The sequence below is a fragment of the Ambystoma mexicanum genome, chromosome 1p (genome assembly GCF_040938575.1).
Source record: "Ambystoma mexicanum isolate Mex_15411 chromosome 1p, UKY_AmexF1_1, whole genome shotgun sequence".
Taxonomy (NCBI): Eukaryota; Metazoa; Chordata; class Amphibia; order Caudata; family Ambystomatidae; genus Ambystoma; species Ambystoma mexicanum.
The window spans coordinates 1,158,777,500-1,158,849,588 of NC_090921.1; the positions used below are offsets into that span (position 1 = coordinate 1,158,777,500).

At 46.1% G+C, this 72,089-nt stretch overlaps 1 long non-coding RNA gene across 1 annotated transcript; it reads right to left on the reverse strand.

Moving 5' to 3' along the window:
- Positions 1 to 36,741: 36,741 nt before the first annotated feature.
- Positions 36,742 to 47,368, reverse strand: LOC138450450 (uncharacterized). The gene is made up of 2 exons (XR_011260183.1): positions 46,828 to 47,368; positions 36,742 to 37,102 (listed from the first exon to the last, which is right to left on the reverse strand). It is a non-coding gene; the product is annotated as an uncharacterized lncRNA (long non-coding RNA).
- Positions 47,369 to 72,089: the final 24,721 nt, after the last annotated feature.

A 72,089-nucleotide genomic window follows, 5' to 3' on the forward strand; every position in this document is an offset into this window, starting at 1 on the left:
GTGGGGGAACCCCCCAAAATAATTAGAAACAAATACAATGGGGTTTTTTTTCGTAAAAAAAAAATCACGGTAAAAAACCAAGCGATAAAACATCCCGCAATGAAATGACATGGAACCCATGAACAAAACAAAAGAGGTGATGGCTGGAAGGTTTAGAATGAATCTTAACCTCTGGCATTGCTCTGGGCAACCCTCCAGACCATCGTTCTTCGCCTGCCAAGTCATTACAGAAGGGGAAAGACCATATGCAAATCAGGCTTGGCCCCACCCCCAGAGGGATAGTCCAGCCTGAACTGCTAGGTCACATCCCTTCTGCATGAGACCAGAAGCATCCCCAGACATGTTTCAGCCTTGTTGGGTGTCATCAGTGAGGAGTAGCTTGGGTCTCTAGGCCCAGCAGGCACGGGACCCACGTCTGGACATTCCCGTCCCACTCGGGGTGACAATAGCAAAACAAAAGAGGTGATGGCTGTAAGGTTTAGAATGAATCCTAACCTCTGGCATTGCTCTGGGGGTATGCCTGACGTGGGTCCCTTGCTCGCTGCGCCATAGGAAACCAAGCTGCACCTCACTGAGGAGGCCCAACAAGGCCGAAACATGTCTGGGGGATTCTGTGTGTCCGTGCAGAGGGGACCTGGCCCAGCAGTTCGGGCAGGGCTGCTCCCATTGGTGGCAGTACCTGACTGATTTGCATATGGTTGGACCCCTTTTGCAATGGCGCAGATGGGCTAAAAAACGGTGGTGTGGAAGGTTGCCCAGAGCAATGCCAGTGGTTTTGATTTATTCAAAACCTTCCACCCATCACTTTTTTGCTTTCATGGAACTCTTGAAACAATGTACTTTGGAGTTGCATATAGTGTATGCATATTTTAAAGGAATTCTCATCGTGAGGCCCTGTTTCACATATTATCCAGTGGGCCATTTGTGGCATGAGCCCACCGGCGTTGAGTGCGACCCTGTCTTTGCTGTCTGTGCTGGTATTTAACAGTGAACACAAAGGAATCGCAAGGTGAGCGTAATGACTGTAACAACATTGAGAGCATAAGTGCATTTTTCTATCCACGCTCTCCCATTGTGTTGTACTGAAAGAGGCATAGAGCTCTGGTCCACCCATTACTGACCGACGAACTTTGAATCATCATCTGCTGAGTGCCTGAGCTGTGCAAATGTATTGTTGACCTAGGATTGACCAAGGCTGGCATAACATCTATCCACCTCAACTCTGGCTAGGGCCGGGGTGGAGAGATGGACTAAGGAAGCTCCTTAAACTGTCAGGCATTCCCTGCCTCCCGGATTGCTACGTATTGTTTAATCTGCATCGCGCACTGTGTTAAAGCCCAACTAAACAACAGAGCAAGGGAAGCTGAGAGGTGTAGCATTTCTATTGGTGCCCCACTTCTCTCACCACGCTGGACCCAATTGCTATACCAACATTCTGACTAACCTGCGATTTGGGGCTCCTTAGCGCTGCCAGTGTGCTATGTCTCAGTGTGGCTGGCTGGTGGCAGAACGGGCATTGGGACCTGGTGAATGGTGCTAATCTCGGAGCACCTGGGGCTGGGCTTTTTTGTGCGCTCATGCCTGTAACCACATAGAGGAACCTAACGTTGTTACACAGAAGAACCTGACCAGCCCTTGTTAATCTCGTCTCGGAACTTGACAGGATTGTCTTGTGAACCAATTGGATGATGCTTTTTCATTTCAATGTTCTATTCTTTTAACAATTTTTATCGAACTTATCTCAATATCATCTCCTCATTCATCATCTATTTTTAATTTTTTTACTCATTTTTTAACATATCAATCAACATACTGATTTACACGGATTGGATTTGTTAACTACATTTGCACAGATTATTAAATCCATTCCATTCCCTCCCCCTTACCCTGTGGCAAATCAAGGTGACCCCAGGAGTGATGAAAGAGACTTATTGTGTGATTGTGATCTTGTGGGGTACCAATAACGGTAAAATGCAAAGCGACCGCTAACCTTCTAGCTACCCAGGGTCTCAAGAAATTTAGAAAAGTAAAGGATAAGGAAAAATCCCCCCTAATGGAGAATATGGTGGCATTAGCAAAGGCGGTACCCGGGTTGTTGCGGGCCCTGAAAGGGAGGGGCCCTAGACTCCTATTTACAAAAAGTTATATGACTAGATGATCAGATTAGTGTAGCAGAGCAGGCGATTGCCTCCACAGGGAGGTGGGCCACCCTGCGTCAAACTGCTCGGGCAAATCCCCAAGAGACAATCAGACCAGTACTTGGGGTGGGGGACGGGCTATGCCCTGTAGCTGTACCCCGCCCGATATTTGTCCCGGATGTGGTATCAGTAGTCCCATCTGCATCCCCTGTAATGGGTGCTTGTGTCCAGGCCACCAGAACAATGTCCTCCAGGAAGGCAACAGTGCTCCTCCCTCTCTGATAATGGAACCACAGAGCATGTTGGGAGGAGGGAGATTAAACAGGGAAATAATGTTGACTCTGATGAACTTCTTGACAGACTTCACAAACAGGCATCATGAACACCCTGTCGATCCTAGGTGACCAGGTGATGTCCCTAAAAATAGGTTGATGTACTAAACACCCAGATCAGGTTCTTCCTGATTTGTGACCCACTAGGGAAGGGGACCGAGCAGGGAGCCCTAAACTCCCCGTAGGGCAGCCCATAATTGTGGGAAGAGGCGCAGAGGTGAGTGGGGAGGATGATATGAGCCAAGAACTAGTGGTAGCTGTGGAAATACATGTTCCCTCTAACCAACCTCGCAGCCAGCGTATGCTCCTCCCGGAAGTTAGAACGATTTCAGCCCTTACCCAAGTGCCTGAAACCTAGAGGTACCCAAGGGGGGGCACAAGTGCCGGTACAGGAGAAGGCAGATCTAAGGTGTTCCCCCCTCCAGCTGCCCCCAGGCGCTCTACCACTGGTAGGTGTAATACTAAATGTACCAACCTTGGGAATTGGGTGTAATGAAGACTAAGGGGCCCTGATCAACAATTCAGCTCAATGGGTCAATTCACATATTCAGGGGAGTCTCATAGATCCCTGTTTTATCCTAATGGCCCGCAGTGTACAGTGGGTGGGCTCCATGACAAAATCGATTGCTGGGGATTATGTGGTGGTAACCTTTAAGAACACAAATGTGACTTAGTATCTGGTAGAGTCCAACATGAGCATGCCTAGTCATAATCGCAGGACCTGGTTTGTACTGTTACATTTATTTTACCCCGAGGACAGGTTGAGAGGAGGGGCACCTGTTAGGGACTTGGGTTTTGTCCATTCAAAAGTGCCCTTTCGGCCAGGCTGGATCTCAACACAAGCGGTCCTTCAGCAATATGGTGGGGGCATCAGGAGGGAGGGGGTGACCGGCCCAAATAGCAGTGTATCTGTCTCAGTATCGACCCAGAATCAATTCTACTGCCTGACTGATATGAATGAAATTGAATTATTTGAGCCCCCGGGGGTGGCCCACAGACAGTCCCAGGAGATGGTACTGGGTGCTGTAATGGGCTCCCCTGAAGTGGGGACTCTGGCTGTGGGGGGCATAATCTGTCCTTATTGTCTTGGAATTCGGCCAAATAAGAACAATGCTGGCCCACTCAGAGACTGAGATCATATTGAGTGAGGCAATTGTTGTATTGCTCCAAGAAACAATGTTCAAGGATGAGATCAATGTTGATGGCTTTGTCTCATACCAGTGGATGGGGGCAGGAAATAAGCAAGGAAGAAATAATGGTGGTCTATGCACTCTGGTCAAAACTCACCTTTGAGAGCATACAGGTGACTCTGACAACTCCGGTGCAATTCATATTGGTGGTTAAAATCCTCAGACTGGGCCAGGCATACCTCCTAGTAGTACATTTCTACAATAGTCCCTATAAAGAGCATCAGAATAACTGTCTGGGTGGGTTGGCCCTAGCCCTGGAGGAGCTTTCTGCCAGGCTCCACAGGGATAATGTGTGCTTGGTTCTGGGAGGAGACTCTGATGAAAAAATTGGGGATTGGCCTGGAAGAGAACCCATACGACAGCACAGAAGATGCGGTGACAGGAATATCCGCCCCAGTTATGATGGATATTAGGCTCTGTACGGAAGGGCTGTGTCTCTGGCACTATTTGCATGAGTGGGGACTATGGTCAACAAATGGATGGTTGTGTGTGAATATCCCCGGCAAAATTACTTTTTCATCTGAAATGGGTCGCTCAACGATTGATAACTTTTGTGTACCAGTTGAGCAATGGGGTCACATAAAGGCGTTTGTGGTGTTGGATAACATATGTAGTGACTACTTCCCCATAAAACTTGAGATTAAATCAGCACCAAGGGTGGACAGGTTGAGCCAAGTATACTCCTGGAGGTATCCCTGGATACCTCCCGGCATAAACTTAAATGGAAGGAGGACAAGAAGTATGAATTACTGAGAAAGGCAGTATCATCAGGTGCACGTGAACTTGAGAATCTGCTGTTGGGCAACATGGAGAGTGTAAACATACTAGAGGAGTTTGGAAGGATGCTGACCCGCTCTCACAGGTGTTCTCTTGTGAACCAGGCAAACGAGGAGGGAAGAGAAGTGGGGGGTGGTTTGACACTGATTGCACGAGAGCCAGAACAAATCTTTTGCATGCCCTGGGCAGTATTGGAATCTCCAAAACTGCCATTATAGGGATTAGACTCTGCTGCAAGACAACTCTGGCAAATAGAAAATGTGCAATAGAGGAAGAAGTATGGGAAGCCTGGGTGGTAGCTTCAAGGAACAATGATTTCTAACAATTTCGGGAGATTGCCCAGAAGGGCCCATGCTACAAATATAATATGGCCACACCCATTAATAATGTCTCGGACAGGGAATGGGTGGATCATTTTTCAACCCTATACAGTGCAGGGTACACGGCTGGCATAGGAGAATCGGCGTCTACGGACAGTGCGGGATTAACTGATGGGATGGACACTGAGGCAACCATCGTCTTCTCTGTGGACGAAATTAAGAAGGCCATCAGCCGCCAGTGTTGTAACCGAGCTCCAGGCCCGGACAATGTCCCCCGGATCTATTTGTCATGTTTCTGGATCGGTGGGCACCCATACTAACCCAAGCGTTCAATGCAATATGTGCGAGAGGGGCCATTCCTCCATCGTGGTTTAGGCAGTTATTCAGCCAATCTACAAGATGGGTTCTCAGGCTTCCTCTGATTCATACAGCCATATATCTCTCTTGGACTCCCTGTTTAAAATATTAGGTCATGCCATCTTGGCTCAGTCAGAGGATTGGGTTGTAAGTAGAAAAATCCTCTCTCCGGTCCAGTTAGGTTTCGGGTCGGGGCTGGGTACAGGTGAGCAGGTGCTCAACCTCTATCTGGTAATGGTGCATTCCCTTTACCTGAAGGAAGCACCCATCTAGCCGTCTTTCATGGACCGAGCATGGCATTTGACAAAGTCAACCACACCGAGCTATGGGACATGCTCAGGTCCATGAATTGCCCGGGGCCCCTGGTAAACCTATTGGCCAGGCTGCATGGCCCCACGCAAGCATGTGTCAGGAGTGGTGTTAATGGGCATTGTAAAGGGTCTGTCCCAGTTTAAATGGGGGTTCGCCAGGGATGTGTGCTGGCGCCCCTGCTTTTCTGCTTATACATAAATGGTCTCCACAACAACCTCCTAAAGTCTTCCCCTGACGTTCTAAAAATGGGTGGTCAGTCCCTACCAGTTCTAGTGTATGCGGACTACTCTTTCCTGATGGCCCGCACACCAAGAGCTTTCAGGCACTCATCTCGGAGTATGCCGTCTATATGGAGGGGCTGGATCTGGTTGTAAATGCAGCAAAGTCAGCATGATGGTCTGCTGGAATGGGAGAAGGAGGATTACTTTTAGGACTTTGTATTGTAGGAACAGCGTTATTCCCATGGTCCATTGTATTGACTACTTGGGGTTAGATTTTCTGAAAATGTCGGTGCCATTGTGCATATTTGTAAGCATGCACTGAAGTTCAAGCAGGCATTGGGTGGGGTTTCCAGCTCTATGTCCATGTTTAAAGCCAAGCCAAGTGCCCCGTTGCTGCAGCTGTATAATAGAAAAGCAACATTGGTGGCTAGATTTGGGATGCAACTGTGGGGTCACTGAAATGTAGGTGTGGTCCACACTCTGGAGAATGACATTTTTAAAAACCTGCGGGGTTGCCTGTCTCAGCTCCAAATTTCATGGCGCACCTGGAACTGGGCAGCACACCAATTGGCGAAACGATCTCCCTGCAACCAGCATTACATTGGCTCAGGCTATGGGGTAACGGTAAAGATTAATTTTACCCATGAATTGATCACCTTTCTGATAGACAAAGATGTGGGATACAATATCCCATGGCTGTCTCATATCAGGAAACAGCTGAGGGGGATGAATATTTTGCACTTGTACCCTCCGAGCAGTTTACTCTCCCGGAGAGAGATAAACCCTTGGATGGCTTGTCTGCATGAATCTGTGAGAATGGATAGGAAAGTACAGAAACCATGACACCAAAAAATTGTGGCCTGATGACCATAATGTCTCTGGGTTTTCAGCGTTATCTGCTCTGGGCAGAATTCCCTGCTGATTGTGTCCTCATATCTAGGACAAGGTCTAACTGCATCCACCTAAGAGCCGTGTTAGCAGCATGGACCAGGGGGGAGCGGATTGATCTTGTCTGGTAAGTGCTGCTCCTTACGAGGACCTAGCATACCAGATCTTTTTTTTGCCCTGTTTATGCACAAGCCAGAAGATGGTTTATATGACACTTGTTTCAGGAATGGGGCCTGCTCTAGTATATTTGCTGTGGGTGAACTCACCACATGTGGGTTGGTCCCTACTCTAATACCTGAAAACAGTACTGTATCTAAGGAAACGTTTGATGACTATATTCTCTTGAAATTAGTTGCCATACACCATCTAATCAATTGTTTTTGTATTTTTTCTTAGCTGCTATTTTTTGCGGTGGCTTGTATGAATACATGTCTCATTGAGTTTTTATTGTTAGTTATTTTTGTATTTTGCATTGTTTTTATGGATTGTTCTTACACATATCCGAAATAAACATGATGATGATGATGATATACCTGGGTGGTCATCTGGTGGTGCTCCCCCTACGTCACTCAGACCCTCCGTGCCTTGATATCACACATGACGTTTCTCAGAAATGGCAAGGAGCACTATGTCTTGGTCTCCCACAGTGGCTGCGGACTCCAGCGCAATATAAACAAATGAACATAAACATAATTCTCTCTGCACCCAGATCCACCCGGTCCGGAGGGGGTGTAGCCCTGATCTTTCCTGAGTGGATTCCTGCCTCTATCATTCCCACGCAGACTTACTCCTCTTTTGAATCCCTTGTCTACATGCTCTCTCTCTCTCTCCTAGCCACTTTCTTACCTTGGCTACTATCTACCGGCCTCCCGGTCAAATCACCTAATTTATCTCTGAGTGGGCGGACCTCGCCTCATCCCTCCTGGCCTAAAACACTCAATTTCTCCTTCTTAGAGACCTCAATATCCATCTTGACTCTACTTTCTCATCTTTACTCTTCCGTGGCCTCTGTGATTCCCTCTCCCTTTCTATCCTCCCCTCTGGCCTGGCTCACTCTGCAGGGTACACACTTGATGTCTTGATCTCCTCTCACATCCCCCTCTTCAGCCCTCTGACCACTCCTCTCCCCTGCAACAATCACTCCCTCCTCTCCTCTCATCTCTCCCTCTCATCCCTTCAGGCCAATCCTCCCCCAACTCTGCCACCTATCTTATTGGATATCCGGCCCATGAAGCGTGTGTCAGTTGTGGCTTTTGCCACCACCTTCTCCCCCCACCTCCTCCACCTCTGGTTGACTCACATTCTGGCACAGCCCTGTCTATGCTCTACTCTTCTATTTCTGATACTCTTGCCCCTGTCATGAGGATCCACTTGAAGCCCAAAACCAAGTGCAACTCATGGTATGACTCTGGCCTTGCTACACTTAAACGTCAGTGTAGGGTGGCTGAGAGGAAATGCTGATGTTCTTGTTCATCCTCGGACAAAATTACCTGTCACCTGCTCCAAAGGCAATACAGACTCTCTGTCCTCAATAAGAAGAGAATCCACATCCAAGCCTGTGTCTCTGCGCCATCCAACAACTCAGACAGACTCTTTAAAATCTGCAAGGAGTTGGCCCACCCTGCTGCAGTCTCTACCTCTCCTGTCGCTTCCCAGGCCCTTTGCATGGGCCTTTCCTCTCACTTCATCTCTAAAACTGAGGCTATCCTGTCCACCCTCTCGTCTCCTGCCTCTCTCTTCCCCCCTCCTCCTGCAAACTCTGCTCCTCCTATGACTACCCCACCTTCTTTCTCATCCTTTCCTCTTTTCTCCCCTGACGAGATCTCTAGACAAGTCTGATCTATGAAAGTCTTGCCAAAACAAGTTCCTCCCTGTTCTTCCAAAACATCAAGGACCACATTGACACCCTTGCTCCAGCTCTGGCTGATTACTGCAACCTCTCCTTCGCCCCAGGAACCATCCCCTCCCCTACCCTCTGAAGCACTCTCTTGTGCACCCCCTTCTCAAAAAACCCACAGCTGGCCCTTCTTGCCCAGCTAACTATCGCCCAATCTCCATCACTCCCTTTCTGGGCAAACTCGTGGAAAAGTTGGCCATCTGTCAATCTGTCAGCTTAACCTTCACTCTGACTCTGTTGGTTGTATCCATGACCATCAATCTGGCATCAATCCAGAAGCATGGAAACTGCTCCCCTGAACATCCGTGAATATCTGCTCTCCAACCTTGACTCTAACATCCCCTCTGTCCTCATCCTTCTTGATCTCTCTTCTGCATTCGACACGGTCAACCATACCATCCTGCTTGACCGTCTCCGTGATAACTTGGGTACCGCCTGGGTAAACTCTTTGCTCTCTGACCGACCCTCCCAGCTCCAACTTGGGTCCTTCCTTTCATCTATCTCCCTTTCTACCTGCGGTGCTCTCCAAGGGCCTAACCTCTCACCCTGGCTCTTCAACCAATACCTGGCAACTCTCGCCCACCACATTGCCATCTTTTGCTAAAATTTCCAGTGCTATGCTGACGACACTCAACTCATTTTCAGGCTTCCCGCAGCCACCTCCTCTCCTTCCCTCATATCTGATTGCCTATCTGCCATTCAGGATTGGTGTGTTGCCAACAATCTCTCCCTGAATGCCAGCAAGACGGAGATCATCCTCATCGGCACACCTTCCCCCTCCTTTCCCCTCACTCTCTGGTCGGCCTCTTTGGTTCTCCTCCTACCCCCACCTGCGAAGCTAAGAACCTTGGGGTCATCTTTGATTCCACACTTTCCTTCTCTGCTCACATCTCTGATGTCTCTAAAAAGTCAAACTTCCTACTGCACCATCTCACAGGTACTCTGCCTTTCCTCTTCATCCCCCAGAAGCTCACTGTCTTAAGAGCCTTCTTCTCTCTAGGTTGGAGTATTGTAACAGCCTCTTTCTAAACATACCTGCCTCTACTCTCCACCCTTTGCAACTCATCCAGAACAGGACTGCGAGACTTGTCCTAGACCTGAAGCCATGGGATCATATCTCTCCAGCCCTGAAATCTCTCCATTGGCTCCCAGTGAATACAAGCATTAAATTCAGAACCCTTTGCATTGTCCACAAGGCTTTCTGGGGCCGGTGGCCAAAATACCTTAGGCTGTCCCTCCAAAAATACCTCTCCTCACAAGCTCGTCGCTCCTCTACCTCTAACTACCTCAGGGTCAGTAATTTTTCAACAAAAAAGAGCTTGGGGTAGATCTCTGTCTTCTGCTGGGGCCTACTTCTGAAGCAGCCTCCCTGCCACTCTGAGACTTGAGGAAAACCATCTCTGGTTCCGGAAGCACCTCAAGACCTTCCTCTTTGCTTCTGCCTTCGCCCCTCCTCTCCCATGCTGATCTGCTCTCTCACGACACCGTGCACCTGGCCTTCCCTCTGACTTCCAGGTCCAAGTACCTTCTCACTCTGTTACACACCTGCACTGCCTCCTGCCAATACCTTGCACTGAGGTCTGTATCTGTAACCATACAGCCCCCCCTGCATTTACCAGACACACCCTGTATGTTGCCTAAATCCCAGTACTAGCCACTTGCTGGCTGCACTACCACTTTTTGTTGCTTTTTATTATTTATTTATTTATTATGTATTTCCTTTGCTCTGCACATTCCACTTCTCCCTCCATCCATGCACTTTTCCCCTTTCCCTCTCCCATGCACTTGCGTGTTCTCAATGCCACTGGGCCTAGTAAGATCGTTGTTTTCGTTCTCCCTTGATCCCCTCCCTTGCCTTGTGGCGCTCTGAAACACTTGTGTAGGAGCACGATACAAATAAAATATAAATATCAATATCAATATTAATAAACATAAACAAACTTAAAATGTCCTTAGGTGTGTTTAGTAATCATATGCCCTCTTTTGTTTTTCTTGGCTGTCCAGTAGATCTCTTACCAAACAAATGCATTCTCTGGTGGCTTCAACAAATTTGGCCATGTTGCATCCAGTTTTCTCTTGATTTTCCTTTCTTTTTAGCATGTCGAGGTTATCTCAGAGCTCTCAGCCACAAAACAGTTGGAACGGAGGGAACCCTGTTGAGAATTGCACTATTTTGTTCACAGAAAACAAAGGCCATTATCTTAATTCTTGGTATCCCCATCAACTAACTTCCTCAAGAGGTTCTTTAGAGCCTTTTCAAATCTCTCAACTATGCCATCCTTTTGAGACTATAAATTGAGGGATGAAGAATATCTGTGTTGTATTAGGGTTTTAAGTTTGGCCATCAATTTGCATATAAATGTTGATCCCTCCAGAGAAACGTAGTTGTTTCATAATCTCTATTGTGGTGTTAGTCCTCAGGGGAAGTTATTCAGGATTAGATGTACTATAGTCTACAATTACCAAAGTAAATCAGTTAGCTGCGTTGGAAGTATTTAGGGTTCCCGTAATACCCATATCTAATCCCAAAAGAGGACATCAGTGATATATAGGGGTTGTAAGGTGGCTCACCCTCATCTGTTGGACAAATCTTCTGACAAGTGGCGCATTCTTCGTAAAATGTCTTGATTTGATGATAGATCCTGGGCCAGAAACATATGCTAAGAACAATAAAGCTGACAATAAATCTGACATTTAGCACTAGTTAGTAAAGCAAGATTCAATTGTATACAAATGAGGGCCCCTTTGCATCCAGCCTACCTCCAGTTTTCCCCCACTCAAGTTGTTTGGTCAAAGGAGGGTCTGATGGACAGGTCATTTTGCTGTGCTAGGGTACCCTCTGGATTAAGGGTAAGGTATCTGAGGTTTATACATTTGGGATTGGGTCCGATTTTGTATGAGAGGGACCAATCCCTTTAGCTTTGTCACATTCATTTATGTGGCTTCTACTAAGGGCAACTTAAAATAATTTTACAGTCATTGGGATCATCGAATTTCCTTCCTCATCAACAAAAATGTCTTCAGTTATTGGAGGATAGGATTTTAATTCCCTCTTGATATTTTGTATCTACTATTCGAGCCCCAACATCTAGGACATGTGTAAATGCCTAACAAGACTTAACTGTGCTCTACCCTTACGTACCTTCAGGAAACGGAGGTCTCAAACATGTGCAGAGTAGGGCTTGGCTGATTTCTGTGACACTGATCATGACTGCTGTTCAATTAAAAACCTGCACCACCTGGGTGGCTATAAAATTGATCTAATCCGTCCTTAAGGTCCTAATCACCAGTGGAGGCAATGGGCATTGTGGGGATTCTGGGGACCATTGATCTCGCTTATGATATCGTATCAAAAAGCCAAGTAGGATCAACACGAAAGTGAACACAGGTATTTATAGGTCAACTCAGGTAGGGCCAAATGAAGGAAAATGTAATGTAACAATTCAGAGACAATGTCACTGTGCTTGCATTAGTTCAAGTCTTTCAGGTTGCAAATCGCAATTTGGGTTCCTTTCCTGGCAAAGATTATCAATTCCCAGTCACTCACAGTCCAATGGGTTGGACATGTTCCTCATACATCTTTATCATCTCCTTGGATCACCATCTCTGGCCCTCAGCTTCTCTTCCTTGGTTATGAGAGTACACTCCTCTGGGATTCCACTTCCTAGGGGGGCCACATTTTAGCACTGGACATTGACAGAGGTTGGGTTATGGCAGTAGAGTGGAAACCCAAAACACCTTACCCTGGAATCAGTGAATCTGGTGTACTCTCAGGGGTTTGTGTTATTTTCTCTCCACTTGACGTCCTGGCCCTGTTCCCCAAAAAACAATCTCACTTTCCTCCTCAATGGATCACCATGTTCCCATGCCTGGGGAACTCTAGCCTGCTCATCTTATTCTCGCCTGTTCCACCATTTTTCTCCTTCACCTCCTTCACGTGCTGCAATGCTTTTGTACTTCTACTCCTCCTAGTCTCACCTTTTTCATGGGACGGGTTGCCCTACTCCTAAACTTCCTCCATCTCTCATTTGCAGGTTCTGCTAACCTCCTCCTCCCCACATCCTTATTTCTGCTAGTGTCATTTTCATCATCTTTCTCATATATCCTTCCAATTTCCTCCTGATATTTCAATCTAAACTCCCCTTTCTCTCACAGATTGCCTCAACCTCTTCCTGGCATTATCTGCAATCTCATCTCTTTTTCCAATCTCTCCTCTAACTTCCTCCATGTTCTTTAGCCTATATCCTCCAACCTCTTCCTGATTTTTCCTCCAGTCTGCTCTCTCGATTCCACCTCTCTTCACTATCTTGTCTCCCCCTCCCTTCTCTTTCCTTCTTCCTCCACTTTCCTGCTCCGGCTCCATCTCAGCCCCTCTTTCCTTTCCCCTCAAAACATCCCTTTCTGGCCCACCTCCACTATCCATCACCCTACTTCCTTCTTTTATCTCTGGGCCTCCACCTCACATCACTGACGGCCTCTGCCACTCAACCTGTGACTCCTCACATCCTTTCCATTCATAGAACACATGCATCTTTCACTGGGCTCCATGCCCTCGCCCCTGTGTCTGCCCTTCATCAGAATGCCTGCATCTGTGCATAATAATTAGTGTCTCTTGATGATTGAGTCAGTAGAGCTCGAGAAGGCACTCCACCTGTTGGTAATCTGAAAACACTGCACTGCATGGCTTTAGCCTTTTCGCCATCTTGATTGTCAAGCCTGTATCTCGGCCACAGTCACTTGAAAGATGCTTGCACAGGACCTGTCCACTGAGCTCCCACAGAGGCCCGGGCGATAAGGAAATACCAGGACCAGGTAAACATGTTGCACCTGCTCAGACAGAATATTGCTAAATTTTCAGTTAATATGGCTGCACCGAAGTGCAGCTAAATATAAAAGGGGAGCTTCCACCTGCCTGTAACCCTGACACATTGCCTGAGAGAGAAATCTCACCCAGGAACATTATGGGGTAGTTGCAGTACCCCCACACTCATAGCCTTACAGGATACCAAGGCTGCACACGTAGAAAATGAGTTGCAGTCATGGGTACTGACATAAAATATGCCAGGACACCAAAAAGTGATCAAAATTAGTAGGGAGCCTCCAAAGTTAGACAAAAGGAGTCAACACGCATTTTGCAAACCCTAACTTGCAAAGTATGCCCCTATGTCAATAAGTAAAAAATACATTGGGTTGAAAAGATCTATGCATTTGTCAATGACTCTGTCTGCCTTTTTCTGTTTGTTCGAAAATTTCTCTGGTTGAAAAAAACACACATACAGTACAGAATTGTACCCCTATATAAAATTCATATAAGGACCGTGTACATTTTAATGTTTTGACTAGGGGAAGCAAAAGGACAGAGACGCAGTGAACATTAACTTACCTTAAGCAAGGAATAATAGATCTGTGTCCTTTTTCTGAGGCACTCAACATGTCTTGGCATTTGTGGGATGTAATCAATAGGGCTCCTGGTGATTCCCTGATCTATCCAGGTAAGTGAAATAGTATTAACACAGTTGATCAGGGTGACCAAACGAAATGACCCCATCCATAAATTCAATGAATCATAGAACTGATGCCACTCTTGTAAAGTTAAACAAAATGAATTTTAGTTTGCTAAAAGTGTGATTGAATAGAAAAAAGGAAACAAATCAATATTCAACAGGACAGGAAGTGAAGCAACTGCACAGGTAGTTGTTGAACTTAACAGACATTGGGCCTCATTACGAGGTAGGAGGTAGCCATGGTGCTATTAGCACCATGGCTACCCCCTTCCTGCATTCCGGGTCCGGGTTCTCGAAATAGGGACTTACCGGGTCATTCCAACCTTGGAGGACCCAGTAAGTCCCCATACCGAGAACCATTCCCCATTCCCATTCGACTCCCCATAAGGCTCAATGGGAATGGGGATGGAGCTAATAGCGGGCCCGTTATTAGCTCCCTGGTCCCTTAGCGGCTCCACTAAGGGCGCCTGGTAAAACCAGGCGCCCATAGCGGGACCCGCTAAGGGACCTCGGAATAGGGCGGTAAGGGTTTACCGGCACCCGTCTCCTTACCGGTGCACGCTAACCCTTACCGCCCACCTCGTAATGAGGATCATTGTTGTCAAAACAAGCTGGATGAGAGAACACATTAAAAAAAGTCCCATACAATCTTCTGGGGTCATGTGATCTGATTAGAACAAATATGTCTATTTAAACAACTGAAGAAAGCAGCAGTGTTGTCATTAAACACTGGCGGAAAGGATGTCGACACAATGTGTTTCGACCATTAAAAGCTGCTCTTACGTGCTTGAAGTTTGATGGCCGTCTTCAGTTTGTCCTGTTGAATATTGATTTGTTTCCTTTTTTCTATTCAATCACAATTTTAGCAAACTAAAATGTATTTTGTTTAACTTTACAATAGTGCTATCAGTTCTATGATTCATTGAATTTATGGATGGGGTAATTTTGTTTGGTCACCCTGATGAACTGTGTTTATACTATTGGCATTTGTGGGGACATCCTGCTTGCCAGGTCTAATCCTTTTGAAGGGAGCCACTTCATAGCCTAACACCAGTCTTTTGACAAATCCCAGCTCGTTTTGGGGTTTGGGGCCTCATTGCGAGGTTGCTGGCTGCTACCGGTGGGTTGCGTTCGACCTCGCATTACTGTTACTGCTGCCTGACATCCCTGTGCTACCGGGATATCACAGGCGACAGCGCTACGGTAAGTTCCCATTCGCATGGAGTCCCATGGGAGTGGGAACCCTGAAGTACCGGCACTGGTACTGTTAACGGTGCTGGTGCTTCAGTGAGAAACCTGGTGGGAGGGCCCTCAACTCCCTGCAGATGAGGACTGCCGGTAGTTCAGTTCCCCTACCGGCAGAATCGCAGTGACTCGGTCCGGAAAAGTGCCGGTAACTTGTTAGCAGCATATTTATTTCCGGGCCGAGTTACTTATAATGAGGCCCATGTTCTTCCTAATCTAGATTTTATCTGCCTCCATTTAGTGCTGGGTAATGTCAGCAGATCATATCTTGGCAAATGCAGCCGCAGACCCTCGGTAATGGAGGCATTTGCAGTTTCTCTGCTTTATAATTGCTGCAAGGGCCACGGACACCTCATCATAGTTTCAATAATGCATATTTACTTCTTATTGATGCATTGGTATACTATGGGGTGTTGGTCCTTATGCTGTGGGTTAATAAACTGCATGGAAGGTATGTCAGTCCACTCCAGATGCAATGCAGGAGCAAAGTCCACTTTGTGGCCCTAATGCAGTAGCTGTGTGCAACTTTGGGCAGTGCTTTTGTTCTGAGGGACAGGAGGAGAGCTCAAGGTGAGTGGAACCTTTTACCGGAGGTGCTGGTAATTAGCGATTATGAAAGACGCCGTCCCTGGTGATGCCTCTGGGGCAGTGCTGCACCTCAGCAGATGCATGTTTTAAGATCTTACTGGATGACACAAAACCAGCATGTTAACGTAAAAGAGCCCTGGTTCATCTGGGTGTCGAAGAGCCCCACTGCTTCTGGTGAGAACAAAAAAAGGAAATGTCCAAATATTGCTCTCAAGTATAGGACACGGATATGGGCAACATTCTCTAGCACTGATCAACAGTGTGATGAAACGTGTGTGACGGTGGTATAAACAGAAGGGTGTGCTGCAGGAGTTGGGTATCACCAAAAAGTCAGCAAAACGAGTATGGAACCTCCAAAGTTAGACAAAGGGAGACAAAAAGCATTTTGCAAACCCTAACTTGCAAAGTATGGTTCCTATGTCAATAAGTAAAAAAATGCATTGGGTTGAAAAAATCTATACCCAACTCCTAATACATGGCAATTAAATAAATAAGACCGAGGCATATTGTATGCAAAGAAAAACAATATAGCCATTGTCTTACCCTACATTTCTAGCTCTAGTTTGTCTTGCAATTAATTTCATCATCATTTCTTGGCAAATAGTTTTTGTTACACAAATAATAGGACACAAAAAGGGCAATGAAAGTACCAATTCCGATATTAATTGTCAGAGATCATGCATATATAACTTTACATTGGCATATAACACAATTTCACAGTTCATTCTTTAGAATCCGAAGGCTCCATGAAGTCCATACAGATTTAAGTGACAGTCAAGGCGGGGGTGCGGGGGTCCTCTCCTCCATGGTTGGTGGGCCCCAGAAAAGGGCTGGCTCCACTGCAAGAATGCGTGGGCATCCAGAAGGGGCATGATGCAACTGAATAAAATGCTGGGCTTTTTCCTAGCCTTGACATCTCTTGAAATTGCAGGCCATTTGATCAAGACAGGTTTCTACACCTTGCATGCTTGCTCCTTTTATGCCAGCCAGCCGAAATAGTACCCCAACATTTTGCAAACTACCCTATAATTATTTATTTGATATCTGTGCTTAATGACTCTACAGTAACTCCACAGCTACACCAGGCAGTTTTAGATGGTTACACAGTACCAAAACATATCAGAGGACCAGGCAATGACTCCTCGCCATCTACAGTTTGCGGCAACGCTCTCCTGGAAGCTCCACATGGTATTGCTGCTGCCTAAGTCGTTTACTGTAGAAAGGATCTAGTGCAGGAATTAGCATTAGATAATCATTAGATATGATGATCTCATGCCTTCAATCATGCAAAGGCCATCAGAATGCACATGATCATGGCAGCCGCAGGGACACACACCGCCCTACATATGTAGTCATTTCGCCTCTTAAAAAAGTGTCGTGTGCGAAACACGTGATGCCAGAAAATACAAGGTGCATCAAATAAATAACTGGGTGCATCCCAGACACCCATATGATGGAAGTTATATTATGAAAATAGCAGATGCAGCAACTCACACTCGCCAGTAAGTGAAGCAATCCTACGTGTCATGTGAATTGGATGACATCGATGCCGCAGAAGCACACTGGGACGAATTTGTAACAATTGTAAATAATGCGCCTTTAACGATCAACCCTGCGATGCATGAATACCACATTTATTTAGAACTGCGTGGCTGAAAAACGAGAATACAGTTCATGTCAAGCAGAGAAGCATGGAGAGAAACAGCAGAGGTGTGGGCTTAGCAGTGTGAGAGGCCTCATAAGCACATTACAATGTGGGAAGCCTGGAGGCAGCCGGCCTCTACCCTCGGCAGTAGTAGTAGTAGCAGGTGGTCTGGGTGTTAGCACTCTGTCTTGTTGTGTAGTAATATATTAGATACCCAATACAGCCGACGGTTAGGAGGATTCCAAGCACCACGGCTGTAGTTTTCAGGATCAGCGTTGTGCGGGAGTTGCTGGAAGCCGTAGGTCTGTCGCCTCTGGTATTGGCATCCCTGGTCTGCAAAACAGGGGAAAAACAGAGATGAAAGTGTAATATAAATCATTGATACGCCATACCACTAGTTCGTTTCCTTTTACAGAGCGTACCATTCATTCAAAGGCTCAATAACAGCATCGTGTAGGCTTTTACTTTCTCCCGAGCCTGAAAGATCTTGAAAAGCAGCGGGTACCTTTTAATCTATGAGAATTGAAGTCAGGGCATTAAGTGGGACAGGGCTAGCCAGGGCTCAGTCCTGGCCATCTCCAAATATTGTACTTGAGCCGAGCGCTCTGCCAGGGCTCTCCAAACAGACACCCCTTACCAAACTTCTTTAAAAATTTGAGTGACAATACTGCTCTTTGCCAGTAGACGCCATTTTCAGTAATGTTTAGAATCACAAAATCAGTTGAAGAATTTTGAAAGTAGGTACTTTTCAAACAGGAAATTGAAATTAGAAGAGAAACATTTGTTTATGTATTGCCACACATTGTATTAAATTATTAAATGATTATCATTAGAATGCCTTTCATTAGTATGTACGGATAATGGATTTCTTTCAGAAGAACTGTGGGATTGCATGGTGTACTGACACCTTTCGATTTGATGTTCTGTTTCATATTTGAATATATTAATTTTGGCTAACATTTTGACACACAAATAACCAGAATATTTTCCCTTTCATTACACGTATGTAAACTTGATTGGCACTATGAGGTCACTCCTTTAATTAGACACGCCACTTCTCTTTTAAAGCTTCATTCTCCACTTGGGATTTGAGGCTGTGTGAGACCCTTTTTAGACCCCACCCCAAAATGATTGCATCATGATGCATTGGAGCCCCTCCCCGTGATTTTTCTATCCCACTTAAAGCACAGGTTGAAGTGAGCGACACAGAGCTCCCTTTTAAAGATTTATTTATATGCATGCAAACAAATAAAGTTGCTGTGTGTCACTAATCAAATCTTCCCAACATCATGAATAACGCCGAGCTGAAGGATTGTGACAATGAATCTCCATCTCTATATGAGTTTATTACACAACTTATTTTATTGTGTGTCTTAAATAACTGAAAGTACAGTGGGGTTGAACAGATTTTTCATATTTGCAGTTCCTTGCATTCTGGTACTTGTCGTTTAACAATCAGGATCTGAAAATGAAAGCCACCGTGATATTCCTTTGGCTTAACACGTTGCTATGAGGATTTATATGTTGTCATGTGGCTTTACTATGTAAACTCTATAAGACAGTATTATTGTAGGCCTTGAAATCCAAAACTTAAATATTTGTACCAAGTGAGGCTTGGAAGCTATATGGTCAAATTTGAAGAGGGGGTTTCAATCCCTGCTTCATTGCTTAGCCAAAGTGTGTGATCCTGGTCAACTATTTAATCCCACTATGATTTACCTGCAAACTTTTGAGTCCTTATTTGAAATAGTGTGAAATTAATCACACTATTTGGGTAAAATGACACCCTTACAGAGGGTTAGATTTAATGAGTAGGAAGAAAATAGTGTACACTCATGCTCCTCTGTTAGTGTACCACAAACCGTCACTTAGAATTTCACTATTGGTGCACTGGCTCTCCCTCAGTCCTTTATCATTTGATGTGACAGGCAAATACTCAGCAGCCATTCAGTCAGGTACACTAGAATCTTTGGTGCACTAAGTGTGTCGGAGCCATCATTCATTTTCTCCCCTGTTGCTGCCAGTCACAGAGGTTACTTGGGCCATGCAGAGTACTACCCCACAGTAGAATGAATTAAACTCTTTGCTATGTCCTGTTATGCTAGTTTATTGCATATTTTATAGCACACCTGCTTCTATTTTCTCTCTTTCTAGGAGATTGCAGTGGGGCAGAAGTCTATTGCAGTAGCAGGGTAGGAGAGCAAGATTGCTTTGTTACACTGTTCATGTGCGCAGATCTGAAGATGTGGCTCTATGAGGTGTATGTTTTAGATACGTTGTGAGCTGTCTGGAGCAATATTTAATATGCACCCCAGGTTACTATGGTACTTGTTTGTGTGGTTGTCTGTCGGTCTGTCAGAGTGGTGCTAAGGAGTTAGTGGACTTCTGTTGGTTTATATGTGGTGGGTTTGTTTGGTGTTTAGGGAAATGTAGTGCGCCTATATGAGCGTTCAGATGGTGTATGTTCCATTTTGTAACCTGTGTTTTTTCAGTGCACAGGTTGTGTGCCGCAATGTATTTTCAGTTGGGGTGGGAGGTAGTGTGATTTTGAAGAAGCTATTGTTACGATATCTTTCTCAAATCAATGGCAAACTTTATTGCATTGACCCACCAGGTAATAGTGGGAATTTGAGGGTTTCAAAATGCGCTTTAAACAGAAGCAGCACACATAACAAATTGAAGTAAAAGGCTTCCATTTACTAACACTGACTCACCAGGGACTTAAGGACCAGCCAGGGGGTGGACCAGAGGAGTAGCCCCAAGGGTGCCAAGATCCAGGGGAGAGTGATTCACCATAACAGCTAAGATGTGATGACCAGAGAGACACCTAACCAGAGAGCTTTGCTTGTACCATAGTTTTACTTCAATCCATTTTTAGTTTTGGCTATTAGGTGGTGCTATTAAGCCGAACATATTGCACTTCAGAAAAGTTAGGAAGGAGAGGGCATGTGAGGGAGGACACAAAATTTGAGGGTGTGGGTTAGATATTTACCAGTCCACTATCGGCTCTTCCCTCCCTGCCCAAAATACATCCGCCTGGGATGTCTTTGAGCTAGCTATGTTAAGCAGTAACATCAAACATTGGCCTGCCAGTGTTATCTGTAAGTAGTCTCCTCACAGTTAAGAGTTAATGGCTTAATTGCAGATGCAAAAGTGCTACAGGTTTAATAAATAAATGTCATACACAAGTGTTCCTTCAACTACGTCATTTACATTTGTTCCTTACACTTAGATCCTGTCTAAACAAACATTGACAAAATCAATAGTTTTGGCTTGTGTATAGGCATTAGATAGGCATATGCCAGATACTCATATGCACAGATAATCCCACTATTTTCCATCTGCTGCATCTTATGGTCAGGTGGTACCATTAAGACAGTGCCTGGCAAATGCCTATCCCATGCCTGCACAAAAGCCAAATCGATTATATTTGCCAATGTTTGAATTCCATTGAAGTGACTGCAGCAAGATGATTACTGGCAAATACAAAGTGAATTGAGTTTAATGTATGCGTATGCGCTTGATCTACGCACTGCATTTCTGTTTACCTCAATTACTGTTTCTTACAAATAAAGGTATTCATTAAGAGAAAAGATACAGTAATAAAAAATGAAAATTATACTGTCATCTGCCATAACTGTACTGTACTGTACTGTACTGTACTATTCATGCAGGAACATGACATGTGTACCTAGACAGTTTGCATTTCATTGCCAATCAAAATATGTTTAAACTATATTTATAATTGTGTGTTTAAGGGTAAATGACGTTTCAAAGATAACACTAATAATCATGTTCTAAAGAGATGTGTGTCAAATAGTATGTTTTTTAAATTAGCATACACAGTTATATCAAATATTTCTATTTATGAATATATTGTGTTGATATTTCTGTTAGGGACGAAACTAGTGCCATTCGTTTATTATTCCAGCCAATGTCTAGTCTGGCCACAATGTAAAAAGATCCATTGAGCATTTCAAACAAAGATGAAGCCCCGCCCGGCCCCGCCCTGTCCTTCCCTTACCACCTCCCATCTGTCCCCCCATGCCACTCCATTCTTTTTGGAAACAACCAGAGTATTACCAGTTCCTTTTTCCCACTGGACAAAACAGCAGGTGTTACGAGGTCTCACATGTGATGCCTCTCGCATAGGGACAAGCCACAAGTTTAACATTATCTGCAACAGTCTTTTCTCTCTCTCTATTGATTTACTCTACCTTACCTATCTACGTAAATTGCACTCCTACTCCGGTTATGTTCTATGCACCAAGGTACTGAATTGGGGTGGGTGGGGGTGCAAGCTCCCCCTTTTTTTTGGCTTGTATCAATTTGAATTCCGAAAATCTGACATCATTTAAAATGCATAAAAGTAGAAATGTCAACCATACATTACCGCCAGGCTTAGACTACTGAAAAGGGAAAAACATACATGCATTCACATTCCCAAATGCCCATTCGAACAGGTGACAGCAGCAAAACAAGCAATGCCAATAGGCCTGGCATCAGTAAATGTCACTTGCAGTCTCAGAAGTCCAGATAAACCCTACCTATGCCCAGACACAGCAGGGCATATTCAGATACATGCGAGAAGAACCTTCAAAAACATGGATGTTATATGCCAGTTAAATCCATATGTAGCCATCTAGAACAGACATATGCCTAGGCCAGGGCATAGTTTAATGTTGATGGCAGAAACATCAATGCTGCATTTGATTTAAGTAACAGGACCAATTAATAGTGACCTAAAAGCTCACTGCACAAATCGGTCTGCAAGCTGGGTGCATACAGGAAAAGTAAGTGGGGGTGGGGATAGAGTGATGTGTTATGAGTGCACATGTATTGGGTAAGTAGGCGTGGCAAAACAGGTAGGTTTTTAAATAATGTTGGAAAGGTGGGGGCAGGGTAAAGTGCATGCCACAGGACTGGAGACCACTGAAGATCTGTGACTTCTGAGCAGAGATAGACATTTACAAAAAAAGATGTGGAACTGGGGTCCCGGTGGGAATTGAGGGATGGGTCCTCGGGCATAGAACCGCAAGGGTTTTCAGCGATAAGACTGTCGGACGATAGAAAGCAAGTGGGTGCGATGGTGCAAGCAAAGATGTCCTTCTAGGTTGTTTTCCAGTTTTTTTCTTTGTTAAAAACAGATTCCAGTTTATTTTGAACAGCCTTGGGTGTAACTAGACTAAACCCTGCAAACCCTTCACATTTTAGGAGATGGGCTAACTTCAGAGACTGTGAAGGGAAGGTGAACTCGCTTGGGTGGGGGTGTTCTCCACCAAGGCATGTTTGTGGGAACAAGTGACAAGTTAGCAGAAAAGTGTGCACTTTAAAGGATATCAGGTCACTGACCTTGTCTTTAAATATGATAAGATTGAAGGACACTGCATATTTCTGTTGGCACTTGCCAGCACTGTAATGCTGTGTTTGGTATGTTGTGTGTGGTTTTCTTGGTCTGCTGCTAGTTCATTTTGTACATTCACCAGCATTGTACTATGATCCCATGTAAGACAGAGTATAACTATGGTTGGAGTTTTCTTTTCATCTTGAACTAGTAGACCTCAAGGATATCAACTCAGCTTTAAAAAGTAACTATTATGTGAGTCACTTTCTTTGTGTGGGAATGTGTGGGAATTGTGGACCAAATGTGGCATTTAGGGCACTTAACCTCTTGACACATTCAAGTGAGACTCTTCTGTATTTTTTTTTGTAAAGCAGCCATAACTCTCACCTTCATGCACAAAACAATGAAGGCATTTGCCTCCTTCTATCCCCTCTTACCCTTACAAGCACTCCTCTGACATGCAAGTGCTAACATCCCATCACAGTTCTAATTGCGGCACCATTTGCCAGCTGCCTCCTAACCTGCCTACAGACGACTCTGTAGTTTGAGACAGGACAAGTCAACATGACCCAAGATTTTGAGTCCAATGGCTGTTGTGAGCCGGTTAATAGTAATGAGCAATGTGGGAGTTTTTATGCTGTAAATTCTAGAAATTCTACAAAAAGTACAGGGGAGGTGGCCATTCAGAGTTCTTTGTGTCACCACTGATGTGGCATTTGTATATTATTACTAGCAAAAGTACACCCTCTCCGAAGGGGTTCTGTAGACAGACCTGATAACACTCTCACCAATTGTTGAAAATCAATGATCCTTCAAGTCGCTGTTCTGATTTGCTTATTGCTTGATGTGCTTTGCACCCTGAAGTAAACTGCACTGAGAATGGGCGCATGTGGCTGGCTGACATATCGCAGAGCAGACGTTGGGGGAGGTGGAGTTTGTGTGCTGCTGCATACTGGGACCTTCTGTTCTCTCTCCTCACCTGTCTCCTCACCTTAGCATGGTGCAGGTAATTTTGTTGCATTGCAGTGCAAATATCTCAGAGACATTGCATTTTAGGGCATTGAAACATGGTTTTTGAGGTCCTATTGGGACCTCAGGTTCCGTTCCTCATGTGGGGACCGGTCCTTCTACGACCACGTTAATGTTTCACCGATTTCAGGCAACCGTCTCATGTGTGAAGGTGCTGAAATCCAGAAAAGGGGGTGGGGTGTCCAAATGTCATGTAGCCAGTAATGTCTGGAGGGTCCAAAGTTAGACAAAAGGAGACAAAAACTATTTTGCAAACCCCAACTTGCAAAGTATGGTCCCTATAAGTAAAAAATACAGTGGGTTGAAAAGATCTATGCATTTTTCAATGACTCTGCCTGCGTTTTTCTCTTTGTTCGAAAATGTCTCTTCTTGAAAAATGTACACGTACGGTTCAAAATTGTACCCGTATATAAAATCCATCTAAGGACCGTGTACATTTTACTATTTATTGACTAGGGGACGTGGCGTGGTGAATACTACCTTACCTTACGGAAGGAATAATAGATCTGTGTCCTTTTTCTGAAGCACTGAACATGTCTAGGCCTTTGTGGGGGCGTCTTGCTTGCCTGGGTTATTCCTTTTGACGGGGGTCACTTCATAGCCTAACACCAGTCTGTTGACAAATCCCAGTTATTTTTGTTGCCTGGGGCCTCATTACGAGGTTGCCGGCTGCTACTGGCAGGTTGCCGTAAACCACGCATTATCGTAACTGCTGCCTGACATCCCGGTGGTACCGGAATATCTCAGTCGGCAGTTGTACGTTAAGTTCCCATTCGCATGGAGTCCCATAGGAAACCAAGGGAGTGGAAACCCTGAAGCACCGGCACCGTTTACGGTGTGGTGCTTCAGTGTAAAACCTGCTGGTCCTGTAGTTCAGTGCCCCTACCGGCAGACTCGCAGTGACCCCGTACGGAAAAGGTGCCGGAAACTTGTTAGCAGCATATTTATTTCCAGACCGAGTTACTCATAATGAGGCCCATGATCTTCCTAATCTAGATTTTATCTGCCTCCCTTTAGTGCTGGGTAATGTCAACAGATCAAATCTTGGCCAATGCAATGTTCAGCCGCAGACCCTCGGTAATGGAGGCATTTGCAAAGTTTCTGTCATTTATAAGTGCTGCAAGGTCCACGGACACATCATCATAGGTTCAATAATGCATATTAACTAGTTATATATGCATTGGTATACTATGGGGTTTTTGACCCATATGCTGTGGGTTAATAATAAACTGCATGGAAGGTATGTCAGTCCACTCCAGATGCAATGCAGGCGCAAAGTCCACTTTGTGGCCCTAATGCAGTAGCTGTGTGCAACGTTGGGCAGTGCTTTTGTTCCGAGGGACAGGAAGAGAGCTCAAGGTGAGTGGCACCTTTTACCAGAGGTGCTGGTAAGCAGCGATTATGAAAACGCCATCCCTGGTGATGCCTCTGGGGCAGTGCCGCACCTCAGCAGATGCATGTTTTAAGATCTTACTGGATGACACAAAACCTTTACGTTAACAGCCATTGGTGCTGTAAAATTTAAGTAAAAGAGCCCTTGCCATCTGAGTGTCGAAGAGCCTCACTGCTTCTGGTGAGAAAAAAAGAAGCATGTGTCCAAATATTGCTCTCAATTACAGGACACGGATATGGGCAACATTCTCTAGCACTGATCAACAGTGTGATGAAACGTGTGTGACGGTGGTATAAACAGGAGGGTGTGCTGCAGGAGTTGGGTATAACCAAAAAGTGAGCAGAACGAGTAGGGAACCTCCAAAGTTATACAAAAGGAAACAAAAAGCATTTTGCAAACCCTAACTTGCAAAGTATGGTTCCTATGTCAATAAGTAAAAAAATACATTGGGTTGAAAAAATCTATACCCAACTCCTAGTACATGGCAATGAAATAAATAAGGCCGAGACGAATCGTATGCAAAGAAAAACAATTTTATCATATTCTTACCCTACATGTCTAGCTCTAGTTTGTCTTGCAATTAATTTCATCATCATTTCTTGGCAAATAGTTTTTTGTGCACAAATAAAGGGACTTAATAAGGGCAATGTAAAGACCCAATTCTGATATTAATTGTCTTAAATCATGAAGATTTAACTTTACATTCGCATATTAGACAAGGTCACAGTTCATTCTTTGGTCTCCAAGGCTCCATGAAGTCCATACAGATTTAAGTGTCAGTCGGGAAGAGGCAGTCAAGGTGGGGGTGTGACGGTCATCTCCTCCATGGTAGGTGGACCCCAGAAAAGGGCTGGCTCCACTGCAAGAATGCGTGGGCATCCAGAAGGGGCATGATGCAACTGAATAAAATGCTGGGCCTTTTCCTAGCCTTGACATCTCTTGGAATTGCAGGCCATTTAATCAAGACAGGTTTCTACACCCTGCATGCTTGCTCCTTTTATGCCAGCCAGCCGAAATAGTTACCCAACATTTTGCAAACTTCCCTATAATTATTTATTTAATATCTGTGCTTAATGACTCTACAGTAACTCCACAGCTACACCGGGCAGTTTTAGATGGTTATACAGTACCAAAACATATCAGAGGACCAGACAATGACCACTCGCCATCTACAGTTTGCGGCAACGCTCCCCTGGAAGATCCACATGGTATTGCTGCTGCCTAAGTCGTTTACTGTAGAAAGGATCTAGTGTAGGAATTAGCAGCTAGTCATCTGCTGTTTGCTCTCAAAACCCCACCTCGTGTCTGCGTGCAGGGGCAGATGCGGCAACAGATTTCCAGCATGCCATGGCCAGAAGCAATTGCAGGTGGGCTTGTTATTCTCAGTGGCCACTGACACTCCCAACCTGGGGTCTTTGAAGCACCTTCTTCAGACAGGGCCGGTCTTTGTGTCAGGCAGCTCAGGCAGCTGCCTGACATCAGTCAGCCTCTAGGGGGCGCCGCACAACGTCCTGATTTTGATGTGTTTGTGTTATTAGGAGCGAGCAGTGAGCATTGCTACAGGCTGACCTTTGCCCACAGGTCAGCAGCAAACTGCAATTGACTAATAAATATGCAATTAGCAACATTTGTTTGTTGCTTTTTCACTTCAGGGCCCCGGTGGCGCAGGCGCTGGCACCAGGCCGCCAGCCAGGCCCATGGGCGCACGTGTGGAGTACCCCTCAGGCTATGTGCATGTCTGCGCACTGATAGCTTGGGGCTGGCTGGCTGCCTGGCGTTGATGTCGGCCCCCGCGGCCCCGCCATTCCAAAAACAGGTGCGAGGAGTGTGGATGCATGCACATGCATCACTGTCAGCCTGATAGTCAGGTAAGTACAGTGTACTGTACTACTGTGTTTGGGGGCTTGGGGAGTTGGGGCGGGTGAGTATAATACATTTTTATTTAGCTAATATGCAAGTTACAGGCGGTGCTGCGCACGGCCCGGGTGCTATATTATCAGTGATAATACAGCACCCGGGCCGTGCGCAGCGCCGCCTGTAACTTGCATATTAGCTAAATAAAAATGTATTATAGTCACCCGCCCCAACTCCCCAAGCCCCCAAACACAGTAGTACAGTACACTGTACTTACCTGACTATCAGGCTGACAGTGATGCATGTGCATGCATCCACACTCCTCGCACCTGTTTTTGGAATTATTGTATTATCAGTGATAATACAGCACCCGGGCCGTGCGCAGCGCCGCCTGTAACTTGCATATTAGCTAAATAAAAATGTATTATAGTGACTCTCGGGCATGTTGTTGTTCCATGAATACAGCACCCGGGCCGGGCCACGAGACACAGGGCCAGGGTGCTGCATTAATGGAACAACATGCCCGCGAGAGTCTGACGGCCGCAATCACGCATATCACTTCAAGTGTGCACTTGAAGTGATACGCGTGTGATTGCGGCTGTCAACTTATGATGGCAATAGCTCCGAAATCGCATTTGATCATAATGTGTCGGAGAAAGGAATACATTGATGGCCGGATTTGCCTCTTACAGAACTTGTGGAAAGGTGGAATTCCATCCCATGGGACTTGTTCAAATAAGTTTCCCCTCTCAAGACCTGTTGGCCATCTGATTTTTCCTCTCCTGGGGCTTGGCTGATTTTCTTGTCACTAGATTTGCCGATTGTCTGCTTTTCCTTTCACAGCACTAGATGGCTATTTTTTTTTCACAGAACCTGTTTATAGTCTGATTTGCGGCACCTCATAAGACGCTGATTTGTGTTGGTATAATATTTGATTTCAGTGGGGCCCATCTGAGTAACCCAGAACTGATGGTGATAAAACGTGCACACAAATGTGTGAAAAAAGCTCACAGGTTCACTTTACACAGTTGTTTTGTGTAACATCAAATGGTTTATGTGCATGTGCAGGGCTTGAAAATGCTAGGAGCTGTTGAGTTGCTGGTTACACCCTAAGGGAGCCTGGTGGGCGGCATAGGTGGCAGGGCTAGAGAGAGACGCCACACGTAGGCATATGTAAGGCATAGGCCGCATTTATTATCTTTTTCTCCAAAACGTGACACAACCATACATGAACAACATCTTATCAATTGCTACGTCATCAATCACCAACTTGAATGTGGGTGAGTGGACGTCGCCATCGCCCCCCCATGTTCCAGGGAACAGGCCAGGGGGTAATAGGTGACCCCGAAAACTGATCAGACCCCCAGTTCCGTTCCCCCATTGCCCGGAACGGTGTGTACCACTCAGTGAGCGCATGGCATGACCCCTCTCTGCGCTGTACCTTGGACCATCACATAAGTTAGCAATAAATCTCTCTTTCAGTGACCCCAATTCTTGATCCCATACCTCAATTCAATGAAATGTGCCCCAATCTACCGCAACAGCACCCCTCAGAATCCCAAACTACAGGGAGGTGAGGGGGGGGATTAGATATCCAAACTGCCTCTGCAGCTCTACTGGTCTGGTCTTAGGCAAAAGAGGGAGCACCAAATCTGCCCTCGCTCTTAATACCCCACCCGAGACCCCCATCCCCCATGCTTCCGCGCCGGGCAGCGATGCCTGAAAAAGGCATCCTCGCGTCGCCCGCTGCCCATATGCTCTTCCAGCCCCCTGGTGCCTTCCCCCTTTTGTTCCGCCCTTCAAGCCGCAACCCTAGCTATGTGCCAGGGCTGCTACTGTTAGCTTGATGCCCAACAGCTACCAAAAGCTACTTTTAGCTCCCCAAGACAACTGCTGCCATGCGAACATATCTATTTGACATTAACCCCTTGTGCCTGGGGATGGCTATACAAATGTTATGGCTTGGATAACGTGGGGGTTAGATTTGTGGCACACCAGTTACTAGCTGCTGCTCCCCAAAAATATGGCCTGCACACTTGGTGATGCCGGAAACCCAGAAGACAATTTTATCTCCTGCTCATCAAATCCTTATTTTGATCCCCGATTGTAATACCTTGCAAGTTCAAAAGTTAGATATTCCTTTAGGATAATGTAAGATCTGCCAAGCAAGATGTTTTGCACTACAACTCCCATCAGTCCTCGTCAGAATATTCAAATGGTGAGCGTTCATGGGAGTCACAGTCCAAAACCTCTGGCTAACCGAAGCTAGCTGGCCTCTGGCATAATGCTTTATTATTGGTCATACACAAGATATTAAGAACAAGTCAAATGTGGATTTGGTCGGGTTCTTCACCAGAACCTCCTTTCGGTTTACTGCATGGGATTAGCAGTATGCAAAGCATGGGGGAAACAGCGCTGTGAGGAGAATGCCAAGTTAATTAAACATCTGATTGGTTCTAAAGACGCGCATGAACCCCATTGGACACCGATCGTGTGTGTGTTGAATAGCTCCGTGTTTCATGCTTCCAAACTGTTACGCCTTCCACCCATTGAGGAAACATTGCAACAGGCCCTTTCTGTACAGGTCACAGAAGGTGCAGTGGCAGCTAGCCAGCAGCCAGCGATATTCAATCCTTTCTGTGCCTGTTGAGAGCTGTCATTCGTGCCACTGTCGGGTGACTTGCCCCTGCCCCGAAGCAGACCACCTGACATTCTTACTCCTTGGCTGGAGTATTTGGGAGGTGATGTGGGTGCTTAACCTCCTCAGACCCCAATCAACAGCGATATTGAATTCCAATAGCACTGCAGCGTCTTCCTTTCTGATATTGATTTATTGTTCGCTTGCTAGGCGCTTACACAGCAGGGCCACTGCAGTGTAATGCAAGGAAAGTCTCATCGTTAGTATGCACTCTAGTACCACTGAAATTGCTCTGATCGAGTGGATTTGGGAGGATAGCTCCGGGGCAACATGCTCGTGTTGGAAGCAAGATGACATGGAGCAACACAGGTTCGATCCCCGGGTCTGCGCTTAGAAACCTCTGGGTATTAAGCGTGTTATAAATAACCTATCATATCATATCATTTCTCGCATTTTAGACACGCAGCAAGCTCTTTGAAAAATACCCGTGGTGATAAATGGGCTAGTGGCCTCTAAGGCCTTGACAGGGCTTAAGTCAGAGGAAGGGCTTTCATTGATGGAGTGGACCTTGAACCTGACCAAACACTTAATCAACATGGACCTTTCTGCCAAAGGGCATTTCTTATTCCTTTGTTCACAGAATTAAATAACTCTACTATTTCCACACAGTTTACATCACGTTGATGTCCTAACTGGCTAGTTATTGAGCATTGCCTTCACTGTAATGATGTAGTACTCCTTAGCACGAAATAATAATTTGTTTGCACTAACACTGCTAAAACCAGTGCTGATTTGTGCACTGTCAACTGGAAAACTGGGCAATCTTTAGACAGATCCTGCCTTTGAAATGCTGGTCATGTTAGGAACGGGTCGATCACATGTCTGGAAAGCTGCCTGTGACGGACACGGAGGTCACCCTACAGGGCCTACTTCTGTTTATGTCTGCCTAGAAAGTTCATTTTTCCCTGCAGTGGGTCATAGCTTTGTCTGTAGTGCTTATACAGTAGTCCCAAACGTCCACCCCTTTATGATTGTGGGTCAATTCCTACAGGGCATTTACCAATGTAAATGTTTATTATATATATTTTTTAAATGCCCGCTTTTCTTTCAGTGCATTAGTAACACTTCTGATAAAGTGGTAGAGGGCAGTGCAGGTGCTTTAATTCCCTGTGCAGAACTGTTGCGTGGAATTCCCAGGTCTGTGAACAACAAATGAACCTGTGCCTAAACTGACTTTATTCACATTGGATGAAGTCTTACGGTTTCATGTGCGTGAGAAATCTACCGGAAACGTCCACGGACATCTTCAGAGAGAACTATAGGGTAAGACACTTGCATGGTGCCATAACTCAGAGCTTGTACGCAATGCTTGACTAGGAAACTCTGGAAACATGACCTGAGAACGATGGCATGTGTAAGTAACCCCATGGTCTCCTTTTCAAAACTCCCCTTTGTTAGCGAACTTGGAAGTCTATATTCAACACAGAACAAGTGCTTTCTTCAAAGCGTTGGCGTCTACTCTAACAGATTCAAAGTGACATATAGTGCATTAATGGCCTTATGTCATTGATCGGCTCTTAAATTACTAGTCGCAGAAAACCGAGCAGTGAAACATTAGCAGCATAACACCTCTCCTTACAGGTGTGAAAGGAGCTCTTTTGTTTATCAGGAGTGCAATCACTTAAAGTGCTCGAAGTGACAGCTCGACAAAAGCAAGGCTAGCCCTGTGCACTGAAACAGACACTGTGTAACGGACAACATGACAACCCTCCTCCGCAGCTGCCGCTCACACAATTGGAATGGCCTGTAAATGGCTGGAAAGGGGCAATGGTCCTTGGATACGTGTGAGAAGACAATGGTCTACAGGTGGGTGCTCCATGGGAAAGGTCCGCGGTGGAGACGTGACAGTGGATATGCGTTAGGTGGCAATGGCAAGTGGATGAGTACGAAGGGGCAATGACTGCCAAAAGGATGCGTGAAAAAGGTTGATTTGGCACACACATTTCTCAGGGGCACACATCTTGTCAGTGTTTGGACCATCCCGTTGACTGGCCATGCTAATCCCTATGGCCATTCCCACCCTCTTCCTGCTCCTCCCATCCCAAAGCACAATCCTGGGATCTCTTTGAGCTAACTTGATCATTATCAGACTTTGTGCTTTAAGTGCCTGCTGGTGTTTTTTCAAAGCAGTCACTGAGCTCAATACTAAACGGGCCACTCTTTAGAAGCGCTATGCATGTTGTTCACTGAAGGCCTGTTAAAAACCAGCATTGGCAAAACCAACTCTTGGCTTCTGTGCAAGTATTACACACCATTGATGTCTAGTTCATACCTCTGCAGCAGTGCCTTGTGAATGCCAACAGTTGTCTTTGCCAATACTCTTTGCCTTTCTTTGCTCATGTCTGTCCCTTTGGATGGTAAGGGGCATGACCAAAACCAAGCTTTTATTTATTTATTGGACATTTGTATGGCGCCTATACAGTAGGAAGTGTTTCCAGTCCCCACAAGGCGGTGGGCATAGGTGGAAAACAACTGTTCTATGCCTTGTGACATTCGGAGCGGGCAAGTGCGGTATCGGGGGGAAGGGCACATCGATTCAAGAGAGTTGCCAGTACTATACATGGAACAATATTCCTTATTTGAGATTCGTGTGGGTGCTTCGTAAGATGGATTCTCCTTAAATCCTTTTACACGGGAATAGCTTTGATTTTTACACATTTTCAGTCCTTTGTTTATGTTAAGGGAGTGGGGAGACAGTCCTTAATTGTGCACGGTGCAATGCAGCAAATGTGCATTGTGCTTCCTGGAATATACTGAGATTCCTGGTATCGTCAGAATAGCGAGATTCTTGCTGTTTATGTAAACTATGTAATGATAAGTAAGGCCATCCCTTTTTTATAGATCAGTGTAAAAAATAACCTGGTCTCATTGCATGTCATTAAAGCCAAACGTGGCACAAAGAGCCCCTCTTTTGCCATTAGGAATGTCCGAGACACACGGCCCAGGTGCTGTTGTTCCATTAATGCAGCACCCGGGCCGTGTCGTGTGTCTCGTGGCTTGGCCCGGGTGCTGTATTAATGGAACAACATTCCTGAGAGTCTGACGGCCGCAATCACGCAAATCACTTCAAGTGTACTGATATGCGTGATTGCGGCCGTCATCAGGTTTGTAGGCCAGACACTTCACCACACTACATTATATAACCTGATGAAAAATAACAAACAGCTAAAGGCGAAATGTCCCATTTCGGTACTGCAAGTTCCCGGGAAAACATTTGTATTGGTTCTTAGAGTTTAAAACAGGCACACCTTTTAACGTTTTCAAAAATGCCATTCGTCCTGTGCAATTTGGGTGGGTATGCAAAGGCAATTTAATGAAATATATGTTATGTTACTTGGCATTTGTATAGCGCCTTATGTATCATTGGTATGATCTCAAAGCGCTGGTAGGATGAATGCCCTCGGGAACCATGGTTCAACTCAATAGAGAAAGAGAGTGTTGTACAGTGTGGGGGTGCACCGGATATGCGTGCAGCTGGTGTAGTGTGCTTCTATAACCTTGGTATGCTAATTTCTGGTAACGTCACATCCCATTGCATTTGTTGATGAGTCCCCTCACTTTTTATTTTTAGGACTTGACCCCTGCTGAATAGGGTTTATTCACTCAGTTTGGAGGAGAGCTGCTGGGCATGGACAGCCTGCCCTTCCTTGATCTGCTGTCCCGAGACTAGTCTTTGTCAGTCAGAAATTGCGTGAAATCGTGAACGAATAAGAAGGCCCAGACGCAGCCAGACCCAGTGAGCCAGAGCCTGCTGTCTTTGCCATTGGGGCACTGTGACCGGTCTGTGCAGCCCGCGGGTGCCGAGTGCTTCTGCTTCTCTGCCGATCAATAAAGTAAGTCTGTGTGTTGCTGGCATGTATGCTATAGTATGGACTGAATAACTTCTAGGCTCTTCGAATTTTGGCAGATAAGCCACATTGAGATAACATCATGTGTACAGGATCACACACTTTGTGGCGATCCAGTGCAAATAGTGAACAGTGCGCAGCCTGGACATGATGCAGAATCATCAGATTTACCATGCAGTTTGAGTCAGAATAATGAGGACAATACAGTGCAAATAGTGAGCAGTGCAGAGCCTGGAAATGAATAATGAGGTATGTGGCTCACCTGAAAGGAAGGAAAATGCAGAAGAAGAATCTATGCCATATGAATATGAAAGGGACTCTGAAAAAGAGCCCAACTCACCCGGAGAAGGAACCAGCAGTAAAGCAAATTATACATCAAGCCTTGATACATCAGATCTTGCTTTGTGGCCAGCGGTCCTACGTTCTGCTGATATAGACCGGATCATTTTGAATGAACCAAGTAAAATCAAAACCATGAGATTCACAGTGTATAAACAGAAGCGACGCTTCTCGTTATCACACTGTCAAAGAGTGCATGACAGTGGTGAGATGATACATAGACCTTGGCTCATTTACTCAAAATCAGTTGATAAAGTATTCTGCTTTTGTTGCAAAATATTTGATAGGGCTGCAAAATCAATGCTTGCACTTTCTGGTTACAACTGTTGGCATAACATTGCTGATGCTCTAAACAATCATGAAGTGTCAAATGCTCATTTTATCGCATACTTAAAATGGACAGAAGCAGGGTCTAGACTCATACAGACCAAGAGCAAAGATTCAGAAAACCAGCAGATTATTAATTCAGAAATCGCTCATTGGAGAAATGTGCTTCAACGTTTAATCTCTATTACTCTCTTCCTCGCAAAGAATAACTTAGCTTTCCATGGCTCACTGATCACAATGGCAATTTCCTAGGTTTGGTAGAGGTCCTTGGGAAATATGATGATGTCATGCGTAAGCATTTAAAACGAGTAGTTTGGAAAGAAGTCAAAGATCATTACTGCAGCAAAATAATTCAAAATGATTTGCTCGACATTATGGCAAGTAAGGTGCTTGAGAACATATTGATGCGACTCGGCAAAGCAAAATGCTACTCAGTTATCTTGGACTGCACTTCTGACATTAGTCGCATAGAACAGATGTCACTGACGGTGAGATTTGTTGATGACAGTGAGGGACAAATCAAAGTAGAGGAACACTTTGTCTGCTTTAAGCCTGTGGACGACTCTACTGGAAAAGGTTTAACTGAACTGTTTATAAATATCCTGAATGAAAATAAAATAATGCTTGAGCACTGCCGTGGTCAAGGATATGACAATGGCGCAAACATGAAAGGCAAGCACAGTGGGGTTCCGGCTAGAATTCTTGCTCTTAATCTAAGAGCATTTTTTGTGCCTTGCGGCTGCCATTCCCTAAATCTGGTTGTAGCCAATGCAGTATTGTCATCTTTGGATTCAGCAACTCTCTTTGGATTACTACAATGAATATACACTCTTTTTTCTGCATCTAGTATTAGGTGGAAAGTCCTCACAATTAATGTTAGAAATCTCACTGTAAAGCCGCTAAGTGACACCCGTTGGGAGAGTCGCATTGACAGCGTGAAAGCAGTAAGGTTCCAAGTGACTGACATCTATGACGCACTAATGGAATTAGCACAGTTAAGCAAAGCTGGTGCTGGAGTCAGACATGAGGCCCAAAGTCTGGCTAACCAGATAACTGACTTCAAATTTCTGGTTTCTCTTGTAGTTTGGCACAATATCTTGTTTCAGATTAACATTGTGGGCAAGACATTACAAAATAAGTCACTGGACATTGTGACTGCTACTTCTTTGATGAAAGGATGCATTCAGTTCTTTGTAGCCTACAGAGACAATGGATTTGAAAATGCCATAATTGCTGCCAAAGAAATGGCAGCTGACCTAGGAGTTGAGCCTTCCTTCAAGGAGATCCGTATTCGTCAAAGAAAGAGGCAGTTTGATTATGAGGGCAGAGATGATCTAACACAGACCCAAAGCCCAGAAGAAAAGTTCAAGAGGGAGTTTTTTTATGTGCTTGTTGACACAGCCCATGGTTCAATTGAAGAAAGGTTTAAACAAATGAAGGATCATGAACAATGCTGGGGCTTTCTGTATGACCTTAGAAAGCTCCCTATGGACAAAATAGCACTATTGGAGCATTGTACAAACCTGCACCAAACACTAAATCATGGTGAATCTTCTGACATCAATGGCAAGGACCTTCATGTTGAATTGGAAAATATACGCTACATGTTACCAAGAGGGACCGTTACACCACTACCAGTTCTCCAGTATATTCATGATGCTAACCTGAAGAACATTTTCCAAAATGTCTGGATATCATTGAAGATTCTGTTCACTCTGCCCGTCGCAGTTGCAAGTGGTGAGCGCAGCTTCTCCAAATTGAAGCTCATTAAAACATACCTTCGATCAACAATGGCCAATGAAAGACTGACATTGCTTGCTATTTTATCAATCGAAAATGACATTGGCCAATCCCTGGATCTATCCGACGCTGTGCTTCAATTCGCAAGGGCAAAGTCAAGAAAAGTTACTTTTTGATTACATAATACAGGTAACATTCTAAGACTGTCACCTAGTGTCTAGTGTATGCATTTTCTATTGCATTTGTATTTCTATCTGGTTCTTAATGAAGTACCCTATTTACAACACTTGTAACACATTTTTTGGTTGTAATTTTTTAGGTGTCGGGGGTGAGGGGGGCGCCATCGATGCTTTCCTTCTGGGGTGCAATCTGGTGTAAGACGGGTCCTGTCTTCAGATATGATGATCTCATACCTTCAAGCATGAAAAAGCCATCAGAATGCACATGATCATAGCAGCCGCATGACACACACCGCCCTACATATGTATTCATTTTACCCCTCAAGAAAGGGACGTGTGGAAAACATGTGATGGCAGAAAATACAACGTGCATCAAATAAATAACTGAGTGCATAACAGACACCCATATGATGGAAGGTATATTATGAAAATAGCAGATGCAGCAACTCACACTCGCCACTAAGTGAAACCCATGATACGTGTCTTGTGAATTAGATCACATTGATGCGGCAGACGCATACTTGGACGAATTTGTAACAATTGAAAATAATGCGCCTTTGACGATCAACACAGCAATGCATGAATACTACTTTTATTCAGAACTACGTGGCTCGAAAGCGAGAATACAGTTCCATGTCATGTGGAGAAATATGGCGAGAAACAGCAGAGATGTGGGCTTAGCATGAAGTGTGAGAGGCCTCACAAGCACTCTTACATGCAGGAGCAATGCCGGGCTCCACACTCAGCAGTAGTAGTAGGAGTAGTAATTGTAGGAGTAGCAGGTGGTCCCTCCTCTTGTGAAGTAGTATATTATATACCCAACATAGCCAGCAGTTAGGAGGATTCCAAGCACTAGAGCCATGTTGTTCAGGATCAGAGTTGTGCGGGAGTTGCTGGAAGCCGTAGGTCTGTCGCCTCTGGTATTGGCATCCCTGGTCTGCAAAACAGGGGAAAAACAGAGATGGGAGTGTAATATAAATCATTGCTATGCTATACCACTAGTTCGTTTGCTTTTACAGAGCGTACCATGTATTCAAAGGTTCAAGAACAGCATCCTGGAGGCTTTTACTTACTCCCGAGCCTGAAAGACCTTGATAAGTATCAGTTACCTTTTAATCTATGATAGTTGAAGTCAGAGCATTAAGTGGAACACGGCTAGCCAGGGCTTAGTCCTGGCCATCTCCAAATATTGCCCTTGAGCCGAGCGCTCTGCCAGGGCTCTCCAAACTGACCTCCCTGGCAAAACGTATTTAAAAAATATTAGTGACAATACTGCTCTTTGCCAGTGGATGTCAACTTCAGTAATGTTTAGAATCACAAAATCAGTTAAGAAAATTTGAAATTAGGTACTTTTCAAACAGGAATTTGAAATAAGAGAATACATTTGTGTATGTATTGTCACACATTGTATTAAATTATTAAATGATTATCATTAGAATGCCTTTCATTAGTATGTACGAGCAATGGATTTCTTCAGAAGAACTGTGGGATTGCATGGTGTACTGACACATTTCGATTGAATGTTCTGTTTCTTATTTGAATATATTAATTTTGGCTAACATTTTGACACACAAATAACCAGAATATTTTCCCTTTCATGGCTCAAATGTAAACTTGATTGGCACTATGAGGTCACTCCTTTAATTACACAGGCCACTTTTCCTTTAAAGCTTCATTAGCCACTTGGGATTTGAGGCTGTGTGAGACCCTGTTTAGACCCCACCCCAAATGATTGCATCATGATGCATTAGAACACACCCTTGATTTTTTATCCCACTTAAAGCATAGGTTGAAGTGAGCAACACAGAGCACCCTTTTAAAGATTTATTTATATCCATACAAACAAATAAAGTTGCTGTATATCACTAATCAAATCTTCCCAACCTCATGAATAACACCGAGCTGAAGGATTGTGACAATGAATCTCCATATCTATATGAGTTTATTACACAACTTCTTTTATTTTGTGTCTTAAATAACTGAAAGTACAGTGGGGTTGAAAGGATTTTTCATATCTGCAGTTCCTTGCATTCTGGTACTTGTCGTTTACCAATCAGGATCTGAAAATGAAATCCACCATGATATTCCTTTGGCTTAACACGTTGCTATGAGGATTTACATGTTGTCACGTGGCTTTACTATGTAAACTCTATAAGACAGTATTATTGTAGGCCTTGACATCCAAAACGTAAATATGTGTACCAAGTGAAGCTTGGAAGCTATGTGGTCAAATTTGAAGAGGGGGATACAATGCCTGCCTCATTGCTTAGCCAAAGTGTGTGATCCTGGTCAACTATTTAATCCCACTATGATTTACCTGCAAACTTTTGAGTCCTTATTTGAAATAGTGTGAAATTAATCACACTATTTGGAGAAAATGACACCCTTACAGAGGGTTAGATTTAATGAGTAGGAAGAAAATAGTGTACACTGATGCTCCTCTGTCAGTGTACCACAAGCCGTCACTTAGAATTTTACTATTGGTGCACTGGCTCTCCCTCAGTCCTGTATCATTTGATGTGACAGGCAAATATATAGTCTGAGCAGCCAGTCAGTCTACTACACTAGAATCTTTGGTGCACTAACTGTGGCGGAGCCATAATTAATTTTCTCCCATTTTGCTGCCAGTCACAGAGGTTACTTGGGCCATGCAGAGTTCTACCCCACAGTAGAATGAATTAAACTCTTTGCTATGTCCTGTTATGCTATTTTATTGCATATTTTATAGCACACCTGCTTCTATTTTCTCTCTTTCTAGGAGATTGCAGTGGGGCAGAAGTCTATTGTAGTAGCAGGGTAGGAGAGCAAGATTGCTTTGTTACACTGTTCATGTGCGCAGATCTGAAGATGTGGCTCTCTGAGGTGTATGTTTTAGATATGGTGTGAGCTGTCTGGAGCAATATTTAATATGCACCCCAGGTTACTGTGGTACTTGTTTGTGTGGTTGTCTGTCGGTCTGTCAGAGTGGTGCTAAGGAGTTAGTGGACTTCTGTTGGTTTATCTGTGGTGGGTTTGTTTGGTGTTTAGGGAAATGTAGTGCGCCTATATGAGCGTTCAGATGGTGTATGTTCCATTTTGTAACCTGTGTTTTGTCAGTGCACAGGTTGCGTGCCGCAATGTATTTTCAGTTGGGGTGGGAGGTAGTGTGATTTTGAAGGAGCTATTGTTGAAATATCTTTCTCAAATCAATGACAAACTTTATTGCATTGACCCACCAGGTAATAGTGGGAATTTGAGGGTTTCAAAATGGGCTTTAAACAGAAGCAGCACACAATAACAAATTGAAGCAAAAGGCTTCAATTTACTAACACTGACTCACCAGGGACTTAAGGACCAGCCAGGAGGTGGACCAGAGGAGTAACTCCCAAGGGTGCCAAGATCCAGGGGAGAGTGATTCACCATAACAGCTAAGATGTGATGACCAGAGAGATACGTAACCAGAGAGCTTTGCTTGTACCATAGTTTTACTTCAATCCATTTTTAGTTTTGGCTATTAGGTGGTGCTATTAAGCCGAACATATTGCACTTGAGTAAAGTTAGGAAGGAGAGGACATGTGAGGGAGGACACACAATTTGAGGGTGTGGGTTAGATATTTACCAGTCCACTATCGGCTCTTCCCTCCCTGCCCAAAACACATCCTCCTGGGATGTCTTTGAGCTAGCTATGTTAAGCAGTAACATCAAATATTGGCCTGCCTGTGTGGGATGTCTTTGAGCTAGCTATGGTAAGCAGTAACATCAAATATTGGCCTGCCTGTGTTATTTGTAAGTAGTCTCCTCACAGTTAAGAGTTAATGGCTTAATTGCAGATGCAAAAGTGCTACAGGTTTAATAAATAAATGTCATACACAAGTGTGCCTTCAACTACTTCACTTACATTTGTTCCTTGTACTTAGATCCTGTCTAAACAAACATTGACAAAGTCAATAGTTTTGGCTTGTGTATAGGCATTAAATAGGCATATGCCAGATACTCAGATGCACAGATAACTCCACTATTTTCCAACTGTTGCACCTTATGGTCAGGCGGTACAATTAAGACAGTGCCTGGCAAAGGCCTATCCCATGTCTACACAAAAGCCAAATCGGTTATCTTTGCCAATGTTTGGATTCAATTGATGTGAATGCAGCAAGATGATTACTGGCAAATACAAAGTGGATTGAGTTTAATGTACGGGTAAGTGCTTGATCAAAGCACTGCATTTCTGTTTACCTCAATTACTGTTACTTATAATTAAAGGTATTCATTAAGAGAAAAGATACTGTAACAAAAAAATGAAAATTAAACTGTCACCTGCCATGAAATGATTAACTTCCTATACTATTCATGCAGGAACATTACATGTGTACCTAGACAGTTTGCATTTTATTGACAATCAACATATTTTTAAACTATATTTATAATTGTGTGTTTTAGGGTAAATGACGTTTCAAAGATAACACTAATAATCATGTTCTGATGTGTATCAAATAGTACGTTTTTTAAATTTGCATACACAGTTATGTCAAATATTTCTATTCATGAATATATTGTGTTGATATTTCTATTAGGGTCGAAACTAGTGCCATTAGTTTATTATTCCAGCCAATGTCTAGTCTGGCCACAATGTAAAAAGATCCATTGAGCATTTCAAGCAAAGATCAAGACCCGCCCTGCTACACCCTGTCCTTCCCAGATCACCTCCCATCTGTCCCCGAATGCCACTCCATTCTTTTTGGAAACAGCCAGAGTATTGCCAGTTCCTTTTCCCCACTGGAGAAAACAGCAGTTGTTACGAGGTCTCACGTGTGATGCCTCTCGCATTGTGACAAGTCACATGTTTAACATTCTCTGCAACAGTCTTTTCTCTCCCTCTATTGATGTCCTTTACCTTACCTATCTAAGTAAATTTCACTCCTTCTCCGGTTATGTTCTATGCACCAAGGTACTGAAATGGGGGCAGGGGGAGCAAGCTCCCCCTTTTTTTTTTGATTTCCGAAAATCTCACATAATTTAAATTGTATAAAAGTAGACATTTCAACCATCATTAATGCTAGGCTTAGACTACTGAAAGGGAAAAACATACATGCATTCACTTTCCTAAATGTTCATTCGAACAGGTGACAACAGCAAAACAATCAAAGGCCAAAAGGCCTGGCTTCAATAAATGTCACTTGCAGTCTCTGAAGTCCAGATAAACCCTACCTATGCCCAGACACAGGAGGGCATATTCAGATACATGCGAGAAGAACCTTCAGAAACACGGATGTTATATGCCAGGTAAATCCATATGTTGCCGTATGTAGCCATCTAGAACAGACATATGCCTAGGCCAGGGCATAGATTAATATTGATGACAGAAACATCGATGCTGTATTTAATTTAAGTAACAGGACCAGCGAATAGTGACCTAAAAGCTACTGCACAAACCGGTCTGCAAGCACGGTGCATACAGGAATGGTAAGTGGGGGTGGGGATAGAGTGATGCGTTATGAGTGCAAATTAATTGGGTAAGTAGGCGCGGCAAAGCAGGTAGGTTTCTAGATTATGTTGGAAAGGTGGCGGCAGGGTATAGTGCATTCCACAGGACTGGAGACTGCACTGAAGATCTGTGACTTCTGAGCAGAGATAGACATTTTACAAAAAAGATGTGGAACTGGGGTCCCGGTGGGAATTGAAGGCTTGGTCCTCGGGCATAGAACCGCAAGGGTTTTGAGCTCATAGGCTGTCGGCCGATAGAAAGCAAGTGGGTGCGATGGTGCAAGCAAAGATGTCCTTCTAGGTTGTTTTCCAGTTTTGTTTTTGTTAATAAACAGATTCCAGTTTATTTTGAACAGCCTTGGGTTCAACTAGACTAAACCCTGCAAACCCTTCACATTTTAGGAGATGGGCTAACTTCAGAGACTGTGAAGGGAAGGTGAACTCGCTTGGGTGGGGGTGTTCTCCACCACGGCATGTTTGTGGGAACTAGTGACAAGTTAGCAGAAAAGTGTGCACTTTAAAGGATATCAGATCACTGACCTTGCCTTTAAATATGATAAGATTGAAGGACACTGCACATTTCTGTTGGAACTTGCCAGCACTGTAATTCTGTGGTTGGGATGTAGTGTGTGGTGTGCTTGGTCTGCTGCAAGTTCAATGTGTAAATTCACCAGCATTGTACTATGATCCCATGTAAGACAGAGTATAACTATGGTTAGAGTTTTCTTTTCGTCTTAAACTTGTAGACCTCAAGGATATCAACTCAGCTTAAAAAAGTAACTATTATGTGAGTCACTTTCTTTGTGTGGGAATTGTGGACCAAATGTCGCATTAGGGCACTTAGCCTCTTGACACATTCAAGTGAGACTCTTCTGCTGAAGCATCAATGCTTTTTTTTGTATTTTTTTTTGTAAAGCAGCCATAACTCTCACCTTCATGCACAAAACAGTGAAGGCAGTTGCCTCCTTCTATCCCCTCTTACCCTTACAAGCACACCTCTGACATGCAAGTGCTAACATCCCATCACAGTCTAATTGTGGCACCATTTGCCAGCTGCCTCCTAACCTGCCTACAGACGACTCTGTAGTTTGAGACAGGACAAGTCAACATGACCCAAGATTTTGAGTCCAATGGCTGTTGTGAGCCCGTTAATAGTAATGAGCAATGTGGGAGTTTTTATGCTGTAAATTCTAGAAATTCTACAAAACGTACAGTGTAGGTGGCCATTCAGAGTTCTTTGTGTCACCACTGATGTGGCATTTGTATATTATTACTAGCAAAAGTACACCCTCTCCGAAGGGGTTCTGTAGACAGACCTGATAACACTCTCACCAATTGTTGAAAATCAATGATCCTTCAAGTCGCTGTTCTGATTTGCTTATTGCTTGATGTGCTTTGCACCCTGAAGTAAACTGCACTGAGAATGGGCGCATGTGGCTGGCTGACATATCGCAGAGCAGACGTTGGGGGAGGTGGAGTTTGTGTGCTGCTGCATACTGGGACCTTCTGTTCTCTCTCCTCACCTGTCTCCTCACCCTAGCATGGTGCAGGTAATTGTGGTGCATTGCAGTGCAAATATCTCAGAAACATTGCATCTTAGGCCATTGAAACGTGGTTTTTGAGGTCCCATTGGGACCTCGGGTTCCGTTCCTCATGTGTGGACCGGTCCTTCTATGACCAAATCACATTAATGTTTCACTGATTTCAGGCAACCGTCTCATGTGTGAAGGTGCTGAAATCCAGAAAAAGGGTGGGTGTCCAAATGTCATGTAACCAGTAATGTCTGGAGGGTCCTAACAGGTAACTATGCAAAATCTGGTGCAGATTGGTGAAACAGTGTGGAATTTTATAAGGAACAACACTTCACCAAGCCACAAACCCACCAACAAATGTTGACTTTTGCTGAAATCCAGGGAAAGTGGTGGGGTGGCAAAATGTCATGTAGCCAGTAAAGTCCAGAGGGTACGAACACACTATGCAAAATCTGGTGCAGATTGGTGAAACATTGTGGAATTGTATAAGGAAGAACGCTTTACAACGCAACAAATGTTGACTTTTATTCATAAAGATATGACATGTCCACACTCCTTCATGTTAGTATAGTTCAAGTGCCAAGAAACTGCTGCCATGGTGACCCCTGTTTTCAAAATTGCAAGGAAGGAGGGAACATTCTGATTTTTAATATAAGGGACTACTTCTGTCAAGCCTGTCCCTCTTCCTCTGTGCAAGCACTGGGAGTTACTGATGAAACTGAGCACACGTTGCTGTAAGAGCAGTTGTGTTTATGTGTTTTTAAACCCAGCATAACTTTGTTGGTGTTAATTTAGAGTGCAGTGGCGCTGCACTACAGTTAAGGTGAATGATTGCCTAGATCCATGGGAAATACAAATATTCTATTGCTAATAACTTTTGACTTGCATGATGGATTCGTCTGATAGTTTCTAAACAAAAGGCCGAGAAGAAGCCATCAGGGAATGTGGGGGCGTTATAAAAAGACTTAACTTATAAAAAAATTTCTGAAAAGTCGCTTCTCCAACATAAATATTTCAGTGTCAAACAAACAGATGAATCCTGGTACCTGTGACATGGACCATTTATTTATTTTTTCATTTAAAATTTCTTTCATGCAAACCATGATGGAAACAGACAACGGAAACACAGGACGACATATGCACATACATACATGTACATGCATGTGCACATACATGAAAGAAAAATCATGTACTGATTACCCTTTTACTCTTAGATGTCCACTACACAGATGTCACCTAAACTCAGATCAAAGTAAAAGCATGCATATGATGAGTACATCTGAAGCGAAACCTCCTAAATGTTCCCGTAGCAAGTATTTGCTCAATCGAAACTACAGTACTACATTCCCACACGTGTCCAGCTCAGCAAAATCCTTCTTAGCAAATAGCATTTTTTTTCCTATAATTAAATGGGCAGACAACTCCATTCCAACTGATTCAAAGACCAACACCCAGGTTAGTAAAACTATTTGACATAGTAGCATTCACCCCTACCTGTAAAAACCAGTGCTAAAGCATGTCCCCGCTCCCGTACCACCGACTCACTGCAGCTGTTTCACTGCATTTCCTGAGGGGAAATGTTACTGCATTTCTAAGAGTAGTAAATGGTCAGGGTAGTAAAACAGGGAGTATAGGGGTTGGGGCGTACGTGGGTAAAATGGGTTTTACAAGGCTTTCACCCCCTTAGAAATCGCACAAAATAAGTGTGTATAAAATGTCTGCTGTGGTGAGTTGTCACAGCCCATCCACACTATTACCTGGACAGTCAAAATGCATATTCCACTTTTCCTTGTCCATTTATGAGGTAATGGGACACTGGTGTCACTTTGACGACATCTTATTACAGAAACTTCACAACAGTGCAAGTGTAATTAGCAGTGTGGCAAACATTGCCCTAGAGCAACGTAACACACCATTTCAATGCATGTATGCACCAGGGCAATGTTTGCCCCAATCCTAATTCTATGCCTTGTTCCAAACATGTAATGAAGGAACATGGTTATTCGTAGTATGGTATGCTTTGCCCTAGTGGTAGTTGCAATGCTTCTCTAATACCAGGCACAGTGTTGTTGAAATGTATTGCTATGGATAATGGGAGGTGGCAAGTGTGTAGTAATACAAATCTGCCTTAGTGATGTGTCATCCTTACTCTCTCCTTTTGTCTGTTTCTGGAATTTTGATTTGCCGAAAGGTGAGCAATCTATGTGTGTCGTGTTTCAATTGGTTGCCACTGCTCTCACTTCAATGGGTGCAGTCACTGATGTTGCCAGCTTGACAGTGTCTGCGGTTGTTCTGTTGTATTTCTTGTTTGATTGACGCTGTTTTGCTGAATACTTGGCTTATTGCAATTAAATACAATGTCTGGCGTTATTTTAAGGCATGATGTTTACCGGGGCATCCATGCTGCTCTCAGCATATAAAATCCAAACCCTACTTGCTTAGCCAATGCTGGTTGGAATTCCAATGCCAAAACAAAGGTTCTGATTCAGCGTGAAGCACTCTAATGTCACCATCGGTCAATAACTACCTGGAGTGCCCTCCCCTCGGACGTTATGTCTTAAATGCCATTGAAAATTAAGGCTATATCTGTAAAATACAGGAGATCTCAGCCCCTGAGTCTTGTGGATGGAGGAAAGGAGATGTAAACACAAGGCGTATTATTTCCCACTCTGCCCATTGAAAATGAGGGTGCAAATCAGCCACCCGGTTCAGTCTGTAAGCAACAATTTTCCGGGTTCAGGTTTTGGAGCAGATGCACGGCATGGCTGCAGTCTCTTATAATACATATTGTTACTTTGCTCTCATCACTCTTGACTGCCAGTATCAGCATCCTGACTGACAGCCCAATGTAGTGTTAAGCTTCCATGCAGGTAAATGCAACGCATAATGAGAGGTCAAGTCCTAATAAAAGAAGTGGGGGGGGGGCTCATTAACATACCAATTGAAAGTGGCGTCACCAGAAATTAGCATCTCAAGGTGCTCTCTGAAAAAAGTGGGGGACTCTGTCCACCCGTGTGTACCATCGACTTGAGCCATGTGCCGGTCGAGTTCCTTCAATGTTACACGACCTGATGCACAGCCCCCCTTGTCATTCTAGCACAGAGGTCCACACAAAGCTCTGCCAATGCAGCTGCACCAAGATGAGCAGTAACCTCTATACTTTCATCACCCGTCCCCACCCCAGGACACTGCTCAACTTGCTGACTGTTCAACATGTTATTTCAGATATTTTGGCAGAGTATTCCCTTGACATTAAATCGCATCGGCACATTGTGTAGAGGTCCTATTGAAGTCCTTGAAGGCGTTTGGCTTGAGTGATGCATACTACTAATAAGGAGGGTGTCATGCCCCAAAGGTGAGTGGCGTACAATGTATGTCCCTGCTAATTCACCTCGATCCACACCGGTGGACCCGCCATGCAGTTCTAAAATGGGGATCTCACAAGCATCAATGCTATTGGAGAGACCAATAGGTCGAATTGTGCACCTTAATCATGCGCTATGCTATACCACCCTGAAGTATTCTAACTGTGGAACGCACACACCTCTGCCCAGGCACCTCAATGATCATCAGCCAATGATCGTGCACTGGTCACATGTTGAGAGCCAGACATACTTGGAACAACGCACCTGATAACAATGAAGTTCAATATCTTTGAAAGCTACTGTACCTTAATGGAGAAGATGAGAGCCGCGAGCCCGATGGGCCAACAGCAGCACAGACAAGTGAAGATGGAGTACCCCAGGTAATCCTGCTCGTAGGACTGCATGGGAAACATGATCAAGGTTGGCTGGGTGGTAACTACCTCATTCTGCCCCGGTCCATTGCTGGTACAGTGCGGTGGGTAGTTGAAGTTCATAGAAGGGGCAGGGGGATTGTAGATTGGCAGGGTGTTCACGGTTTTGTCAGGCACCCAATAATCTGGCGGTGGGACGGCATCAGGCGTGAGCACTGTCTCACATCCTGGCGAGCCGACGGGGGCTGCAGCTTCCCAGTTCTCCATGAGTTGATAAGAGGTGTCTAAGGGAGAATGATATGTCCTCTCTTTCTCTTTCTGGTTTATGTGTGCGTGTGTGAGTGAGAGATAGAGTGATAGTCAGAGGGGGAGAGAGGATCAGGGGCTGGCCCGGATGTTCAATTCTTCCAATCCTTGTCTCTCGGAGGGGGTGTTAGAATGCGTGCTCCACAGGTGCTCTATGGTACATTGTGGGGAAGGTTACAGCATTTATAGATTGAAGGCTTGAAAGACTGCACTCTTTTTTTCATTTCTGGTAAGGCACGCCTACACAGTAGGATGGACTTCTGGTTAGTGTGTCACTTAAATGGCCTGCAATGTTGTGCTGTAGGTGTCAGGGAAATACACAGGCACACCTCAGGTGTCAATTCACCTATGACAAACCTGAGCAACGGTCTTAAGCAGGCGGGCGGCGCTGCTTTCCCAGCAGACCTTGCCTGCAGCCCGCATGTTATCAGTAAATATGCATTCTCCACATTCCCATTGTTCTGCAGTTGTAGATTTCTGGCATGATGGTAGATCTTGTGAACTAAGCGGCATCAGTGCAAAACAATAACATTCCAAAGCCAGTGAGCTACAGCAGAAAGATGGCACTTGCCAACATTGGTGCTCAATCCCGGGTTACAATCCCAGCAGCTCTGCCCCAGTCCTTCATTTTTCCAAGTATAGAATTTTGAGTACCATTGCAATGGGTAACATCTACTGTAGCACAGTGGGTGGCCTCTCTGCCAACCAGCATTTGGAACGGTTATTCATGAGGGCCTCATTACAAGTTGGATGGTGTGGGAAAAAAGTGGTGGCAATTCCATTCAGCTTGACCCTGGAGGTAAAATCCACCACTTTTCCCTCCAAAAACGGTGGAATTACGACTCTGTCATTCCGTCAAACTTGTAATTTGGGGGCTGAGCAAAAAGTGGCAGTAATGGAATTACTGCCACATTTTCCACATCACCAAACTTGTAATGAGGCCCAAATAGTATTAGACTATGTTCCAGAAAGCTTTGGAGATGTTCCCCAGGGAGTCGTAATCAATCATAAAATACCTTGTTAAAAACCCTCTTTAAACACCATTACAAGCCTCCCATTTGCAAGAACGTTCCTCTGCTCACAACACAGAAGACCCCCAAAGTGTTCAGGAAACTCTGCACACCTGAATGAATGTGACTTCCCAGTTTTTCCAACACAACCACTCCCCTAATGCTGCTCTCTGTCGCTGTGGACTAGTTGACAAAATAATAGCAAGAATTGGATATTCCGATAGGATTTCCATTTTAAATGTTAAGTTCAGCCTCAAATGCTTTAATAACAACCAAAATATGCCTGGCCTAGTCACATGCGATAATACATATGCCCTCATGTGCAGTTGCGGCCTTCATATGCCATATAAAGCCACAATCACCCTAATAATGTGCCATGTCAAACTGCCATTACATACACGTGTAGTCGGGCAGCAATGCACTAGCAGGTTCTTAGTCCATAAGTGACCTTCTCTTGGGAAGTCAGGGCTTGCATTCTTGCCAGATAGTATCTTCACTGCAGCCTTTGAATAAACTCACTTTAAAATGTTTTGATTTCATTTTTCATTTATCAGTATATTTTACCCCAATAAGCTAAATAAAAAAAATCTTCTTACTGCCCCACCTTGCAAACGAAATTCAGTGTGTATTTTTCAGGACTTTTTCAGGACCATGCTATTATTCCTTTAAATGAATATATATGTTTACAATGTGGCATAGTCAAATAGTTCAGCACCCATTTAGCAGGCACTACAGGAGCAACAGGGATTAGGGGGGCCCACCCCAAAAGTGGCGTGCACCCTGGAAGTGTAATCTAGGGGATCTCTTGGAGCCTCTCAGCATGGCTCTGTTCATTAGGTTTCGAAGTGCCAGAGAGGGAGACAGGGCCATCAGTAGTGTTAGCACATCTTTACCAGCTCTGATGCAGCACTTTCTTTTGGTTTATTTGAGGTATGTCTGATGCAAGTAGAATGGCCTAGAGACTTGCCTTAGAGACTGGCCTAACAGCTGAAACACCCATGCCAGGCGAGGTCGCAGAGCTGTAGAATGCGTGATGCCTCAGGCCCAAGCCAGTGGCGTAACACAAGCTCTGGGGGCCCCCCTGCAAGCCATGCTGAGGGGCCCCCCCCCAACTCGGCAACAAATCACGAGTCATGCCACACTTTGGGCCGCCCTAGATTACCACGCTTGCGCAAAATGCACAAACGGTAGGGCAGGGGAGGGCCGCAAGGGGGATGTAACTGGAAATTGTTAAGGGGTGGTGGCTGTCGTATGGAGGGCATGGACGACGGTGGCGAAGCCCTCACGCTTGCCGCACGACAAGGTGAGTAAGCTTCAGGCTGCATGGACAGAGGTGCGGGAGCGCCTCTGGTGCAGCAGGGGGAAGTGATGAGATGGGTCTGCATGCAGGGGGGGGTGGGCACTAGGGCCCCTGGTGCAGCTGAAAAAAAAGAAAAAAAAAGAAAAAAAAATGGAGCAACGAAGCAAGGTGCTGGAAGAGGAATTTATATGGAATGGACAGCATGGACGGGGGCGCACGTTTGGCCCCTGGTGAAGCGGTGGAGAGGAGTAAGGCGGGAAAGGGGCCTGCATGGACGGGGGTGCGCTAGGGCCCCTGGTGCAGGTGGGAAACAGGGGGTAATGGACGCAAGGAGCTTGAAGATTAGTCATATGGAATTGACTGCATGGACGGGGGTGCAGGTTTGGCCCCTGCTGCAGTGGCGAGGAGGAGAAATAAAGTAAAGGGCCTGCATGGACGGGGGTGCACGTGGGCCCCCGGTGCAGGGGGGGCAATGCAGGGCCATATTAATAAGGTGATGGAAGGTGGGGGGCAAGGGTGAGCAGGAGGGTAATAGTTTAGAGGAAAAAGGGTGGGCTAAGTGGGTTTAGGTGTATTGGTTAAAGGTTAGGTGAAAGGTGCGAAATATAGGGGGACAGGCAGGAGAGGACCGGTGGGTTTTCGGAGAGGGATAAGGAGATGGCCAGGAAGGATAGGGTACTGAGGAAGGTGTTACTAGGGGTGTGAGAAAGGTTAGGAGGTTGGAACTCATTCATTTAGGAGGGGTGCAGCATCTGAAGGTAGCAGGCGGGGCTATTCAGAGACGTAGGTGAAAAGGTTAGGACGCTGGAAGTAAGGGAGATACAAAGGGTATGTCAGGGACCGGGGCAAACGGGATGTCTTTATAGAATTTTTCAGTAGGTAGCAGGAGTGTTGCATTTATTAGGATGTTGTTGATTTGTAAGTGATTTTGTAATTTCTTTTTCAGATGCTGCTAGGAGGTCGGGTCAGATGTCAAAAATCTTCTTTATTGAATGCCCAACATGCGGTTGAGGGCTGTCCTCTGCCTCCTCCCCCACCCCCTCATGGGCGGGGCGAGCAACAAAGGGCCGGTAAGGCACAGGCAGACTACTTGCAGTGTGCAATGTCGGGGCAGGCCTCGTCGGAGCCATCCATTGCAGCCAAAGATCCATGTCTATCTCCCCCCAGACCACCTGACTGTCCTCCGCCATTCTTGCTCTGAATTCCTCATCATAGCGTACCCAGGCAAAACCCCCAAAACTCGTGAAAGCCTTCCTAATTACATCCATATATTTAAGCAGAGCCACGCATCGCTCCAGGAATTTTTCACAATATACACTGGCATAAATGATAAATGCCGACGTCCAATTCTCAATAGTCACCGGGACCCTTGGGCGCGAAGCCAGTTCCCTCTCTTCTTCTTTAGACCCCTCCTTTGCTCTCACTTCCCTATGGAGCAACTTAAAAACATCTACAAATTCCCCCGCCTGAATCTTCTCCCTGGTTGTTGCCATCAAGTGCGCCCCCAACGGTTTTATTATACCCATGTATGGCAGTTTTTTCTCCTTGCCTTTCACTTCAACCTCCTTTTCTTTTTCAACTTGCACCTCGAGCACCAATGGCTCCACCACCTTCTCCGTTTGGACCTCAACTGAGCAAATGCTCTTCTCATCCCCCAAGGCTCCAATGGCTTGCACACCAACTTCTTTCCTTACCCCTTGCAGTCCAGACCCTTCATTTCCCGTCCCCCTTCTCGTGTCCCCTCTCTGCCATGCAGATGACCATTCCCTTTCCCGCTCACCTCTTTCCACGCAGGCCGTCTGCGGTCTGGCGTCCACACCACTGCTCCTCATCTCTTTTCTTAGAGGGCTCCTACTGCGGGGACAAAACATGTCAGCAGACTCACCCAGCCAATAGTTCCCCCGACCTCTTGCCCCCCGACCACCCTGCACCTGCCTTTCCCGATCCCACCTCAAACTTCTACTCTCCTCCCCCCTTTCCCTTACAGCCCTATAACCTTCTACCTCCCACTGCCCCACATAATCCTCCAATCCAACTTCAGCACCCCTTAAATACCATTGTGAATGCAAGCTCATGCCCGAGTTGAGTTGATCTTCGTCGTGCGAGCCCAGGGCGTCTGCCCCGCCACTCCTTTGACGTCTTCTCGGCGGGGCCGCAGAAACCCCTGCCTGGTCCTCTTCTCTCGGGCGAGGCATGCCGTCCTCCACCCTGGAATCCTCATCGCTAGGGGCCGTGCTGCACCCTCTAGGCTCTCCTTGCGCTGACCGAGGAGGGGCCGTTCTAAAACCCTCTACCTCCACCTGAACAGTGGGGGCTGCGCAGCGCCCTCCGCCCTCACTCCTCCTACCGGGGGGGCCGTTCCGCGCCCCACTCTAACCTCCTCAATTGATGGGGACCTCTCCCTCCTTCTCCCACCTGCACTCTTCTGCAGGTATTTACCCCCTCTTCCCCTCTGCCCTGTCACCCCCTTCTGCGCCCCATCACTGCCCCCACCGTGGTTCCCTTGACCCACCTCTTCTTGAGCACTCCTAGCTTCCCTAGGGCTAACATTCACTCCCTCCCTCACTGGCTCCCCACCCAAAATCATTTCTCCCCCGGACGCCCTCCTGTCTATCTCTCTCCTTGTCTTCCTGCCCCTGGATTCCCAAACCTCCCCTCTCCCCGCCGTGGGGGTGCAAGCCACCACTGCCGCGAGAGCCCCATCAGCCGCAGCTCTACGCTCCCCTTCTCCCGTTACTTCCCCTACCGCCCCTTCCAATTGGGCCGTAGATGCCCTGCTAATGATTTCCAGTGCCTCCTACAGCGCCCTAGCATCCACTAAACCCTTCTTACTAGCTCCCTGACCCACCATCGTGTCACAAGTAACCTACTGTGCACTGAAATATGCCCTTCTACTGTACCACTAGCTAGCCTAAGCTCCTCAGCCAAAAACTACCCGTGGACCTCTACCCAAATAGTCAAACTAATCCCTTCCAAAATTTTACTCCTAATACTCCCTACTGGTAATATGCGTTACCAAAAGAAATTCTCAAAATGTTCTCTTTTTTTTTTTATTTTTTTTTTTACTTTCCTATTTTTTGCCCCCCTAAATACTGCCCTAGCCCTTTACAGCCCCTGCCCTGGCTCCTAAATTGCCACCGGCCAAGGAAACACCAAAAACCAGCAGCCCAACTAATAATGGGGCCTATAAAACGTCTGTAACACACTGCCCCCTAGCGGCGTGTAAGCCACACCGCACTGGAAGGCTCACAAATGTGTCAAGGCCCTACCCGCCTCCCTACTCCCTTGATAAGTTCCCCAGAGCAAAGAGCCCCAAACCACAAGCACAAAATAGTGCTACATAAACTGCCGTGCACACTGCCACACCTAACTGGAAAGCACACAATACTTATTATTTATTTATTATTTTTTTATTACCCCCCTAAATACTACCCTTGACCTTTGAACTAATGCCCTGGCCCTTAAATTGCCAAAGGCAGAGAAACACACCAAAACCAGCAGCCCAATCACATAGGGGCTGAGAAAAACGTCCGTAGCACACTGCCCCCTGTCAGCGTGTGGGCCACACTGCACTGGAAGGCACAAGATAAATGTAAACGGCCCCTTTAAGCAGGCCACACTGACCCCTCTGTCCTGATGCTTCTCTCACGCGTATGCGAAAAGCAGGACAGCCTCGCAAAAAACCCCGGGCCCCAGACAAGGATCAAATACGCGCTTGACAAAGGAACCAGATGCAGCTGAAGCGTAACGCTTCTCAATAGATAACGCTCGGCACCTTTTATCCCTCCCCAAAACAGAAACTACAAAGCCTAGCTCCTTGGTGCAGCACCTGAACCCACCTCCTCCCCCTGGCCACGGACAGACACGTATGCACTTGTGATAAAATAACCCACTGAGCCACACATCGGCACCTGAAAGCGGACCGCCCACGCCGCCTGTCTGTTCAGCAGGTAAGAAATGGAGGTACCTTATTTACGGTACCTCAGCTAAACTTCGCAAGATTTAAATTATTATTTATTTATTTATTTATTTATTTAAACTAACTGGCTCCCCCAGCCACCCACTACCACTACTCTGCCCTACTCCTCACCTCAAACTACCAAACCCCCCTCGCAGGCCCCAAACAGGGAAGGCTCGGGAGCAGGCGACAGGACTTCTCAATCACCAAGTCCAACCGTCGCCTGCCTCCCGAACCTTCCCTGGACCCTTAAATACCCTGAGGAGGCTTTTTCCCCCCCGCGGCCACTCGCTGGCCGTGTGCAGCGCCAAAAACATCCCCGGGGGGAAACGCTTTGCGTTCCCCTCGGTGCCCCCCTTCCAAAGCCAGTGAGCTACAGCAGAAAGATGACACTTGCCTTGGACATTGCTGCTCAATCCCAGGTAACAATACCAGCAGGTCTGCCCCAGTGCTTCAGTCTTCCAAGTATACTATTTTGAGTACCATTACAATGGGTAACAACTACTGGAGCACAGTGGGTGTCCTCTCGGGCAACCAGCATTTGGAACGGTTATTCGAGAGGGCCTTATTACAAGTTGGATGGTGTGGTAAAAAAGTGGTCGCAATTCCATTCAGCGTGACACTGGAGCTAAAATCCTCAATTCTTCCCACAAAAATCGGTGGATTTAGCACTCGGTAATTCCATCAAACTTGACATTTGGGGGTGCGCTAAAAGTGGCGTAAAGGAATTGCTGCCACATTTCCACACCACCAAACCTGTAATGAGGCCCTAATAGTATTACACTATGATCCAAGAATCTGCGGATAAGTACCTTCCTGTGTCTCTCCTGGTGAGTTTTCTTTTTTTGATTCCCTCAGGTGTCATAATCAATCACAAAATACCTAATTAAAAACCCTCTTTAGACACCATCGCCTCCCATTTGCAAGAACGTTCTTCTGCTCACAACACAGAAGACACCCAAAGTTTTCAGGGAACTCTCACATCTGAATACAAATTATTTTCCAGTTTTACCAAGACAAACACGCTCCTCTAATGCTGCTCACTGTCGCTGTGGACTAGTTGATAAAATAATAGCAAACATTGGATATTCCAATAGGATTACCATGTTATATGTTAAATTCAGCCTCAAATGCCTCAATAATTACCAAACTATGCCTGGCCTAGTCACATGTGATAATACATATCCCCTCGTGTGCAGTTGCGGCCTTCATATGCCATATAAAGCCTCAATGGCCCTAATAATGTGTCACGGAGTGGTCGACGAGTGGAGCAGTCCTGCAGTCATGACAGGCAAGACGGCAATGGAGACGGAGGAGAACGAGGAGCGTCGCCTCAGAAGCATCAGGTGCAGACGTGACGGGGGGCTGTCACAAAATAAGGAGAATGAGGACCCGGCTGGTCGGGATGACTTTCAAGAGTCTAGAGGTAAAAAGAAGCTGGGTACAGGCTCTGGGCCATCTCTGGTTACACTAAGACCTAGACAACTGCGTATACCTGTTCTGAAGCCCCCTTTAAAGCTACCTCTAAACATCTCCAACATCTCTAACTCCACTAACAACACTAACATTATCAATAACTCTACTGAATTGTTGCACTCTCCAAACAAATTAAGCACTACCCCTGTTAGTGCACCCCCTATCCTTTTCAACATTCGGGACTCTGTACCCTTGGCTCAGCCTGCATTGGAGGACAGGCGAACTTTTGAGAGCCTTGTGCAGAGGGGGGAGAAGGAGGTGGGGCGTGTACCACATGTACCACATGCTGAACTTTCTGAATTTTCTGAAAATGCGAAGTAGTCTTACAAAGGAATTAGCGACGGTGCCAGCAATATAGACTCCATTGATATTGCGGTGCCCTCTGACGTAGATACAGTGACTACCCTCAAAACTGGAACCATCGTCCCTACCACCAACCTAAACACCACGTCCAAGCAATCAAATCACATTAAAGAGAACGACAACAATCCCCCAACCAACCCCCCACTGGCCCTACTCACCGCTCTGCCTCGTGACCCGGGAGACATGGGAGGCATTCTGAGGCCGCTGTCTGCCGCAGAAGCGGAGTCTTTGAGCGGGTCTGTGTCGGCTGCAGCGACTCCCGCCCTCCTCGGGGGGGTGGTGGTTGCGGCAGTCGTCCACGCGCCCGAGGAGAGAGGGGGCCGTGGAGAATTGGGCGAGGGAAGTGGAGGGGAAGCGGGTTCGGCGCTGTGGCTAGAGCCCCGGGGGGAGAGGACGCGGCACTCTGCGATCCTGGCACTGCCGCTGTGGCGGGCGTGGAGTTTGTGGGGGACGCTGTTGGCAACGGTGCGGGTTGCGGAGCGCTGGAGGAGGAGGGAGCTCCCTGCTCGGCTTGGCCGATAGAGCAGTCGATGTCCCCAGTAAAGGAGGGGGAGAAAAGTCAAGTTGCGACAGAGAACGGGGCTGAGTTCACTGGCCAACACACAGCAGGAGTAGTCACTGACACCTGCTGGCGGCCCGCATGTACTGCGGAGGCCAGGCCAGTTAAAAGAAAGGAACGTGCATTAACAGCACTAAAACAAAAGAATCTGAACAGGGGCAAATCCTCCACCAAACCCTATTACAGAGGATCAAGTAAAAAACGTAAGTCACTCAAAGCACCGCCCCACAATCAGGTGACAAACTTCTTAAAAAAAAAGGGTTCAAGCCCCCCCACACCACAAAAAAGAAATATCAGATGGAGAGCTTTTGGAGGGGTGGGTGGCGGTTGAAGAGTCTATTTTAAAAGTACAACCATCCAATAGTCAAGAGGAGAGGGGAGCTGTTAAACAGAGAACTGGGAACATATTGCCACAACTTGAAACGCCAGTAAGGAGGCACTTTGGGAAACACCCCCTGGCCTCTCCTATTCCGCACCTTCCTGCACTGACGGCAGGTGTGCCGCCCCTGGGGCCTAACCAGACCACTAACAACTTAAAGAGTACCCACGAGTCTTTGGAGGTGACGGAGGAATTGAATGTGTGCTCTCAAAGTGGGCACCCGCAAGAGGAAACCTCACACCAGATCCACCTTGGCCCCCAGAAGGATTTGGGAAGTCCCCCGGGACGTAGTGTGGCCTCGAACATACCCGAAAAAAAGCCTGGCAAAGACACCGCCCAGAGGTGCCACGGGAAAACCAACACCGGCCCCCGAGGCGTGCCTTACCCCAGGTAGAATGAGGACCGACAGAACCTCATTACATGGGAGTGTAAAGGAAACACTGCATAAGAAAATAGACCAAATGGGTATAATGTCCACCGTGACGATCGCTCTAACTCCTTTTAACAAACTATACAAAGCACTGAATGATTCTGTGAAAGATCAAGCTGCAATTATGGCCCTAATACACACCAAGTTACTATACTTCGAAAAATACATATTGGCTAAGGAAGTGAGACAAGAAAACACCAGAGACCACGGATCATCGTGCTCTCTAGACCTGGAGAGGAATACACAAGGAACACAGACCAGTGCCAATTGTTGGAACAAAAATAACGACTTGGCACTGAACATGGAGGAAAAAAACACTAGTGCACAAATGAGTATGAACGGCCAAACTAAAGCTAGCGATCTGCCGCCTGGTGGAAAGAAAGCGACGCCCATGTCAGAAAATGGATGCATTAATTTAGACTGCTCAGGAATAACCCTGATCAAAGCGGAAAAGGGGTCGGGGGCAAAATCAAAACTAAATGTACAAACACAAAACAGAAAGAACTTGGAAACTTCTTTAACAAGAAAGTGAAACCAGTGGAAAAATTAAATTTAAAAAAGGTACTAGTGCCTGAAAAAATAGAAACCAAGAAGGTAGTACTAAAGATAACGACTCCTCCAAAGTTGCCAAGAAGAACAGCAACAGCGAGACGACGAATGGGAACGAGTGAAACCACCAACGCAAAACCATCAGGAAAGGGCGAATCAAGAAAAAGAAAATTCTCAGAGGAAGAGAAAGTGGAGGAAGAGTTTAACTCTATAGAAGCCTTATTAAATCTAAGTACATATACAGTGGAAGATTCAGAAACAGATATCCCATCCCCTAAGACTAGATCACATACTGAAAGTGTGGCTGAGAGTGTGTCTAGAGGTGATGTAACCCCAGCCCCCCACCCAGGGAGCCAAAGAGGAAGACAGCACAGTAAAGACCAATTCAGACATACGGAGAGGAAGAAAAGGAAGACCTCAAAACCCCTCATAGCCAACGTCCGAAAGACATGAAGAGAGAGCAACTCTCCTTATGACAAACGCAACGATGATCTCAGTACTGGAGACAAGTGGTCTCGGCAGAAAGAGTCCAAAACCAGGAGGACTCTAGAGAATCTTTCAAGTAATAGTCAGCGAAATAAAGAGAGAGAACGAAGCAGGGGCCGATCGCTGCACGAGAGCAGTAAGGTATGGAAAAGGAGTAGAATGAACAAACGCATCAAGACGGATTATGCCATCTTCAAACTGGAGAGAAGGAGTGAAAATCCAGATGACTTCAGGTTGAGCAGGAACACAACGCTGTACATCTTTGAGCAAATCCCAAATTTACGACTCTTGACCTCTCAAGATTTAAAAATTGTCGAACCATATGAGAAAGGACGGAACGATCAGGCCTACATACACATATCATCGTCATTAATAAGCAACATCTTGAAGGCTGAGAAAGAAAACCTCTGGTACTTGGGATACGAACTGAAGGAAATTCAGGCCATTCAAAATCAGAGGTACCATCGGATGCATAGCTCCTCAGTGACGTGATCCCTAACAAGAAGAACGAGCACACCGTTAGAACAAAATCACCACAACAAAGATAAAGGAAAGCGCCGGCCGAGTCATAAGTCTTATCCTACACAAGACAAGCAAAATACACATGGCCCCAATAGGTTGAGGGAAAGGAAGAGGAGGGAGGAGTCACCACACCTAGGTCGTAAGAAATACTCCGATGGCAACCGAGCAATAAACCTGGAAAGATGGCCAAAAGGACCGGGAGAAAAAATAAGAATCACAATTGCTGGAAGCCCCATGAAATCTTCTCGAGTGGAGAGTGGTACCGAAGCCAGAAGCCCGGTTAGACAGCACAACAGGAGGTGGATATCAAATACAAGACAATATGCAAACAAAATCTAGCAATTAGTGGACAGAAAACCCTTGCCGAGCCAACTGGTGAAGCAATCGCCCTTGATAATGGGCTCATGGAACACACAAGGGTTTTCCACTTGACCGTAAGTTCCGATGTTAATCTAGGAGCCTTTGATATCTTGTGTCTACAAGAAACGTGGCTGCTGGCGAAACCTTGCCTTGACGGATACACTTTGACCTTCACCCCGGCAGAGAAGGGAGCCACAGGAAGGCCAAGGGCTGGTCTTGTGACTGCTGTAAGATCAGGATGTGGCTTAGTGCCCAGTGCAGAACTACATCTCTCCCCGCTTATCCAAGGCACCAGATTTGAGTGGCAACTGGATGGTGTCGGAACAGGGAAGGAAAATTCTCCACATAAACTGCTAGTTATCAATACATACTGGAATCCGGCAGAGACTACTACAGATCAATATCTAGAGGCTATCGACAACCTCCTGGAGAATGAAAGCGAAAGCCAACAACCGAGCCTAATCATTATAAATGGCGATCTAAACTGCACAATGGAGGTTGACGAGACCCCCACATGCATGAGATCTACAACTGATGGGGACATAGCTAAACGATGGGGTAACCTGATGGATAAATGGGATCTGCATAATTTGCATTGGTTATGCTCTAAAGAGAACAAGAAGATCCCAACATGGCAAAGAAATCATCAAAAGGGAACTATTGATCATACTTTTGTATCGAAGGCTTTACTGAGCATGATAAAGTCTTTCAATGTGGTGAAAATGGACAAAAGCGATCACAACATCTTAAAAACGACCTGGCGCCCTTACAGGCCGGTGCAAGAATTCATGCTACAAGGCTTGGGAGCTAACCCGAGTGGCAATCGCCTTAGGTTAACAGCAAAAGCCATTAGTGAAATAACGACGGTTTATAAAACCATCAGCAACAAGCTTATTGATAAGCCAGTTGAAGCCGCTAATGCTGATTATGTGCCGTTATTGGAAATTTACCGCAGATCGAAGCAACAAGGGGGCCCTATGCACTTAGTCCATAAACACTGTTACAATAACAAACTGGCAAAGCAAAGAGCTGCCTTGAGAAAAATCCAGAGAATGGCAAAATCCAGTAACTCAATAAACTTGCAAGCGAAATACCACCTTGCGCAACGCAGGTATAAAAATTGGGTGAGACATCAGCGTGCAAGTCTCCTACAGCACGACGCAGAACAAATGCTGCATATACTTTCAAAGAAAAGCAGCAAAGAATTCTGGTCTTTGATTCATATAAAAACAACAAGTACCCAGACCAGCCTCCAGAATAACGTCAGCGAAGAGAAATGGGTGGACTTCTTTGCGTCGCTATATAAAAAGGAGGATAGTCGGATTTCGGACATCCGGAGGTGCCAAGTGCCAAACTGGGAAATACCCTGCGATCATGATACCATTACATCAAAAATTACGAAGCTAAAACACTCTAGAGCGCCAGGACCGGACGGCATCTCCAACATAGATTTGAAGACCAACGTTGTAACTTGGGCTCCACTTATTAGCCAGATTTTCCAGAACTGTAACACTTCTAAATCTGTGCCTCCCTCTTGGAAGACTTCAAATGTGGTCCCAATCTTTAAAAAAGGAGCGAAAGAAGATCCGAGAAATTACCGTCCCATAGCGCTCTTGGACGTCATCGGGAAGTTATTTGGCTCTTGTGCTCTGGACGGCCTGAACAACTGGCTAAAGGAATCCAACTATAGAGATCAATTCCAGACGGGGTTTGTCAGAAACATCGGCACCTCAGCAAACATTCTGGTACTATGCTCCTTGAAAGCAAGGGTCCAACAAGGAGCGCAGAGAATATTCATGGCCTTTGTCGACCTAGTGCAGGCATTTGACTGTGTGAGCCGCAAGCGCCTGTGGGTCAAACTAATTGGCCAGAATTGCCCAGGGAAAATCTTATCCCCAATAAGAGCTCTCTATGAAGATACCACCATGAGAGTCCGGCTGAATGGGGCAGGGTCACTGTCAAAGGTTATTCATACCGCCCGAGGAGTAAAGCAGGGCTGTCCCTTAGCTCCAGTACTGTATAATGCCTATATAGCAGACCTGGAAGACGACTTTGCCAAAACTAGGTGCTTTCCCCCATCATTAGGAGGAGAGAAAATACAGAGACTCCTCTATGCGGATGATATCATCCTATTAGATCGGACAGCGGTGGGGCTCCAAAGGCAGTTGAACAGTCTTCTTGTATACCTGGGAAACAACCATTTAGAACTAAATAAAAGCAAAACCAAGATCATGGCCTTCGAAACTACAACTCGAACAGCAGGCAAAGAAAAATGGAGCTTGGAAAACGAAAAAGTTGAAATCGTAAAGAGCTTTAAATACTTGGGAGTGACGCTAAGTAACAGCCCCACGGAAATTCCAATGCAGGAGATGCTAATAGCCAAAACAAAGACCCTGTCATGCCAGGCACGGACAATCGACATGAAATACGGAAAGTTCTCATTGATTCCAGTACTGTCTTTCTTTAAAACCAAGGTCATCCCGAGTATAACGTATGGAGCCGAAGCCATGCCACAAATCCCGAGGCAGTTTTGGGACAGGTTGGAGGGCCAATTTTGGAAGAAGGTGCTGGGACTGCCAACGTCTGTTCCCATATGTCACATCAGACAAGAACTCTGCCTACCATCTGTGAAGGGGATGGTGGCGAGGAACACTCTGATGCTCTTCAGGAAAGTGATCATGGACTCGTCAGTGCCTGTTTTTGAGATTCTGAAGAACGAACTGGCCAGCGGAAAAACAAAATACTAACATCATGGGAAGAACACTGCGAAAACCTGTTACAAGAGGTGGCCCTCACTAGAGCAATCCTAATACAAAATCCAACGAAAAAGCTGACCGAATTGGATTGGATCAGAACGCAGGATAATGTTGCCTCGTATAAATCAAGCAAAAACCTTCCGATAAGCCAAAAGAGAGTCAACGAAGTGAGAGGGTATTTGAAAAAATTCCCAGACAAAAAGCTGCGTAACACCGTCCTCAGAATCAGATTCAACCTCTTAAAAACAAATGAGATCTTGGCCAGAAGAGGAGAGGTAACCACGGATAAGTGCCGGTATTGTAATACCCAGCAGGTGGAATCCATCAGACACCTTCTGTTAAAGTGCAAGGGTACCAACGAGGCAAGAGAAATCTATTTAATGAAACACCTGAGCAGTGTAACTACAGCTGACGAAGAGGACTGGTGGAACGGCTTACTGGGGGGGGGACCGAATGGTCAGTGGCAGTGACTTTGTTCTTTAAAAAAATTGGACTAGTACAGGAGTACAAAAACCGTTCAGGTGCGAAAAGGACAGTAACGCAGTAATGGAGACAGGCGTAAGCAGAAGCCTATAATCCTGCTCTCTAAAGCTAGGATCTCTTGAATTTAACTTGGATGGAATGCAATTTAATCTAATTTGGAGGGTGAACCTTCATCGGCTTGTTTGTTTTGTAAAAATTGTAAAATTGTATTACAATTAAATCAAATAAAAAAAAATAAAAAAAAATAATAATGTGTCATGTAAAACTGCCATTATATACACAGTACACGTGTAGTCGGGCAGCAATGCACTGAGCAAGTTGTGAGTCCATAAGTGACCTTCTCTTGGGAAGTCAGCTCTTGCATTCTTGCCAGATAGTATCTTCACTAGAGCCTTTGAATAAACTCACTTTTTATATTTTAGATTTCATTTTTCATTAATCAGTATATTTTACCCCAATAAGCTAAAAAATAACAATTATTCTTACTGCCCCACCTTGCAAACTAAATTCAGTGTGTATATTTCAGGCCCATGCTGTTATCCGTTTACAAGTATGTATGTTTACAATTGTGGCACAGTCAAATAGTTCAGCACCCATTTAGCAGGCACTACAGGAGCAGCAGGGATTAGAGGGTACCACCCCATAAGAGGCGTGCACCCTAGAAGTGTACTCTAGGAGATTTCCTGGGGCCTCTCAGCATGTCTCTGTTCATTAGGTTTCAAAGTGCCAAAGAGGGAGACAGGGCCATCAGTAGTACACATCGACACCAATGCCTGTCAGGTGACGTCAGTTCAGCCAAGACCTTAAATTAGCCCTATCATTTACAGCATGTATAGACTGGATGCTGGAAAGACCACATTCTTTTTCATTCCTGGTAAGGCCCACCTCTACAGTAGGATGGACTTCTGATTAGTGTGTCACTTAAATGGCCTGCAGTGTGATGCTACAGGCGTCTGGGGAATACACAGCCACACCTCAGGTGTCAATTCACCTATGACAAACCTGAGCAACGGTCTTAAGCAGGCGGGCGGCGCTGCTTTCCCAGCAGACCTTGCCTGCAGCCCGCATGTTATCAGTAAATATGCATTCTCCACATTCCCATTGTTCTGCAGTTGTAGATTTCTGGCATGATGGTAGATCTTGTGAACTAAGCGGCATCAGTGCAAAACAATAACATTCCAAAGCCAGTGAGCTACAGCAGAAAGATGGCACTTGCCTTGAACATTGGTGCTCAATCCCGGGTTACAATCCCAGCAGCTCTGCCCCAGTGCTTCATTTTTCCAAGTATAGAATTTTGAGTACCATTGCAATGGGTAACATCTACTGTAGCACAGTGGGTGGCCTCTCTGCCAACCAGCATTTGGACCGGTTATTTGTGAGGGCCTCATTACAAGTTGGATGGTGTGGGAAAAAAGTGGTGGCAGTTCCATTCAGCTTGACGCTGGAGGTAAAATCCACCACTTTCCCCTCCAAAAACGGTGGGATTATCACTCTGTCATTCCGTCAAACTTGTCATTTGGGGGCTGAGCAAAAAGTGGCAGTAATGGAATTACTGCCACATTTTCCACATCACCAAACTTGTAATGAGGCCCTAATAGTATTAGACTATGTTCCAGAAAGCTTTGGAGATGTTCCCCAGGGAGTCGTAATCAATCATAAAATACCTTGTTAAAAACCCTCTTTAAACACCATTACAAGCCTCCCATTTGCAAGAACGTTCCTCTGCTCACAACACAGAAGACCCCCAAAGTGTTCAGGAAAGTCTGCACACCTGAATGAATGTGACTTCCCAGTTTTTCCAACACAACCACTCCCCTAATGCTGCTCTCTGTCGCTGTGGACTAGTTGACAAAATAATAGCAAGAATTGGATATTCCGATAGGATTTCCATTTTAAATGTTAAGTTCAGCCTCAAATGCCTCAATAACAACCAAAATATGTCTGGCCTAGTCACATGCGATAATACATATGCCCTCATGTGCAGTTGCGGCCTTCATATGCCATATAAAGCCACAATCACCCTAATAATGTGCCATGTCAAACTGCCATTACATACACGTGTAGTCGGGCAGCAATGCACTAGCAGGTTCTTAGTCCATAAGTGACCTTCTCTTGGGAAGTCAGGGCTTGCATTCTTGCCAGATAGTATCTTCGCTACAGCCTTTGAATAAACTCACTTTAAAATGTTTAGATTTCATTTTTCATTTATCAGTATATTTTACCCCAATAAGCTAAATAAAAAAAATCTTCTTACTGCCCCACCTTGCAAACTAAATTCAGTGTGTATTTTTCAGGACTTTTTCAGGACCATGCTATTATTCCTTTAAATGTATATATGTTTACAATGTGGCATAGTCAAATAGTTCAGCACCCATTTAGCAGGCACTACAGGAGCAACAGGGATTAGGGGGGCCCACCCCAAAAGTGGCGTTCAACCTGGAAGTGTAATCTAGGGGATCTCTTGGAGCCTCTCAGCATGTCTCTGTTCATTAGGTTTAGAAGTGCCAGAGAGGGAGACAGGGCCATCAGTAGTGTTAGCACATCTGTTACCAGCTCTGATGCAGCACTTTCTTTTGGTTTATTTGAGGTATGTCTGATGCAAGGAGAATGGCCTACAGACTTGCCTTAGAGACTGGCCTAACAGCTGAAACACACATGCCAGGCGAGGTCACAGAGCTGTAGAATGCGTGATGCCTCAGGCCCAAGCCAGTGGCGTAACACAAGCTCTGGGGGCCCCCCTGCAAGCCATGCTGAGGGGCCCCCCCCCAACTCGGCCACAAATCACAAGTCGTGCCACACTTTGGGTCGCCCTAGATTACCACGCTTGCGCAAAACGCACAAACGTGTTGCTGAAGGGGTATGCCACACACTGCACTAGGAGAAAGATATAAATATGTGTTTTAATGAAATATACAGCACACTTTCTGAGAAAAATGTACTAAAAAGCCACAGTGTTTGCTATTGTTGTGTAGGGTAACAGCAATCCAAACATGCAATTCACCAACAGTGCACATGAACATTAATGCTTTGCTATTAAAAATGTCATGCCACAATGAAAACATGTCCAACTGGCTGCACAATGTAGACCAGTGTAGACACATAATAAAATTACAGTAACATTAAGACATACCTAGACTGGTTGCACCAAAATGCCAGTCGAAGCAATAAGACTCATCAAGAAGAGAGCACACATTCAAGCCTACGTCTCAACGGCCTCTAACAACACAGCCAAACTCTTTAAAATCTGCAAGGAACTGGCCAATCCTGTTGCGGTTTCTACCTCTCCTGTTCCCTCAACAGGCCCTCTGTACGGCTTTGGCCTCTCGCTTCTCTGCTAAAACTCAGCATCCTGTCCACTATCTCCTCTTCCTCTCCCTCTTCCTCGCTCGCTCGCCCCCCTTTGGCCATCTCTCCCTCTCCTCCTCCTTTCTCCTCTTTTTCTCTAACACCTGACAAGGTTTCTAGACAAGTCCCATCTATGGAAGTGTCATCGAAACAGGTGCTCGTCTGCTCCTCCAGAACCGTCAAGAACCACAATGACACGATCCAGCCTTGGCCGATTTTTGTATCATTCTTTTGCCACTGGAACTTTCCCCTCTCCCAAATTCTTGGAAAAGCTGGCCAACTGCCAGTTTACACTCCACACTGAATCTGTTGGTTGTCTCCATGACCATCAGTCTTGACCATCAGTCTGGCTTAAGAGCTGCCAGAGGCACGGAAGCTGCTCTCCTGAACACCTGTGAAGATCTGATCTCTAACCTTGATTCCAGCATTCCTTCTGTCCTCATCATCCTGGAACTTTCCTCTGCTTTCGACAAGGTCAACCACGCCATCCTGATCAATTGACTCTGTGAGAACCTGGGCATCATGGATCAGGCCCTGGAGTGGCTGACCTCCTTCCTCTTGGACCGCCCCTCCCAGGTCCAACTTTGTCCCTTTCACTCCGCCACCTCTCTCTACATGTGTCGTTCTCCAGGGCTCTATCCTCTCACCCTGGTTTTTCAACCTCTACTTGGCCCCTTTGACCCACCTGATCTCTACCTTCTCCTCTAACTTACAGTGTTATGTGGATGACACTCAGCTTTCATTCAGGCTCCCCTCAGCCCACTCTCCTCTCTCGCTCATTCCTGGTGTCATCTTCAACTCCACACTCTCTTTCTCTCATCACATCTCGGATGTCGCCAAGAAATCCCACTACCAGCTGCACCTCCTCAAAGGGACTCTTCCATTTCTCACTTTCCCCCAGAAGCTCACTGTCTCCAGAGCTCTGGTTCTCTCTAGGCTGGAATACTGCAACAGCCACTTTCTCAATCTGCCTTCCTCTACTCTCCACCCTCTGCAACTAATCCAGAATAGGACTACAAGATTTATCCTTGGCCTCAAGCCTAGGGACTATCTCTCCAGCCATGAAATCCGTCCACTGGCTCTCGGTGGCTGCAAGGATCAAGTTCAAGACCCTTTTCATTGTCCACAAGCCTTTCTGGGGCAGGTATCTGCACTACATCCAACGCTATCTTCCAAAATACCTTCCTTCCCGAGCCCTAAGGGTTAGATACTTCTTCAGGCAGAGAGTGGGGGGGTAGATCCTTCTCCCCTGCAGGCGCCTCCCTCTGAAATGGCCTCCCTGACCCTCCCAAACTTAAGCCGGTCCACCTGAAGTTCCGGAAGCAGCTCAAAATGTTCCTCTTCTCCTCTGCTTTCCCTCTCTCCCTCCCCTGCTGACCTACCTGTCCACTGTACCAACTGGTTGCTTGGCTACCCTCTGCCTCACTGAGTCCAGGCTCTTTCTTGATCAGTCACCCTTGCACTGCCTCCAGGCCTACCATGCAGTTAGGGGCTGTAGCTGTACTCCTAAAATCCCTTGTTCTCCTTGCACTACCCAGAGCCGCGCTGGCCTGGCGGCACTTACTCAGAGCATTGCTGCCCTGTTTTCCCCTCCACTCTCCCTTGCACTTCCCCCCTCCCTTTCCCCTTCTCGCACTTGCACGATCTAAATGACACAAGGCTTAGTAAGATCATTTGTCTTGTCCTCCCTCAGTTTTCCTTCTCTTGTCTTGTGTTACGCTCACCTGGCTCCCACAGAGGCGTCGATCGGAAATGACAGCTGCGGTCTCCACCAATGTGACGCGTAGGGCCGAGATGACGGACTGGACTGGCCCACCTAGCTTCGTTTGCTTGGCCCGTAGGCATATTCTTCTGCAAATGGAGAAAGGGAATTAACCACCCGTGGAGTTGAGTGTAAATCCCCCCCGCCCCCGCTGTTCTCCCCACAGATCACCTTTGATGTCCCCTCTTATAGTCTCACCTGATGGTTTGAAAAGATGAGCTCTCCATCCTGCTGTCATGCCGGCGCCGCTGGCACACGCATTGGCAAGCATCATGGACTACTTGGTACTCATTTATCCTCCTAATACTCCTTGAACAACTCCTTTTCACGCCTTGGTCTTTTATTTCCATTTGCTCAACTTTGGTTCTTTCTTATTTTATTCAATTTACTACATTTACCATAATGCACCTGGCTACAGTCCTCAATTCCTGGCTATTCTCATTCATCGTTATTGGGACCACAATCCCCAGAAGCCCTAGCGGCCAGTGCTGTTTCCACCTGCTCAGGACCAGAGAGGGAGGAGGCAGATTGTCATCAGGTGTGCTGCCCCAGGTGCTGTCAATTAGCCTGCCTCAGAACAGGGCAGGGCCGTATATAAGCAGCTGCCTGCAGGAGCACAGTGGCTTGCATCTTGAGATCTCCCCGATCCTGTTTGCCTTGAACCGCTACTTTGTATGCTGTTCCTGTTGCTGCATTATCCTGTTTTGATCCAGTGCCCTTTCCGGGCTCCCTGCCTTGCAGCCGATCCCACTCCGCTGCCTTCTACCTACAGCCCTTGTCCTCTGGGCTTCCTGCCTTGCAGCCTACTACAGTCCTCTGCAGCCTCAACCACGCCATCCTGATCAATTGACTCTGTGAGAACCTGGGCATCATGGATCAGGCCCTGGAGTGGCTGACCTCCTTCCTCTTGGACCGCCCCTCCCAGGTCCAACTTTGTCCCTTTCACTCCGCCACCTCTCTCTACATGTGTCGTTCTCCAGGGCTCTATCCTCTCACCCTGGTTTTTCAACCTCTACTTGGCCCCTTTGACCCACCTGATCTCTACCTTCTCCTCTAACTTACAGTGTTATGTGGATGACACTCAGCTTTCATTCAGGCTCCCCTCAGCCCACTCTCCTCTCTCGCTCATTCCTGGTGTCATCTTCAACTCCACACTCTCTTTCTCTCATCACATCTCGGATGTCGCCAAGAAATCCCACTACCAGCTGCACCTCCTCAAAGGGACTCTTCCATTTCTCACTTTCACCCAGAAGCTCACTGTCTCCAGAGCTCTGGTTCTCTCTAGGCTGGAATACTGCAACAGCCACTTTCTCAATCTGCCTTCCTCTACTCTCCACCCTCTGCAACTAATCCAGAATAGGACTACAAGATTTATCCTTGGCGTCAAGCCTAGGGACTATCTCTCCAGCCATGAAATCCGTCCACTGGCTCTCGGTGGCTGCAAGGATCAAGTTCAAGACCCTTTTCATTGTCCACAAGCCTTTCTGGGGCAGGTATCTGCACTACATCCAACGCTATCTTCCAAAATACCTTCCTTCCCGAGCCCTAAGGGTTAGATACTTCTTCAGGCAGAGAGTGGGGGGGTAGATCCTTCTCCCCTGCAGGCGCCTCCCTCTGAAATGGCCTCCCTGACCCTCCCAAACTTAAGCCGGTCCACCTGAAGTTCCGGAAGCAGCTCAAAATGTTCCTCTTCTCCTCTGCTTTCCCTCTCTCCCTCCCCTGCTGACCTACCTGTCCACTGTACCAACTGGTTGCTTGGCTACCCTCTGCCTCACTGAGTCCAGGCTCTTTCTTGATCAGTCACCCTTGCACTGCCTCCAGGCCTACCATGCAGTTAGGGGCTGTAGCTGTACTCCTAAAATCCCTTGTTCTCCTTGCACTACCCAGAGCCGCGCTGGCCTGGCGGCACTTACTCAGAGCATTGCTGCCCTGTTTTCCCCTCCACTCTCCCTTGCACTTCCCCCCTCCCTTTCCCCTTCTCGCACTTGCACGATCTAAATGACACAAGGCTTAGTAAGATCATTTGTCTTGTCCTCCCTCAGTTTTCCTTCTCTTGTCTTGTGTTACGCTCACCTGGCTCCCACAGAGGCGTCGATTGGAAATGACAGCTGCGGTCTCCACCAATGTGACGCGTAGGGCCGAGATGACGGACTGGACTGGCCCACCTAGCTTCGTTTGCTTGGCCCGTAGGCATATTCTTCTGCAAATGGAGAAAGGGAATTAACCACCCCTGGAGTTGAGTGTAAATCCCCCCCGCCCCCACTGTTCTCCCCACAGATCACCTTTGATGTCCCCTCTTATAGTCTCACCTGATGGTTTGAAAAGATGAGCTCTCCATCCTGCTGTCATGCCGGCTCCGCTGGCACACGCATTGGCAAGCATCATGGACTACTTGGTACTCATTTATCCTCCTAATACTCCTTGAACAACTCCTTTTCACGCCTTGGTCTTTTATTTCCATTTGCTCAACTTTGGTTCTTTCTTATTTTATTCAATTTACTACATTTACCATAATGCACCTGGCTACAGTCCTCAATTCCTGGCTATTCTCATTCATCGTTATTGGGACCACAATCCCCAGAAGCCCTAGCGGCCAGTGCTGTTTCCACCTGCTCAGGACCAGAGAGGGAGGAGGCAGATTGTCATCAGGTGTGCTGCCCCAGGTGCTGTCAATTAGCCTGCCTCAGAACAGGGCAGGGCCGTATATAAGCAGCTGCCTGCAGGAGCACAGTGGCTTGCATCTTGAGATCTCCCCGATCCTGTTTGCCTTGAACCGCTACTTTGTATGCTGTTCCTGTTGCTGCATTATCCTGTTTTGATCCAGTGCCCTTTCCGGGCTCCCTGCCTTGCAGCCGATCCCACTCCGCTGCCTTCTACCTACAGCCCTTGTCCTCTGGGCTTCCTGCCTTGCAGCCTACTACAGTCCTCTGCAGCCTCAACCACGCCATCCTGATCAATTGACTCTGTGAGAACCTGGGCATCATGGATCAGGCCCTGGAGTGGCTGACCTCCTTCCTCTTGGACCGCCCCTCCCAGGTCCAACTTTGTCCCTTTCACTCCGCCACCTCTCTCTACATGTGTCGTTCTCCAGGGCTCTATCCTCTCACCCTGGTTTTTCAACCTCTACTTGGCCCCTTTGACCCACCTGATCTCTACCTTCTCCTCTAACTTACAGTGTTATGTGGATGACACTCAGCTTTCATTCAGGCTCCCCTCAGCCCACTCTCCTCTCTCGCTCATTCCTGGTGTCATCTTCAACTCCACACTCTCTTTCTCTCATCACATCTCGGATGTCGCCAAGAAATCCCACTACCAGCTGCACCTCCTCAAAGGGACTCTTCCATTTCTCACTTTCCCCCAGAAGCTCACTGTCTCCAGAGCTCTGGTTCTCTCTAGGCTGGAATACTGCAACAGCCACTTTCTCAATCTGCCTTCCTCTACTCTCCACCCTCTGCAACTAATCCAGAATAGGACTACAAGATTTATCCTTGGCCTCAAGCCTAGGGACTATCTCTCCAGCCATGAAATCCGTCCACTGGCTCTCGGTGGCTGCAAGGATCAAGTTCAAGACCCTTTTCATTGTCCACAAGCCTTTCTGGGGCAGGTATCTGCACTACATCCAACGCTATCTTCCAAAATACCTTCCTTCCCGAGCCCTAAGGGTTAGATACTTCTTCAGGCAGAGAGTGGGGGGGTAGATCCTTCTCCCCTGCAGGCGCCTCCCTCTGAAATGGCCTCCCTGACCCTCCCAAACTTAAGCCGGTCCACCTGAAGTTCCGGAAGCAGCTCAAAATGTTCCTCTTCTCCTCTGCTTTCCCTCTCTCCCTCCCCTGCTGACCTACCTGTCCACTGTACCAACTGGTTGCTTGGCTACCCTCTGCCTCACTGAGTCCAGGCTCTTTCTTGATCAGTCACCCTTGCACTGCCTCCAGGCCTACCATGCAGTTAGGGGCTGTAGCTGTACTCCTAAAATCCCTTGTTCTCCTTGCACTACCCAGAGCCGCGCTGGCCTGGCGGCACTTACTCAGAGCATTGCTGCCCTGTTTTCCCCTCCACTCTCCCTTGCACTTCCCCCCTCCCTTTCCCCTTCTCGCACTTGCACGATCTAAATGACACAAGGCTTAGTAAGATCATTTGTCTTGTCCTCCCTCAGTTTTCCTTCTCTTGTCTTGTGTTACGCTCACCTGGCTCCCACAGAGGCGTCGATCGGAAATGACAGCTGCGGTCTCCACCAATGTGACGCGTAGGGCCGAGATGACGGACTGGACTGGCCCACCTAGCTTCGTTTGCTTGGCCCGTAGGCATATTCTTCTGCAAATGGAGAAAGGGAATTAACCACCCGTGGAGTTGAGTGTAAATCCCCCCCGCCCCCGCTGTTCTCCCCACAGATCACCTTTGATGTCCCCTCTTATAGTCTCACCTGATGGTTTGAAAAGATGAGCTCTCCATCCTGCTGTCATGCCGGCGCCGCTGGCACACGCATTGGCAAGCATCATGGACTACTTGGTACTCATTTATCCTCCTAATACTCCTTGAACAACTCCTTTTCACGCCTTGGTCTTTTATTTCCATTTGCTCAACTTTGGTTCTTTCTTATTTTATTCAATTTACTACATTTACCATAATGCACCTGGCTACAGTCCTCAATTCCTGGCTATTCTCATTCATCGTTATTGGGACCACAATCCCCAGAAGCCCTAGCGGCCAGTGCTGTTTCCACCTGCTCAGGACCAGAGAGGGAGGAGGCAGATTGTCATCAGGTGTGCTGCCCCAGGTGCTGTCAATTAGCCTGCCTCAGAACAGGGCAGGGCCGTATATAAGCAGCTGCCTGCAGGAGCACAGTGGCTTGCATCTTGAGATCTCCCCGATCCTGTTTGCCTTGAACCGCTACTTTGTATGCTGTTCCTGTTGCTGCATTATCCTGTTTTGATCCAGTGCCCTTTCCGGGCTCCCTGCCTTGCAGCCGATCCCACTCCGCTGCCTTCTACCTACAGCCCTTGTCCTCTGGGCTTCCTGCCTTGCAGCCTACTACAGTCCTCTACAGCCAGCTGCCCTGCTCCTCTGGGCTCACTCCCTGATGCCCTGCTCATCTGGGCTCCTTGCCTTGCAGCCTGCCTCACTCCGTCTGCCTACAGTCCTTGTCCTCTGGGCT